This window comes from Papilio machaon, chromosome 12, assembly GCF_912999745.1.
Source record: "Papilio machaon chromosome 12, ilPapMach1.1, whole genome shotgun sequence".
Taxonomy (NCBI): domain Eukaryota; kingdom Metazoa; phylum Arthropoda; class Insecta; order Lepidoptera; family Papilionidae; genus Papilio; species Papilio machaon.
Window position 1 is genome coordinate 212,461 of NC_059997.1, and position 72,089 is coordinate 284,549.

At 38.5% G+C, this 72,089-nt stretch overlaps 3 protein-coding genes and 6 non-coding genes across 9 annotated transcripts; 6 read left to right on the plus strand and 3 right to left on the minus strand.

The window, feature by feature from the left end:
- Positions 1–1,463: 1,463 nt before the first annotated feature.
- LOC106718914 (BTB/POZ domain-containing protein 19) lies at positions 1,464–17,469 on the minus strand. The gene is made up of 10 exons (XM_014513116.2): positions 16,893–17,469; positions 7,415–7,571; positions 6,960–7,122; positions 3,414–3,547; positions 2,956–3,115; positions 2,729–2,870; positions 2,575–2,652; positions 2,329–2,446; positions 2,087–2,250; positions 1,464–2,003 (listed from the first exon to the last, which is right to left on the minus strand). Exons 1-10 carry the CDS (start codon positions 17,075–17,077, stop codon positions 1,820–1,822), a joined length of 1,485 nt encoding a protein of 494 aa, XP_014368602.1. The 5' UTR covers positions 17,078–17,469; the 3' UTR covers positions 1,464–1,819.
- LOC106718916 (probable small nuclear ribonucleoprotein E) lies at positions 4,601–5,133 on the minus strand. Its single transcript, XM_014513118.2, has one exon. The coding sequence runs from the start codon at positions 5,026–5,028 to the stop codon at positions 4,741–4,743; it is 288 nt and encodes a 95-aa protein (XP_014368604.1). The 5' UTR covers positions 5,029–5,133; the 3' UTR covers positions 4,601–4,740.
- Positions 5,568–6,210, plus strand: LOC106718915 (biogenesis of lysosome-related organelles complex 1 subunit 2). Its single transcript, XM_014513117.2, has one exon. The coding sequence runs from the start codon at positions 5,596–5,598 to the stop codon at positions 6,043–6,045; it is 450 nt and encodes a 149-aa protein (XP_014368603.1). The 5' UTR covers positions 5,568–5,595; the 3' UTR covers positions 6,046–6,210.
- On the minus strand, positions 6,845–6,916 carry Trnag-ucc. The gene has a single exon. It is a non-coding gene; the product is annotated as a tRNA-Gly (tRNA).
- Positions 16,719–16,790, plus strand: Trnae-uuc. The gene has a single exon. It is a non-coding gene; the product is annotated as a tRNA-Glu (tRNA).
- Positions 17,470–17,629: 160 nt separating the features above from the next.
- On the plus strand, positions 17,630–17,703 carry Trnan-guu. The gene has a single exon. It is a non-coding gene; the product is annotated as a tRNA-Asn (tRNA).
- A 6,327-nt stretch (positions 17,704–24,030) lies between these two features.
- Positions 24,031–24,102, plus strand: Trnag-ucc. The gene has a single exon. It is a non-coding gene; the product is annotated as a tRNA-Gly (tRNA).
- Positions 24,103–26,849: 2,747 nt separating this feature from the next.
- Positions 26,850–26,921, plus strand: Trnam-cau. Its single transcript has one exon. It is a non-coding gene; the product is annotated as a tRNA-Met (tRNA).
- A 25,367-nt stretch (positions 26,922–52,288) lies between these two features.
- Trnag-gcc lies at positions 52,289–52,359 on the plus strand. The gene has a single exon. It is a non-coding gene; the product is annotated as a tRNA-Gly (tRNA).
- Positions 52,360–72,089: the final 19,730 nt, after the last annotated feature.

Genomic DNA, 72,089 nt, shown 5'->3' on the forward strand with positions numbered 1-72,089 from the left:
GCGGGCGCTGACATCTGGAGTATTCAGTAAAACTTATGATATATATCTTTTGATATAAAAAAAGTTAACGTGCATCGGTCTCAAGTTAATTAAGTCTCTGCAGTCTAAAATGTCTCGGCAGTTTTTGTAAGAAAAAAAAATGCTATAACGCTACTAAAGATGAGATCAGTACCTATTCGAAATACCTATTCTTTTACGTAATATTATTTCTGAATTTCCAATGACAACATTTACTTAATAAAACAAAAATGAATTATTTTATTAACCTAAGAACAATACATACAATAACATGTAAATAATATTAGGTGGACATAGAAGACATGTCTACCTAATTTGGGTTTATTCGGTCGTGACATTTATTCTTTCTGTGGTTACGTGGTACTTGATTACGAAGTATGGTACGTGGTATGTGTTCATGGTTTTAATAGTTACATAGATTAGGATTACGTGGCAGAAACTAATCAGCATGCAATGTGATGTGGCAACCCTGAGTGCTGACGTGGCTGCGGCGACGTCTAGCGGTCTGACGAGACACCAGATTGCTGACGTGTCGCCTTGATACCCATGATGCGTACATTCCACTCTTATTGTTCTTATTCTTATAGAATATAAGCCTTTTTGTGATTGCACAAGTTTTTAATAAGAAAAAAAAAGTGATATGCAAATCTATAAATCTAGTCAAATCGAAGTGGAAATGTATTTTAATTTATGCAACTTGAATTCTGGCAACTTTTTTGTGGCCTCCCTTTTGGATATTGCGCTGGAGTTCATAGCCAATATTTAATTTAATGTAATTAATTCTCACTTTAATCAGATAACTTTTTGCACAATCAAATCAATATTTAAATAAAAGTGATCAATGATCGATGTATTTTGTTTTAATGTTAGCAACAAATAGTTCTTTATAATTCGTTTTAAAAACATTTTGGTACCTACAGTAACAATCTAAGTTAGAATTTCATAACATAATTTTAGTAGAACAAAAAAAATCATAATTGTATGGAAATTCCATGGCGGTGGGGGCGGGAGCGGGGAAGGGGAGGGACGAGGCACGCGCGGCTTGCGCGGGAAATCCGCGGGTTTCGCGCCAACACACCGCCGCCATCCGCTGACAATCTGACACACTCGCAGGTGACACAGATTGAGAAAAATCATTGAAACTTACGCGTGGTCAGTACTGGAGTGACGTACATACCTCGCTGTTGTGCAATAAATATGACATAAGAGATAAGTGATACAAACGGAATAACTACAGACGCAAGCAGAAAACAACAAATTCCACCTCTATACTTCACTATGATGCGGGAGACACTGAATTACATCTCGATGGTGATACATTACGACATCATAGCAAAACTTGGTATATGATAGAAATACATAAATCTATAGAAACTACCTTTCATTTGCCATTCCAATGTCCACTAAGCTTTTAATTAAATAAAAAAACGTTAGATTTGTCTCATTACGAAGTATAATTATATCACTTACATAGTATGATATATTAAAAAAAATTACAGATACAGTAATGTTAATCTTATGTCTTTATTTCTTAACATTTAAAGCTTCAATATATTTGTGCGCTTATGTACTTACTTAGTATAATTTAAAACTTTTCATAAGTTTGTTGACCGTTTGCTCCTCACAAAATTAACCACGAAGCAAACATTTGTGGACAGTTGGCAGAGTTAATTTTTTCGTATTATAATAGTGCAAGTTGTATGGGATAGAAATAATTCTGTTTCAGATAAAGGTAACAATAAGTGTAACTGTAGTCAGAGATGACACAGTAGTGTGGGGGGCGAGTGGTGGGGGCGAGAGGTCACGGGGCGCAGGTGAAGAGCTCGTACTCGCGCACGGTGAAGTTGTAGTCTGGTGCGAGGGAGGCGGCGGGCGCGGCGGGAGCGGCGTCTCCGTACGAGTGCAGGTTGCTGTAGCTGTCGCTGTTGGAGTTGCACTGGTGCGACACCAGCAGGTCCGCGCCCGCACCGAAGATCGGACCGCAGCTGCCGACAGACACACATACACATTACACGACAATGAAAGCAAAAGGTGTTATTTAGCCGATTGCGAGGTAGTGTGCACTGACTCGGGGTGGTGGCAGAGCGCGAAGGGCTTCTTGAGGAGCGGGTAGCGCGCGGGGGGCTCGGCGAGGGAGAAGAGCAGCGCGCGCTCGGCGGACACGTAGCCCCCCGCGCCCCCCGCCGCCCAGCCCGCCTCGCAGTAGCCGCCGATCACCTCGCCGCGCTGCAGCTGCAAGAGAGCACAGGACAGCGTTACACGGTGCGGTGTGTCTCAGTACCGCACTGGAGGTCATGTGCCAGGTGATACCTGCACGAGCAGCAGTACGGGGGCGACGCCGTCGCAGTGCGCGTGGAAGGCGTGCGCGGAGAATGCGTGCGCGGAGGCGCGGAACACCAGCCGCCACGACTGCTTCGGGCTGCCGCACCTGCACACACAAACACCAACAGTGACATTGTCTACTGCGATTGGTGTAAAATTACAAGACTAACTCGAGCTCGGCTGTTTAAAAAGCGCACATCGGTAAATATATACAATAGCGGCGATAAAACTGACCAGGTGTTGATGAGGGACTGGAAGGCGCTCTTGTCCTGCTGCAGGATCGCCGAGCCCGCGAACAGGTTTACCGCCAACCTGCAACACGGAACAAGAATCGCGTTATACAGTTGTACAAGCAGCAGCAGATGCCCGCAGAGGATAGCGAGGTGACCTGGGCTGCGTGCGCTTGTCGGGGTCGGGGCGGGGAGCGGGGCGGGGCGCGGAGTGCAGGGCGGCGCGCCGGTACCGCTCCAGCGACAGCTCCATCGGCACCGCGCCCGTCGGCTCGACCTCCTCCGCAAACACCGCGCTGTCTGCAAACACACCCAACAGTCAGCAGAGAGTGGTCAACAAACGCAATGAAGCAACCGTGAAGCATCAAGTGGCGAGGCTGCGTACCGATGAGCAGCAGACGCACGTGCTGCATGAGAGGCGCCAGGTGGTGGCAGACGCGCGCGCGCTCCTCCTCCGCCCAGTGCGCGGTGGGCTGAGTGACGCCGGCGCGCTGCTTGGCCCATGCCAGCACGCACCGCCACACTTCCTCCTCCTCGAGGCACAACTGCACACAATATATAACTATTTCTTCTACTAGATTGATATGAAAAGATTGGTCTGGATTCGACATAACACATCGATCTAAACCTAGTGTAAATTATTTTTTTTGCATTAAAGGTTTAATAATTATGCACCAGTTTGGAAAACATTTTTTCATGTATTAAAATTGTTTACTATAAGCTCCTTCATAATTATTCGAGCAATCGCGCAAATTTGAACTAAAAAGAACCATTAAGGTAAAGGTTGCTTCTCTGTCTCCTTGTCCAGTGCCGTGGAATTGCAGTAAAGTATTGACAACGTACAAAATCAGAGGAGATGAGTTTGATGAGCGCCTCCTTGGGCAGATTTAGGAAGGCGTTGGTCTTGACGCACTCCGACGCGTTATCGCCGATAAACGCGATGCACCGCTCCATGAACGAGGAGGCGCTCTTACCACCTGGAACAAACGACACCACTAGAGCACAGAATTTAGATTTTTTGTTTTTTTGGCTTTTTATAAAAAAGGGGCAAACTAAAACGGCGACTAACAAGGGTGTCGTCAGCTGATGATTCAGGAGAGAAAGTGGAGAGGGGTTCAAGTAAGAAATAAAACCTTTTTTTTAGTCTAAATTCTTTTTTTCTAAATTAATGGTCATTCTGTGGCTAGCATGATCTTATTGGCACTCCTTGGCTACCAAGGACATTCCAAACATCAAACTGCTTTCAGCTACTACTGTAAAGTTGTGCATAGCACATTCATTCATCTAGCAAATACTTACTAATCCAATAAAATATGAATATTTTCATGATACTTAGGCTTAGACCATTCAACTTTTAATAAATTTAAAATTGTGACAACAAAACATTACATCCAGTGACTTTATTGTGACACCATCCGCTCCGATGTGAAACCTTAGGCCCCAATATGTACCATACAGACTCAACAAATTCTGGAAGACTTGAAGAGGTGTGAAAAATTTTAGACTTACATCTCTGACAAGATTTCTAAAGAGTATCTATAACTTAAATTGAATTTGGAATTGTTCCATTTTCAATTTTTTTGAGGGAACAATCAAATTAAAAAATTAACTTTTACACTCGTAGCATGTTTTTCTATCCCATAATAATTGCCATTGCAGCCAGCGGTCATTGCAACCTTTATGATAATACAATCAACATCAGCTCCAATACATTTCCATAGAGGAACTCGGAAGTTACCCAAATTAGGTGTTACCGCTAATAAATTCATGCAAACCTCTAGATTTGTAATTTTTTTTTTATTGTTTGAAGGAATACACAGATTTATCCTAATTAATTACCTAATATGTGTGTTAAGTTCCTCGTGTTAGAAGACTACATATTGTGTAGAAACAACATTCAGATTCAGAAAGCAACAGGTAACAGTACAAATACAAACAATAATTTATATTTTGAGTTTAGATTAGCTATCTAACAGTTGAGATTAGCTGTTATTTAGAATTTCAATGTGGGTATAACAAATGAAAGTCGATTTGCAAATCTTATTTTTAATGAGGAAACCTGCAGTGGTTAGAGCTCACATATAAATACCACATAGGTACACAATTTCCTTACAATTCACTTATTGTCTAGGAATGTTCACTTAGTTGGTAAAATAACCTATATTTGTGCTCACACAGACGCATTAGGATTCACATTCTGAATTAACGTAATATTGTCTCCTTTCATCATAATTCTTCCGATTTGTTTCCTATTTTTCGTCTTCATGTGAACTTCTTCGGCGTCGTCCAAAACAATGTTCATGTATTCATCAAATCCCACGATGTGCCCTTCAATTCTCAAATTTACGTTTTCGTATAACCAGATTTGAACCCGGCTTCTGTTTTGTAAGTATCTAAATATAAGGTTGATGGGTTGTACCATAACCTTTTGTACTTTCGGTGGACCCTTGTATGCCATTTTAATTTCTTTATTTAGACAAAACGTTTAAATTACACAACTTAACTAAACCGCTAAAAACCGGGAGATTTTAGCGTCTGTCAAAAATGGAAGCCGTTCGCATAGACAAAAACTGCATTGTCTTTGAATCATAGACTACTCTTTGGCAACAGATTAACAATGTCGACTATTACTGATTTCCAAAATATTTTTTAACTTCGGATTCTACAATATTCAACAATACAACAAACTTTTCTGGATCGGTTATTTTATCCTAGTATATAGATACGTTTTTATGACAGAACTCCCCTCGACAATGCCGCCACTTTTACCGGATTACTTTGTACGAGGACTAGGTCTATAAATGTAATACCAACACAAGTGTGCAACTAATTATTTTTAGTAACATGGTAGAAGATTTTTCATGGCGACGACAATAATCTATAATTTTTTTCGTTGTGCATTATCCTTTAAAAATAGGTACTAAATGTAATCTGATACAGGTCTGTGGATGTTACACGTGTTTATTAATCTGTCAATATCAAATATCAATGTCAAATTAACAAACTGTCAAACCAAACAACAACAATGTCTGAAGAGGATGATACTTGGACTGCTGATAGGAAAAACAAAGATATGCGAATGTTTCAAAGTTGTTCAAGTTTCGAATTATCGGATCCTCATGACCCTGTTCTGAGCCGCTTAGCAACGCAGATGTTTAAGCGCACAAATGACTATCTACAGGGAGAAATGACTGCTGGACAGGACCATTATGTTCTCTTAGAAGAGATTAACAGATTGGTGATAACTAAATATGCAGATCTTCGGTCTTTGGCTGTTAATCTGACAAAGTCAATCAATGAGAGCAACGAAAAATATGAAACTGAAATAAAGCCATTACTGCAGCACATTGAAGACATAGACAATGAAATGTCTGTACTTGAGGCCACAGCTTTTCGTTTGGACAGCTACACTAAACAACTTTTGGCGCGTTTTGTGGAACTTCTGGACATTGATAATAACAGCAACGAGAAGTAATTTTTGCATTTTGTGTACTTATTTAATCTTTTAAATACAACTTTTTATATTTGTACATACTATGGGGATATTGTTGCCAACATTATACTTAAGTTTAAACATAGTATGAAGTGAAGTAGCAATTTTAATTCATCATTTTGTGATTACATTTTTAATCTATTGTTAAATATACATGTTATTTTATTTTAAAATTTTTAACTAACACTCATGTGGAAACTTTAAAGTTTTGAAGTTTTGATCCCATCAGGATCCTTCCTCAGGGGGAGTGCTTATATGGCAGTGTTGTTACCTAATGCTTTGTATTCAATTGTTGGTATACTTATATAGTATTTGCAATTGACAATCAAAACTCATCATGACTGTCACTGGAGTTTTAGATGCGAGTGTTAGCCGTTGTCATTTAATTTTTGATATTGTTTAATATTTTAGTACCGAAAGTTCAATTTTCTAACATTTTAAACTACAATTACAAAGTAAAAACTTTATATTATATCTTAGAATTATCTTCTTTTAATTAAATACTAGCTTGTGTTTGTGTAATTAATTGTTTTAAGCAAAATATAAAAAAATATAATAAAAGATGCCTTATATGTTATTTGTACTTAAAGTGTTGAAAAAAATTGTTTTATTTTCCTATTTTTTCATAACATTCTTATTTACAACACATGTCTGCATTATTTATTGACTTGCATATCAACGTAAAATAATTCTACTAGATTGCCGAGCTGGCTCAAAATATAAATAAGTAGACTTAATAGGGGTGAAAAATAATAATTGTGAGTTTCAGCAACAAAAAGTGTGCGATGGCCGGGAATCGAACCCGGATCAACTGCTTGGAAGGCAACTATGCTGACCATTACACCACCATCGCCCTTGACAATAAATGTTAAAAAGTGTATTGGTTGAAAACTCACCAGGTCTATCTTGAATTTCCATAGCAGCAGCAAGAAGTGTGCATGCACTCTCAACACTGAGTGTGGACGTGACGTGGTCCTCGCAAGCTGCTCGCAGATCTTCCACGCCCAAGTCAGCGGCCAGCGTCATCATCTCGAACACACCGGAGTCTTGCAGCAGAAGCTAAGTAGTATGTTGTTAATACTTTAACACCTATGTATTTTTCAGTGGGATTTTTTGTTTAATTTAATTTCATATTAGACGGCAAGTTTACTTGAATGTAGATAACCGCCATCTATTGGCAAATACACTACATACTTGAAAATGTTTACTGTTGAACAACGATGCTAATAGATGGCAGTTTATTAAAAGGCCGCAGTATGTACAAAGCGTGAAGTGAAAATAATTTTATTCTAACAAAATAGAGATAGAAAAAAGGTCGTAAATTAAATTTAAAAACTTTGATACGACTTACCTTGCCCGTATAAACATATTGAATGAAAAGCCGGAATGTTTCAGGTTGCACGTGCGGCATGCGGATGGGCGTTGGTTGAGTGCCGACAGATGGCGACACAGTACATCCAGGAATTCGGCAAATTTCTCCGCGCTTCGTGTTTTGAAAACTTTTACACCTGTATTAAAAGAATAATTATTATGTAAATGTTCTCATTATGACAGTCCCGCTGTACGACGCTGTCTACGCACTAAACATCAACTCAACAGATAAGTAGAGGTGCTTGGTGCTCTTGTTCTAGAGTATTCCAGTATGTACAGCGCTGACTACACGCAGAATTTAGGATGTCAAAGGATGAGCGGCGCGCGGCAGTAATTAAAAAGCAATAATGTACCCAATGAATTTATAAGTGCACTCTTTGAGAGCTTTGTCAGGGAACTTTGTCGGTAATACTTTCCTTGAACTCAGGGTTTCTACTTGCGAAATGTATTTTTTGAAAAAATACAATTTTGTTTTTCTTTAACTCCGTCAAATTCCGCTTTTAAAGATATAGACAGCGGGTTGACTTCACACTGTTCTTATGTAGTCAGCTATGATCAACATTATATACATGCTTGTAACGTTGTTTTAGTCACAAAGATTTTTTTTGTAAAATTCATTAGCAATTTTTAACTCTTCTTTCACTTCTTAAACTCTGGCACAGATGACACCTCGAATAAATATGGGGTGGGAGTAATTGTAAACACGAAATCCTTAAATACTACGTATAGCTTTTTACCTTATTCGAACCGGACCATGATGCTTCAAATACAGGCCATACCTAGAAATATCAATATTATCCAAGTTTATGCCCCCACCACTGATGGTACAGATCAAGAGGTACAGGATTTCTATAGCGAAGTTGAACAATTGCTTAGATTAACAAAAAAACATGAAATAAACCTTGTTATGGGCGATATGAATGCTAAGGTAGGAAATGTGGAAGTGTCAGGTGTCACGGGAAAGTTCGGTTTAGGTACAAGAAACGAAAGAGGAGAAAATTTTGTGCAGTTTTGCCAAGAAAACGACTTAGTCGTAATGAATACCTTTTACCAACTACCACCGCGAAGATTATATACTTGGACATCACCACGACACAGTCCACAACACATAATTAGGAATCAAATTGATTACATTACCATAAATAGACGCTTCAGAAACTGTATCAAAAACACAAAAACGTATCCGGGAGCCGATGTTGGTTCAGACCATAACCCAGTGATTGCGACGATATCATGTATGCTTAAGAAAATTAAGAAAAAGACATTAAATAATAGACCCGACATAACAAAACTCAATGACATTGGTATTAAAGCTAAAGTGTCGATAGAAATAAACAGATGGGCAGCAGCCATAAAACCAGAGATAAATAAGTCTACTGAAGCAATATGGAACTCACTAAAAGCTAAAGTTCTAGACATTAATGAAGGTTTTCTAAAGAAAGACTGGTCACCTAAGCAATCGTGGATGACAGAGAATATTTTCAAACTCATGGAAGAAAGAAGAATTTACAAACAAACCAATATCAAAAAATATAAGGAGATACATCGAAAAGTACGAAGGGAAGTCCGTTATGCTCGTGAGACTTGGCTCCGGAATAAATGTGATTGTCTTGAAAATCTGTATAAGAAACATGACGCATTCAATCTACATAAGGAACTAAAAACTCTTATGGGTCGCAAAATGCACACAAACCAGCTTGTAGATGAACATCAGATCCCCATCTTAGATATATCTATGAAAAAACACCAATGGGAACAATACATAGAGTCTATGTTTTCTGACAACACTCGTGGTGAAGTCCTACCTTACACAATCACCGAGGGATATTCTATTATGCCCGAGGAGATTTTAAAAGCCCTGAGTAAAGCTAAGCGCGCAAAATCAACGGGACCAGACAATATTAACATCGAAGTATTGAGGTTAATTGAGGAAGGCAATATAAAAGTTCTCGTTGATTTCATGAACTCAATATACGACTCCGGTCAGATGCCTAAGGATTGGTTGAAGTCAACGTTTGTCACTCTTCCAAAGAAAGCGAATGCGAAGAGATGCGAGGACTTTCGAACGATAAGCCTTATGAGTCAAGTATTGAAGCTATTTCTCAGCATCATTCACGGACGCATAAGGACGAAGTGTGACGAACAACTCGCTGACAGCCAGTTTGGCTTTAGAGCGGGAGTGGGTACCAGAGAGGCTCTCTTTGCAATACAGGTTCTGGTTCAAAAATGCAGAGATATGCAGCAAGATGTGTTCCTCTGCTTCATAGATTATGAAAAAGCTTTTGACAGAGTCTTACACGACCGCCTTATAGCAATATTATATGACATCGGGTTAGACGGCAAGGACATTCGAATAATACAGAACCTTTATTGGAACCAACAAGCTAATGTTCGGGTGGAGAATGACATAACGGAAGATGTTGAGATTAAGAGAGGAGTGCGTCAGGGCTGTGTCTTGTCACCAATGTTATTTAATTTATACTCGGAAGCAATAATGTCAGAAGCGTTACATGACCTAGACTGCGGAGTCAAAATAAATGGACGGAATATTAACAACCTTCGATACGCTGATGACACAGTGCTGATAGCATCATCATTACAAGATCTCCAAAAGATTGTTGACCGGGTTAACCTGTGCAGCGAGAAAGCGGGTCTAAAAATGAACGTTAGAAAAACGAAGCTCATGGTTATATCAAGGAAAGAAGTTAATGACGTTTGCATAACAGTGGCGGGCCAAAAGTTAGAGAGGGTGCGTCAATATAAATACTTGGGTACGTGGCTAAATGAAAACTGGGAAAGCGACCAGGAAATCAAGACACGTATCGAAGTAGCACGCAATGCATTCCAAAAAATGCGCAAAATTTTTTGCTCCCGTAACCTTGGAATACATTTGCGTGTCCGCCTTCTAAAATGTTACATCTGGCCCATCCTTCTATACGGATGCGAGGCTTGGACAATAAAAGAAGATCTCAGGAAACGTATAGAAGCGTTCGAGATGTGGGCATATAGACGCATATTGACCATAAGCTGGACTCAAAGAGTGACAAACGAGGAGGTTCTGCGACGAGTCCACCAAAAAAGGGAACTTTTGCAGACCGTCAAGATGAGAAAAGTATCCTATCTCGGACACGTGCTCAGGCACGATAGATATGATCTCCTCCAACTCATCTTGATGGGAAAAGTTGCCGGCAAAAGGAGTGTTGGCCGTCGGAAGAAATCGTGGTTGCGCAACATCAGAGAGTGGACTGGAATTGCGAGTGCCGCCCAACTGTTTCGCCTCGCAAGGAATAAACAGAAATATGGAGAACTGACCGCCAACCTTCGCTAGTCGGAGAGGCACCTCAAGAAGAAGAAGAAGAAGAATTTTTAAATACCCATTTAACGAGACCTACTGAGGTTAGAACCAAATGGACTGAATTGTTTGTCCTGAAGTACAGGTGTACATACATTTAATTTTTTTACAAAGTTGATGGCATCCCTATAACATTGTACAAAGAACGGTAAGTTGTACGCGGAGTTGGCGCTAGAGGCGCCCTCAGGGCCACCTAGCGCTTATATTAAACTCTATCCGATACGCTAATAAATTACTTCCCATTCGCTATGCAAATATGTTATCGACCACTTAATAAATGATTTCTTGTACTTAAGCGGTAAATTTTCGAACAGCAAAAAATAGGAATTTACAACGATAGAAATGGGTTTCTCTGATATTTACTTATGTACATATTATATCAATAGCTTAGCGGTAAATATGTCTTGGCAGCGTCTCTGACATTGTTTGATATATTATAACAAGGCGGAATATTGAAAGATGTCGCCGCGGGCGCCGGTCGTCGGGCGCGGTATCCAATAACCCGGTACGTCGTGGCGCCGGTGGTCAATATCATAGTTACGTGGACAATATTTGCCCGAAGGAAAAAGGTCTCAATATCGCCGCCGCCGCCGCGGGCTGCGCTCCGCATCGCCAATGTCCTTTGTCGCCGATACCTTGCACTCGATTAATAAATACTTCATACTTTTTGTAGTTCTGCAATAATAGTAGCTGTTAGTTTGGTGAAGTAATTTTTTTTCTTAAAGTGCCATCTTGCACTTTCGTTTTTAGATTATTAAAAAGCATAGATGCCATTTTCACCGTTTGTAAAAATGTACAATGTTAATTTACTGATTGGTAACATTGTACTCGTACAAGTTGTAAGAACAGCGATATATTTGGACGCATGTGTCCTACATTCATACAATGCTATTAATCAATGTTAAGAGCTAAATGTAATTAATTCGCAGGCGACGCCTCATCTCGTCCGATTGCGCGGAAAATGTTGAGCAAGATCATTAATCTTGGGCGACTGTTTCCTTCGAGACTGATTTGGTATTGTAATAGATGTAGGCTGTACGTAACTTACATTACGAGTATACCCAAATAGGTTATACGGTTCTGATTAGTCTTTGCAATCGAAACGCCAAACTCCGATGGGTGCAGTTACAAAAAGTAAAAGTTTTATTAATCTCTGTAAACGTTTGAAAATAGCATATAGGTATATTATATTCCATGACACACTGACCGCTTTCTTTCCATTGTTATTGTAAAATTATGGAGTGTCAAAGTATTAAGACAATTTCATAACTTCTTATAGAATGCGAAGTGTTACGATTCTGTCAAGAAATATGAAATATGATCAGTGTAATTTGGTTAAAAATATGTAAACGAAGTGGGATGGAAGCGCTCAAACACAATTTGTATCGGAGCTGTGGAGCGGTGGAGTGCGGGGGCGCGGCCGTCATGATGGATGGAGTTCGCTAGCTGACAGCGCGCAAGTGTCGCCTGTGATTAATATTGATTGTGCTCCATCCTATTTTTAAATTGTCCCTTAAATATTAATTTGATCAGTAAAAGTCTTGGAAGTTTTGCTAATATCGTCTTCGGTACCTATTATTTTTAAATATAAGAGAAATTAAAGACTTAAAAAGGCAACCTATCTAATGATTAACATGCATAGAAAGTTGTATTGGTTTATTTTTTTAATCATTTTATAAACTTTGAGATTGTGATAAGTTTGTGCGCAGACGGTAGAGCGCGTTGTCAGAGTCAGCTGGAGTGGTGTGGTGTGTGCGGGGGGTGCAGGGGGTGCAGGGGGCGTGCAGTGGCGTGCGGCGCGCGACCGCACCATCAATCATGGCCGCTGTCGCGTCGCCCGTTGCCGCTGCCGCTGCACCAAATTATGTTTGAGCTTCTTTGAGCGATCACGTTTAGCGTTTACACAATTTGATTGATAAACAAACTTTTCTACTTACATTAATTTTCTTTCAAGTTAATTAAAACACGTAATTTATATTGCAAATGAACATCTGAGTGGACCTGAAGAAACAATGTTGTCAATCTATCGGATTTAACTAGATAAAGTGGTGCAAAGTTATTAAGTTATAAAGATATTCTATTAGGTTTATTAGGTTATTTAAAAACAGATAACGAACTTTGGAAAAATATTAATGTTGAAGAAATAAAACAAGAGTTTTCGCTAATGTAACGTTTCATTACCTCACGTGACACGTCACTCTGACGTCTAAAAACATTTTAACTTTATAATTGAAGCATAAATTAACACAGACTTTGTGTCAAACATTCATGTTCTCATTAGGAAATTCCCGCGCGCGCAGAGCGACACCGCCATCTGTCGGTTTCTGGTAAAAGTTACGTTTTGTAAACTTCAATAATTGAATTTTATTCGTACTCGCACATGGCTAATGTTTTTGATACGTTTCTATTATTCATACAGATTGAGTAAAATAATAATTAACGTAAGCAAGATTTACTTTTAAAATGAACACATTCAATCTTTCACCAAGTTTTATTTGATTTGTTTCGTTTTTTCCAACAGATGGTATACTGTTGTTAAAACAAACAATAAAAAAAATCATGTGTACAGTAGTGTAGAGCGTTACATAACATTGCATCGATCTCTCGAATTCAAGAATAAAATTGAAGATGTATAAAGCAAGACGCCAAATTTCATACTTATATTGACTAGATTTTTTTAGTTTACAGAGACTCGAGTATGGGCAAATGGGAAACCCGTATGGGAAAACTTTCACAGCATCTTCTTATTAAGATGTCCAATGTTTTATTGTCTTTTATTCTCAAAATGTAAAAAACTGATAAAGTACAGACATAGTAAGTTGAAATTGAATACCGGTTGTCGATAGAGGGCGACGGCGGCGGTAATTCAGCGCTATTCAGGCGCCGCTTCTGTCCTCAGTAAATTACAGACATTACGCCTATAGTCTAATGATACTGCTGTGACGGATCACTCTGATGATACCAACACCCGTCTACTCACTGTATAATGTTACCTCAAATACATAGTTGATTGAGTTTTTATTGTAAAAGACTCCGTTGTTTTTTATCGACATAAACAATTCAACAACTCTACTCATTTTTTTAGCATCCAATGTTGTAAAGATGAGGGAGTTATTCTTAGTGTAATTCGTTAGTTTGCTATAGTTAAGAATTTTGTGTCATTAAACATTTTCTATTAACACAGGACAAAGCATTCACAATGCATATTATTATAAGAATGGTGGCGGTAGCGCAAGTAAACAGTTTTCAATTAATGTTGCGAGTGACAAATACAATGGCACCAGCTCCTGTCACACTCCAAACTGGAGCGATGCGGAACTGAAAATAATTACACTTTCAGAAATTGAAATATATTGTGGAGCAAAAAGAAGTTAACCGCGGAAGTAGTACGCGGCGGCGGCGCTCCGCCGGGCGCATGGAGCCGGCAAACGAGAAAAGTTCCAGAGTGTCGAGTGTTGACATTCGCACGACTATGCCACACGTTGTTTTTCAATCATGTAGTAGTGTATGAGCTTTCCCTATTATTTCTACATAAATAATATTTATTTTATAATACATACTTAATTAAACTTTGATCATGTTCGGATTCGCTTATAGGTTTAAAAAATTATCAAGTATCCGGCTCCGAGGACCAATTCGTCTTAGATATTGCTATAAACCTTTCGGTTGCTAACCAATAGCAGTAATCAAATGAGTTGGAATTCACACATTTATTTGATCTACTGATATTTTTTGAAGAGTTTTATTTTCCAAAATAAAATCGATTAAAGTGTGCATAAAAAACTTATAAAGTTATAATTGCAGCTGCTTTGCTACAATGATAACTGTTGTGTAATTTATTTTATGTTCTTGTTTCCCTGTCAACGCAAACTTGAACAAACGTCGGAATCGCGGACATAGTGTCGGCAACAGCAGCAATGGCGCCGCGACGTCGACAACATGCAACAATTTCAATCCAATTACAACATTCATTGTGTAACAACAGCGAACCGATGTCGCAAAAAGCCCGCGAAAACACGTAGCATTGCGCGCGAGAATTTCTTAATGATTGCCATACATTATCCGCCAGAAATCTAAGAATTTACATTAAAGTGCTTACTATGTTATACGTTTTGTTTCATGTGATCAGCTTTTCCTACATTATGTTCGTATGTTTTAGATTTACTGTATATTATATTATGTGTAATATCCGAGAAGAAACTTTACAGTGGTAGAGCTTGTAACAACGACATCTGTTGTCAAATGGCTGGCTTTACCAGTGAAAAAGGCAAAAAGTCGAACTATAAAGAGATAATAGTCTATCTTAAATGAACTATCGTTTTACTACTTTCTTTCTTCTTTCCTAACATCTTACTTCTTTTTCGTATTAAATTTTTGAAGCGAGGCAAATGGGAATTTTAATTATTTATCCAGTTGAATCAGACTAAAACGAAACAAGTCGGAATTTGAAGCTCGTAACATTGCAGTTGGAAGGCTGACGTAACTATGTATAAACTTTTTCCATACTATCTTTAATTATGTTCGATATTTACATTACATATCTCTTATTCTATATTATTTTAACTTTAACTTAAATCAATGCTGTTTTATAACAATGCAGAAGTCTTATCCAAATTGAGGTGAGTTCTCACAGCCGTAACTCACGTAACAAAGGTTTCTGGATTTGAACATAACATATTTTTGTGAAGGTGTAACGACAGTTGAATTTCACGGTAGCACAACAAATACCCAAAGTATAAAAAAGAAGACCATTCCTCTGAACCATTTGCATGGAAATAGAAAGTTTGCCGCAACATGTGCTGTGGATGCGACGGCGACGGCGCGAAAAAACGAAGCCGTCCGAAGTCCACAAGTTATGCTGAAAGTTGGACGGACGTAGTCCCAATCGTTTAAAGTTTACTGAATTAATATAAAGTACCGGAAATCATTCTGGGGATAAGATAAGCGATAATCGATGAAAAACTTTTTTAATATTTTAGTAATGTATCCGTTTACGATTTATAGATAGAAAATAGAAAAGGGAATAGAGATGTTGCCTCAAGTCTGAAATGAATTTTTGGCGGGAATTCGAAGAGAGGTTTTTAATGAAGAAGGTGTACAATACAACATTTGCGGTATGCGGGGAGGGGAAGGCGACAGCTGATTGATGCGTGAAGTTGCGCCGCAACACAACTTTCCCGCCATTAATCTCTGGCGCGGCGATAAGCGCGCCTTCATAAAACGTTGCTCTACATTGTTCCATTAATTATTTCAAAGTTTTACAACTAATTTTCCAGTTGCAACGGTTTTCTTTTATTTGGTCTTTGTATTAACTATACTTTCTTTGAGATCCAATAATCAATTTTTGTTTTAATAAAGATATAACGATAACTAGCGCCATCTAGTTATCCTAATTAATAACATTATGCAAAACGCGCCAATAGACATCGCTAATAGCTCCGTTTGAGTTTGAACAAAACAATTTTAAAAGTTAAAAACTTGCCTTTAAATTAGAATTTATAATGTAACGATGAATATTAATTCGCCGTCAGGAACTCGAGCTTTGCTTCATTGGGTAATTATGGGGATTTAACGCACAAGCGTTAAAATGATAATTTGCATATGAAAAGTCCGCCAAGTTTAATTTATGTACATTCTTAGCTCTTTACTGAAGTTTTTAAGCAAGTAGCTAATTGCATTAAAATTAAGATATACATAGAATAAGAAATATTTAAGGAATAATATAGATACATAAATTATTTTTATTACATTAAGTAAGCACTTCGCGCCTTTTAACTGAATGCATAATTATATGCTTTTGTCATTTGTTTGAAACAGCAATTAAGCAAAGAATAAAAATTGGTGCAGTTTTTTAATTTAAGAAAATAAAAAAGATTGTTCACAAAAATAGATACCGAGAAAAAATATTAAATCTTTCGACGTATTTACTAACTCCCGTATGGTCTAGTGGCTAGGATACCTGGCTTTCACCCAGGAGGCTCGGGTTCGATTCCCGGTACGGGAAGAGGCAACTTTTTGCTTTTCTATCAATTTTCAAATAATCAAAGACTTGTATTATGACTGACTCAAACATTAAATTTCTAACAGTGAAATAATATTTATTTACCTTGCAAACAAGATTATTCTATGGGCATACACTTTTTCCTCTGCAGTGCCCAATATAAAGACAACATCCGCGGAGTCTTGGTCCTCGGCGAGGCGCAGCAGGTCGCGGAGCAGGCCCGGCAGTCCTGCGCGCTCCACCGACGCTGCGCAGCACGCGCCTGCCACCCGGCTGCTCAGCGCTGCCATCGCCACACAACACACCGGCGATTTACTAAATCACCTCGATTCAAAATACAGACAGTGCCTTCACTTGTAGAAAACGCCGTTATTCAAGTAACAAAAATATGTAAACATGTACTGTGTTTGAGTTATCACTTATACTAAACTAAAACTATCAAAATAAATGTGCTCTGAAGCTGCTCAGATCACTAACACTTTAATTCACTGCTCAAATAATTAAAACACCAAATAATTACAGCTTTTGTAAGCTTAGCGGTCAACTTATAAACATAACCTCAAACCGAACGAGAGCTTTGCACTGAAATAACTCGAAAACAACACAAGACGTTTTTCTACAACCGTGTTGTATACATTCTTCTGAGATTTAAAAGGCTTTATGTGTTATTTCTTAACACGGCATTTCTGTGTCTTTGGCTCCGGATCGGTCATAAAGGTTCAAAACAGGTTTGTTTTGCTTCTCAGGTAAAATGGGTTTAGCAATACACCTCTCCTTGTCTTGCAAGTTTTGTCATAATACTACTTATTTTATATTATTAATTTTCGATCCACTGTGCACACGCCTCCGTGGCGCAATTGGCTAGCGCGTTCGGCTGTTAACCGAAAGGTTGGTGGTTCGAGCCCACCCGGGGGCGACTGTTTTTGTCAAAAATGTTCAAATTCAAGCCACTACTTTAAAATAAACGTTCTCCAATTTAGTTCAATTATGTTTTTGTATTGAAAACTCAACACCGGTTGAATTGCGTCATTTCGTTTTGTTATATTTCATTGGGCTGGTTAATGTACAATAATTCATTCGTGTGTATAAATAAATGATGATTAATTTGCTTACATTGAGTTTTGATGCAGTGTTTTAACCTTAAAGTGCCCACATGTCGGTAAATCATACCGCCTACAAGTTTTATTCACATTTAGATATTAGAGATGGGATTATTTTATAACTAAAATTATTATAAATCATAAAATTTCCTCCAACTAAGTAATGTAACAAAGTTTTTCGTGTGCAATTTGTAAATTAGACGGACGGAAGTTCTGCGGTGTTGGCGCTAGTGTTGAATGCTGACTGACAGTTCGGAAATTGGCGGCCGTCAGCTGTCAGTGCACAAGTAGAAGAGACAGCGGTCGGCGCACAGCTCGCCAACAGATCGGAACTAACGTAGAGTGTACTCATTGCACTTGGTTTATAACGAATCTATAAAGAGAACAAAGTTTCAGTCGTAGGTTTTTATATGGAAGGAAAATACAAGTTTTGTCTCAATGTAAAAAAATATATTATTAGAATAATATGTGGAACAAAAATGTTGAATACAAAAAGCAGAAAAAAACCTTGATTTTCAAAAAAAAAAAAAAAAAAGAAAACTAAATAAAAATAATAGATTTTTTAAGATATATTTATTTTTAAGACATTTCATGTATACATTTTATAAAATTGGAATATCTGAATATGTAATATGGAAGAAAATTATTTGAGTGGTTTATAACGAATTTTCATTTTCAAATTTTTTTTGTCTGTCTGTCTGTCCACAAGTCCGCGTTTCTTCCGGGTATTCTCTGAATCCATTTTTTTGACGAAATCGTTCGCCGATTTTGATGGACGTTTTACGGGAACCTAGTTTATCTGTGTGGGCACAACTTAGTTATTTTTTTATTTCCGCACTACAGTATTATATTATATTTATATTTCTATCATAAGTATTATAATAAAAAGGTTACTTTATTCATTACAATGTATATTTGCTGTATCGTTTAATAAACCTCTAATATGACAGTTTCCATTACCTCTATAAAATAGAAACTGCTCTATAAGCGAGAAAAATATCTGTCTGTTAAATTCTCTTTTATCGAGGTTCCACTATATATTACACCAAGTCTGCTATTAGATCAAGACTATCCAAAATAAATAATAAAAAAAAGAATGATATTATTAACCAAAATAGCGATGATCAAGGTTCACGTGTTTTAAAATTACAAGCAAGTTAGATACGCAAAGCGATCACTATTTTTTGTTCGCTTATAATGTATGTAACAAAAAAAAATATTTAACAATATCTGTCGTAACATAGGCGATAAAAACGACTGGACCAAGAAGCGACGGCGGCGGCGGCGGGGTTAGTCGAGAATTAACTGCTTTTAGATCTGTAACACAATCGACAATCATAATTTAGTCGGTGTGTTTATTTGTTCAGATGTGTTTATTGGCGGGTAACGGCCTCGTCGACAGCAATATCGCCCGGCAGCCGCCTCCCGCGCCCCCCGAGCCCCCCGAGCCCCCTGTCTTCACTATGCTTGTCTATGCTCATGCTCTGTGTTGGCTGGAATAGAAACACGGGGAAATTAGGAGCACAATAATTCTTGACTTTGTTTTCTTGTAGGGTGACCATCAATTATGATTTCACGATATTCATCTCATTGCAGCTTATATTTTTGTACCACAAGCAATAACGCAACTCGATCTAGTTTTCTTTCAGCCTAAATTAGGAATAGATTAATTCAATTGTATTGTAGTTTAGACCCTATTACAGTAAACCAAATGCCTATTGAATACGTTGAAAATTATATATATCTCGGAAAACAAATATCTATAAAGAATACGAGGCACAAAGAAGAACTTGATAGACGAATAAAAATAGCGTGGAAAAAGTTCTGGTCATTAAAAGAAATACTGAAGTCGAAATTATCTCTCAAATTAAAGAAAAAAGTCTTAGACTCGACCATACTTCCGAGTTTGTTGTACGGCGCCCAAACATGGATCCTTGACCGTAATACTATAACGAAAATACGTTCTTGTCAACGAGCTATGGAAAGAAGCATTCTTAATATCAAAATAAGCCAAAAACTCAATAGTCGTACCATCAGACAAAGAACAAATTTAATAGATGCAGTACAGCAGGCGCGGCGCCTAAAATGGAAATGGGCGGGACACGTGATGCGCTCCGATGATGCCAGGTGGACGAAGCGAGTGACGCTATGGTCTGGTCCAGAAAGAGGCAAGAGGAAAAGAGGAAGACCCAAAGCCCGATGGACAGACGATATAGTAGAAATAGCGGGAAAAGCTTGGATGAGAACAGCTGCAGACAGAGACAAGTGGAGAAACATGGAGGAGGCCTATACCCAGCAGGGAACATGACAACCTGTTATTCATTAAAAAAAAAAATTGTAATAACTGTAGGATGGCATGTTAAATAAAAGGCTTATTATTATTTCCATATATTTATTTCTTGTCTAACTTTATATATTTTTTTTAATAAAAACTTATTATTATTATTATTATTATTGTAGTTTAGTGTTGCCAGGCAATCGATCGTCTGGGTATCTTCTGGGGATTATTAGCACCGCTTGTCACACGGTACGTTTTACGAATTGCGCAGTTGCACTGCCGTTTATTGGCAGCAATATTTTGTTGTCAGTTAGATTAAATCTTATTATAAATCATGTTTAATGACTATTCTGTATATAAGTCCATGTCCTGATTTCTGTGCGGTAAGTTGTTGTCTCCCTCGTCCCGTTCTGTTCTAGGGCAATCTAAACTGCCTGCTTGACGTATATATGGCTGGTTGATTGCTGTATTTTTATTGGAGTGTATTTATGAGTTTCAAGGTTATTTGTCTGCGGGTGTCTCGGGGGCAAGGGAAGGAAAGGGGAGGGTCTGAGGTGAGTTATAGTGTAAGCACTCTGCCGCCGCCGCCGCCGCGCCGCAGCTGCGCAACGCCTTTCCTAACACTGTTTTGATTTTGTAAAATTTATAACATAATTTAATGGTTGTAGATAAATTAACATCAATGTATGTACAGAGTATGCATTGATAAGGCAAGTTAATTAAGTGAATATGTTTATAATAACAATATATAAAGGTTTACAATAAGCAGATGTAATCAACAGTTGTATTGTAACGTTAAAATCTGTACTTAATTTCCTTATTCTTTAATTATTCATATAATTTATATTCAGTAAATAGAACACAATTCCATATTTATTTTGCTATAAATTCGTTTTTCTCGTTTTCAACATTCAAAAACGGAAATACGTTGTTATACAAAATGTATTTGTTATCACAAAGCTGGACATGGCGATTTTAAACTCGTTGTGTAAACAGTGCTGATTAGATCAATCAGTGTCAGGGCCCGGTGCGCCTCTATGTACAGTAACCATTGTTCGCGGTGTTCCGCTTTAAAAGCGACATGAGAAACAAAACTTTAAACCTTAGCTACCTTAGTAAAAAATGTAACAATAGCTGTACAATTGTCCGAGACATTGAAGGTAGTTCGCCGATGTTTTTATATGAATAAACACCAATTCCGATCAGAGAGATGATGATAACATAAAAAATTAAGTAATTAAATTAAATTTGGATGGATACAAAGATAGAGGGCGACCAAAGAAAGTGTGGGTGGATTGTGTGAAAGAGGATATGCATAAGAAGAGGGTGACTTCAGATGACGACTGATAGAGATGTATGGTGGACTAAATACTGTGCCGACCCTCCGTAGGAACAAGGGTAGGTTGATAAAACATCGATACTGATTTTCGTTCGACCAGCGTGGTTGACTAAGGCCTAATTACCCTACCATTGGGTAGGCTCGTGTCTATCTGTGAAGACGTTTATCATCTGACGACGATGAAACTTAGAAGAAGCTAAGACTAAGTTTAAATAGAACACTGCGAGCGAAGGTGACTGTACATTTTGATACGATGTACATCCGATATGTTTGCTCATGATAATTCCTGTACTCAATAGAAGGATTATTTCCTTTCTGGCGACGTATCGCCGTGTTTACTTACACATGTAGTTTTTGATAAGGACACAGATTGGAGGTATTTCTGTCTGTGCGTATCATTTATATTTGTTTAGCGCGTGTCGTTGTACCGGACATGGACTAGAATTATTTTATGTAACTTAATATTGAATGTGTAAGATTTAGACAAGTTATATACATATTATGTCGTCAATAAATTGCATTTTTAATACATCATCCATTGCAGTAAACATTGCAATCTATATCATGTTTAACGAATATTGATGTATTTTTGTATACATGCGTATCTACATTATACATAGATTTTTCATTGAAAATTTGAATGGTTCAGTAGCATTTATGTGTGAGATATGTATATATGCTACATATATATGCCTACTTTAAATTTAGAAATAAATAATAAAGCTATGTTTGATGATTTCTCGTAGATTTCTGAGACCAATATCTCTATATAAACATCGTCATCCCTGTATTATATTTGACAAAATAGTGATGACAATATTCTTTAAATAGGGATTTAGATTTCAGAAGCCCACGGTAAATCGTATATATTTAATTATGTAGTAGTGACTTGTGATTTAAATAAGTAACTCTTGTAATGCGAGTCAATAGATAAGACGCCGCGTACTTTATCGCAGGGAAATGATAAGGTATCGTCGGCCGTAAATCATACATCGTTGTTAACAAACATTTCTATCATTTAACACGTGTAAGAATAATAACTGTTTGATAGATAATAATCCGTGTTTTGAGCTATCTAATATGTGCGTAATAACAAGATATCCTACAAACATAATGTGATATATACAATATGGACACTTTTGATTTTTATTGGTTATTATTATTATTGTAAAATAGATAATTAACAGGTTTGAAATATTAAATTTGTATTAATAATTAATACCGACTTGAAGAAAACAGTATTAAAAGTTTCCTATTTTGAGGACAATTCAGATAAATATAAACAAACTAACACACGAACTACATTTGTATAGGTTTGACATCTTTTTCAAAGAGAATCATAAAAGGGGGATGTATGGTCGCGCGACTTCCGTGCCCGCTGCCGCTTGTCACAAAGGCACCAATTGCAACTTTGCAAACGCAGTGACACGGAGCGGCACAGTGCGACACGGCGGCACTCGCGATCGCGGCTCCCGACGCTTACACACTTCAGCATGTCCTGGCTTACCTTGCACACAGTACTGCACACTCTCACAGAAGTGACAAATATTTTTAAATTAAACTTGGCCCAATTAAACAATTCCAGTGCTCTATACCTTTGGAAGGGTTTATTCTGGTAAAATCATAGAATGATATTCCTCTAGTTGGGCCAATGAATCAATCTTAGGTATTCGTAAGCATAGACGTTGGCAATTCTCGCGAGCCCTTTTTTGTCTATTTTCTTATTCATAAGTATTAATAACTTAAATATGACAATGTAACTGTCCACGATTGCACGCCGCGGGGTAAACACAGTTCAGACTTAAGGTATGTTCTCAGAAAAATATTAGTTTGTAATTCTGTCAAAAGTTAGTCACTAAAAAATTAACGTCAGTTCTTTAAATTGTTGCACCGTGTGCAGTCTCACGAGTTGGGCCCTCTTCTCTTTGAGGCGCAGATCAAAGCACACGCGTTTCTATTAGCCCTGATTACAGCGCGCACACGGCCTCCGCCCCCGGCGCTCCGCCCCGCGCCCTCGCCCGCAGCCCGCATTGTCTCCGGCCTTCGCCGCGGCAAGAAGCTGTAGTGTCATCGGCAGTTTAATTAGCCATCCTGTCACATAGTGCGCCGCGCCCGAGAGCCCGAGCCGCGCCCGAGCGCCCGACAGTCACTATCGCTAACTACTGCTTCGCGGATTTTTTAAAATCCCGCCATCGGGCCTCGAGGAGGCTTGTTTTTGCATAACAAAGCTTTGACTTAATTAATCGTTCACGTTTGAGGGCATCTACTGTTGTTTTCGAGTTTTCCTTTTGTGTACAAAAGTCTGTATGTAGCAGGATATACATAACCTCGGGTCTATACAACAAAAACTTGTCTTATATATATGTGTTAGCTGTCAAGTATGCATATACGTAAAGCAAGTTGTTACATAAGTAAATATTACTGACACTATGCAATGTGTGATCTAAAGCTATTTAGTAACACAAAAATACCTACATCTGATGTTTTTGTAATTGCCAATCTACTTTAGCCACATGTCAGTCAGTGGCGTTGGTGGTGTAATGGTCAGCATAGTTGCCTTCCAAGCAGTTGATCCGGGTTCGATTCCCGGCCAACGCACGCTTTTTGTGAAATCTTTTAAAATACCGTACAGCTATCGTGTTCGATAGCATTTTTTTTACACAATAATTTGATTCATTACTTTTTTTAGATTAGAGCACTTTAATGCGACGATATCAAAGGATTTGCTGTTTGATTTCTAACTATTTTATTAAAGAAATGGACGAGATATGTTTTTTATGCTAAATTATATCAACGGACTATGATACTGTTTTTCTGGTATTTACTCTTCTAGTTAAATTAATGAATCTGTTGCAAAGTTGTGTTAATAGATGGCGCCACATGTATATTTTTATTTGTCATAGGAAAATATAAAAAAGTAGAGATAACCTCATAGCTCTTAAATGTCATGGTTTCTTCGTGAAATATTAACTCAAAATGTAAAATGTTTGTATAAGACTAGTGGGTTATTGATAATTTAGTTAAAACGGAATACAGTTCAAAGAAGGGGGGAGGGGGGGGGTAAATATTTACATTATATTCATAATATATGGACCAAACTCTGGTTTGTGTAAGGACTTCGTTTGACGCGACGTGACAGCGTGACTAATGTCCCAAACAAACATTGGAACAATTAATTACACAGCCGCTGGGAGCAAATGCTGATGTATAAATATAAATAATTTGGGAACGGACTCAAGGAGATAACAAAATATATAAGCGATTAGGTTCAAATTGTGCAGAATGTGTTTGCCAACGCGCCGGATATTGTCTCTACTGTCAATATTGGGGGAGAAGTGCGTCTTATGACACACCATCAAACTCCTGGCCACAGCTTTTGCCATAGTGTTGGCCAAAGTATGGAGGAGCTATAATACAAGATTCCTACAAACATCCATTTGTTCACCAATATTGGCCAACATGCGGGCATTAGACAAACAGTTTTTTGCACCTCAGTTAGTGCCCTGGCTTATATTTGTCTTTATTTGACAGTGACGGAGGCGTTAGTTCCTCCCCAGTTGATAACTGTATATGATTGTCTTGCTAAAGTTATTGGAAGCTACGTGTGAGACGCGTGGGGTGAAATATTGATGGGTTTTGTTGCGGATTGAAGGGTGCACACGACAATGTCACAAATTTTTGTAACCCATAATGGTTTATTTAGTTTTGCTTTTACGAATTTTTAATAACATTTTGATGTAGGTGCCTTAACAACGATTTGATGCTTTAAATTACATAAGAATCTAACTCTTCAATACCTTGGGTCTCTCTTAATTTCTGTGAACTGTTTATAAAACGACAAGGAAAGTAAAGTTTGTAATTAAAAGCACATAAGGTGAGTAAAGGAATGTTATCATTTCATTTGAGTTAAAATATCAAAGTGGTGTATGTAAAGACTGCAGTCTAGTGCGGTCGTTGACTGAGCGGTGTCTAGTGTCTGGTGTCTGGTGCCTGGTGTCCATTGCGATGGCAAATAGAGATGCTGTAAATGAACTGAAAGGATGTAGGTCGCGCTGGCGGCTACTTGTACTGAACTACTATTCTAACATCATACGATAAAATGTCGACTTATTTTTTTTATCACTTATTGCGCTATCTTTATTAAAAGTTATCTGTTCGATATCTTGCTACAAACTACATTTTAAGCGTGTTGGTTGACGGTATCAAAAATTATATTGAAAAGATTTTTTGTTTAAAAATTTGGTATGGCAAGTTTGTTTATTGCCTATCTCTATGGTTTATGTGTTCATTCACTTTCGAACACGGATGAACTTAAATTTTTTCTGACAACGAAACGTTTGAAAAGTCATACTTAGTAAAAGACAGTCTTTTTTTCTCAATTTTTTCCATATAGTTACTCTTGAACATTTTGTCATAAAACACGAGATGTTAGAATAGGGACCTGCGAGACATCCCACAGTTGATTTTAATTTCCTCAAACAAATAAGAGGTAACGTGCGGCAAAAGGAATTCTGCAAGAGAGATAGTGTAGTGTGCACAGCGCAAATAACTTTTAAAATTTATCGCATGCTTTATTGCGAAATTTTATTTTTAATTTACAGCTTGTCACTTTGTATTCGTTTTAACACTGTAATGACACAAACCAACCTTGTTCAAAAGGTATTCTTTAACAATAAAGCCGAATTGATGAATCGTTTTGCACAAACATCGATGTAAAACTGATTTAAGACTAGTTAAAGTGTAACATATTAACCGGTTGTCAGTTTCTATTCCAGCCGATGCACTCGAAAATGCGATGGTAAAGCGTGACGCAGTCACAAGTGAGTTTCATAAGGCTACAGCCTCCGAAACAAAAACGAGTGTACGCAACAATTCGCCCTTGCTACTCCAAGCCCCCTCCTCCACGCGCCCCTCGCCCCCGCAACCCGCGCTTCACTTAAAAGCCATTAAGCTTGCCTTTGATGTACGCCGCGCCGGCTCTGATTGCGCCGCTTCGACTGCCCACTTATAACTATTGCCTATGGGTCTCAAGGAACACTTACATTTTTCGCTATCGTTGAGGAAAATTGTTTTCTTTTCCGGTATTTATTTTGTCATATCAGATTAATGTCAACCACAACATTTCAGATGTTTCATATCTTGTAATTATAGGGTGATGTGATAATCACTTTAGATGGATCTTGTTTAAACAAGAATTATATTATGCAAATACATATTGTATTGTCTATATTATAGTGTAAAAATAATAAGAACACTTTTCCGTTCAAAATACATATATAAATGTTAAAAATAAAAATAAATAATGTGATAAGTTACTAATTGAATATTTCGTACCTTCTTATAAGAGCAGAGTGGCGCAGTGGAAGCGTGCTGGGCCCATAACCCAGAGGTCCGTGGATCGAAACCACGCTCTGCTATAAAACTTTTTGTTTGATTTTTTTGTCTCTGATTTTATTATCAAATATTGTATTGAAATTTGTAATTGCTGATTTCTTTTTTTTAATTAATTTTTTTATCTTTCATGTTTTTTTCTTTAACGATACTTTTCCCCACATGTGAATTTAACTCCTATGTTGTACCAATTTTTTTCATGTTTTTTTTAAAACATTGCCATAATTGTAATAAATTAAATTATACTACGAGTAAATGTGTGACAAATAACGCTAGATTCATATTAGTCGACTAATGTTGGATGAGCCGCTATGTTGCTAGGCGTGTGCAATACAACATTGTTTGTGTGCTGGTGCGGAGAGCGGTGGGGGAAGAGGCAGTGCGGTGCGGCGGCAGGCCACTCGTTTCTTAAGCTTCAAGTTTCAAAAATCTTGCCGCCTAATTACATTTGCTGGAGACGTACAAACAAATAGCGGGAATGCTGCACAAAGAGAAGCGGATCTTCAGAGCATCGTCTGTGTCGCCGCCGTCGCATCTTAACTAAATGCCGTTTGTTTGTTTGCACACCGGATCTTTTCTAGGACCACGATTTGCGGAAATCATCTTCACAAGTTATCCATTACATAACACACACTAACTACGTATAAATAGGAATGTAAATTGCCTGAAATAAAAATGGTAGCTAATTTATGAGCATTCAACTCGTTACTTCACTTCACATTTTATCTTGTAAAGCAAACTATTGTCAGTAGACATCCATTCCCTCATCGTAGTAATAAAAAGCGATAACAAACATGTATTTTAAAGTACACTTCTACTGATACATCTGACAAAGTCAAAACTTCCTCCTTCAGTAATCGGTTTTAATTTCGTCAAACGAGTCGCTGCAGTGCAAGTTACCTACGTACTCGTAGTGTAGCGTAGTTATCGGCGGGTAACTTTGAAAAAAGCACTATTTCGCGAGTTAAAAATTCCCTAAGCGCGAGGAATGCGCGAGGCGATGCACAGAGAGCCTCATCAGGGATTCCCTTTTCCCTCCTCCCCAAGCCCGCACCTCGCACCCCTTGTTTCACCCCGCCTCGCGCTACCAGAATATCTTACTTGCAATTCGGATATATGACGATACCTTGTTGTGGGGCGCTACTAGCAGCGATTAAAGTATTGTATTTTCACTGTATATTATTATGTACGGACCGTATAAAAAATAAACCATAAAAATGTTTGTGTTTTACAAATAGATGGCGCTGTACTCAATAATATATAAACTTGATCTAAGTCTGAAGTTTTAGAAAATGAATTGCCGCCGGTATTTGTTTTTGTAATAGTGTTGTTCTTTTTAATTAATTATTGAATTGGAGTAACCGGTGAGATTAGTTTCAGTGTGTTACGAAAGTAATTTACATGCAATGCGACACAATCTAGTGTCATATGTATCATATAAGAAATGGAACTAGATATTCCTTTTTTGTAGTAAATTTTGTAATAAAACAAAGCACATGAATCTTCATTATAGTAGTGACAATATTACCAATGTTTATAAATAACAGTTATTACATGCATTTGCTAGTTAACGGATGTATCAAGCGCTATAGAAAACTATGTCCTATACAAGACAAGGGTCTCATATTAAGTAGTTCGCTTAATCTAGTCGGCAACAGTATCACAAACGTCTAATGCCCTCTCAAACTACAAAGTTTTCACGAGCGTCTTCAAGATCGATTCTTTATAGCGCGCTCGAGGCTCGTGCTTAGGCAGCGGCCTGCACCCCCGTCCCCGTCATCGCCCCCGTGCCGCCCTGACCTCTCGCTCGCACCCCCGCGGCACCACCACTTTCCCTTACCTCGCAAACGTCATTGCGTGGCGCATTGTCTGACCCTCGCCGACGATTCAAATTAAACCCTGTTTAGATAATTCTAAAGTCGCAACTGATTCGCTACGGCGGGGTAGAAAGGAAATTGGCATTTACTTGTGGAGTAGAAAAGCCAGTTTTCCACAGCACAATCCGAAAATGCTATCCGAAAGGACGTTAGGGCTGGCGCAACTTTACTAGGGGATGCATTGTAAATATTTTATATTGTGTGTGCAGCAAGGTCGAAGGTCGCCGCTGATCCTGTTTCGCAATAGTTGCATTAACGTTGTCGCTTTGTGCGCGGAGTGGCAGCCGCGGCCGCATTCGCTGGCGTGTACCGGCACGCGAATGTTTTTGTTATATTTTAGTATTATTTTTACAATATCAACTTGCAAATTCTTAAAGCGTAGTTCAAGATTTGAACCGCGGACATTAACTGAGCGCGCTTTTGTTGATATTCCGAGTTTTGGTGACTATTCATATAAGTGTGTCGTTCTTATACCAGTAATTAAGTTAGTCTTAACTTATACCGTTTTAAGTGAGTTAACGGTACGTTGAGGTGTTTTATAATATAACGGCAACACGAAGTTCCAAACATTATAAAGGTAAGATCTACATATTTTACTTTACTAAGAACAGTTAAATAATAACTTTTTTTTTTCTAATATTCTTCTTAATTTTTTAAAAGTTCTTCTTCTTTGAGTAAAACTTAATTTTTGTAGATGTTTAAAAAATAAATTGAAAATAACAACAGTGAGCGATGGGAAATACTCGAGTGGCAGGTAGTGCGTGGGTCGTTGACCTCGTTGCCATGGCGACGGCGGTCACCATGTGCGCGGGAAAGCGCAAGGCTCTCAGGGGCCGGCGCTGGGACTCCACTGCAGGCACCATTTTGGGGTGCTATCAAGTTGTTATATGTATCACTTAATATGTTTTGAAAATTAATCAAGACTGAAAAACCAATAAAGATTGTAATATCATTGATGAAATTCTTTCAACTATGAAAACAACTCTGTTTCCTAGAATACAGATGTCTTAAACAGGTATCGCTTGAAGTGTAGTCATGGAGGTTACATAGTGTGTCGATTTCACTAGGGATGTCAGGTTGCTTTAGGTTTCAACTTGGTTTTAATACTGCATTCGACTTCTGTTGTGTTGTTACAATGTAAGTGTATTACTTACTTATTTTAGTAAGAGAATTAAAAGTGGTAATATTTTCTAAGCGTTTGTTTCTAAGCGGCAAGCGTCGCTGTTGTCTATTCTCGGTGCTATCCAACGTAACAACTTATTTAATATGTCTCTACGGCTCTATGTCTACAGGCTACAGTAATGTTATTAAAAATTCTATTAAGCGCCGCGACGGGGATTTCATTTGCATCGGTACGATTTGATACGTATGTAGACTGTCTTTGTTAGTTCTCTGTCGATATTCACAAGTTTTCTCATATGTATGAAAGCAGATTGAACCCTGAAATATAATGTTACACATACGTGTAATCCTTGCTTGCGACTTTTTAACAATTATCAGTATTTTTTTATAGTTTTAACAATAATATTTAGCAGGCGACTGGTATTTAAACAAGTACAAACATTTTTGCTCAAATATCTTTTTCTTTGATGTTCTTTTTCCCCTATTCGAACGCCCACCACAAAATATCCCTAATTGAAACACAAGTACACAAACATACACACGAGCACGCTATAAAACATCTCTAGTTAACAGCCTGCTATTGTTTAGCCTCGCACATTAAATACTTTTATTGTGATCGTAAAATGGCGAGCGTCAATTGTGCTCACCTTGTCGTGGAGTGCTCGGTATGGTTAACGTTTGATTTATAACAATACGAGACAATGTCCCCAACAGGATCGCTTAGTTTTTATGCCAGAAATAGAACAGATTTAGTTTTGAAAGAAAAGTAGAAGTCAGTCAGACATGACAGTAGAGAAGAAAAAAGCTGTTTTCTTCCTTTGTCAATCTTCATATTTCGATCCTCTGTTGTCTTTTGTACTGATTTCTTAATATTATAGTAATCATTGAGAGTCGTGGTGAGTGTGAAGTGCGGTGTGTTGTGGCGGGGGTGTAGGGAGGGGGTGCAATTGATCGGTAAGGCGAGCCGTCGGCAGCCACTATAGCTTCACACCTCGCCTTGTCACGGTGTCGCCTTACGCGAGGGTGTCGCAAATTAAATTGCTCTTGTATTAGGGCCGCCGACTCCCCTTCACTTAGGCTTACAGTCTTAAACACTACATTTTTTCGCGTGTTTCCTGTCTGTTATAATTTTTTATAATTAGCATTCGCTAAGAAATTGGGACTGAATTTTTAGTTTATGTATTGTTAGTTTTAAAGACAGTATTATTGTAACATAGTAACTCCTAGAAACAGATTTAAGATTTTTATAAAAAAGTGCTAATAAGAGCAATTACTTCATGGTTATTTAAACAATATACTATATGCTTTAAAAGTATGTGTTATTTAATAGTAAACACAAGTAAATGTATGTAACTAAGTAAAGTTTTCTACGACACACTGGGGTGTGCTCGCCCGCTCGCCCGCTCGCGACACTCATAAATAAATGCAAAAATGTCGTTAAATATAAACAAAGTTGTGCGCAATCTCAGCATTTAAATGGTTACACGTAGCTCATACATTTTAACGATAAAGAAACACTGTTTGTTTAACTGTACCATTATGTCACATATAATGATGCTGGTTGGTAATAATGATTATTTAAAACACTAACGCGATAACTAAGTAACTGTCATACATTTTATATGTTTTTCAAAAAAGAATTAAATTTGGGACTGTAAGGAATTAAAATACAACTTATTTGGCTTTCCCTTTATTCCCTTTTCTGATGGTGATTTGGGTAGGATTTTCAGAAACATGTGAATCAAACGATATATGTGTATGTGATATACACAGCTTATTTATACATTGCAATTGTGATGTTATATTAGGAAAATGTGTGTAGTAAATGTACTCAGTTTGAGAGTGCTCCTCAGCCCCTTAAACACACGCAAGGGCTGACTGGAGTGGTGTTGGAAGGTGCAAATACGTCGCAAGAGATTACCAAGTGTATAATCATTCCACAAAAACTCTATCTATATATTTACTATGATTTTCTCAATCTTTTATAGTGTGTTATCAACTAAGTAGCCATTATATTACACTGAGTAACATAAATTTTTACATGAATCTTGAAACTAATTGTTTGATTTTAATTTATAAATGTATTAATTATTCTTTACCCATTATCTCGCAATTATCTTTGGACGAAGAAAAGCGCGGGAAATTAGATTAGTTAGTTAATATTCACCACGGTAGCTGAATATAATTAAAATCTATGTGACACAGATGAGTGACGTTTACACAACTCAAAGTATGACATCTATCGGTCTCAAAATGTATTTACTTTAATGTTATGATGGTCGGGTACCACATGTTAAGTCGGTCATTAACTCTAGCTCTTCTAATATTAGAGTAAATGTTTACTTTAGCTAATACATTTTAAGTTAATCAATAACTAATATTATCTATCAAAACAGTAATAATAACAATTTAAGATTCAAGTATGTAAATCACTCTACAAACTTCTGGCAAAGTAACAAACGATCCGCGAAGTAAACGTTCACTGGCAAAGTGGCAGTCAGTTGGCCATCCAGACAGCGCACTCCGCGGCCTTTTTTTTTTTTTTTTTTTTTTTTTTTTTTTAAAGTCAGGAAATGCGTTTACGCACGCCTACGCCGGGCTGTGCAATGGCGTAGGGAGTGTGGGACTCGCCGGCCACAGAAGGTGACCGGAATACCCACTAAAACCTGACTGCCCTCTAACGCATTATGGCGGGCGCCACGGGAACGCTTTAGCTTTCTTCCGTGGCCCCGCCTGCGTTATCGCCCTGAAGGGGCCTCCCTCTCACGCATGGTTTGTGGGGAGAAGTACGGCGGCGAAACCCCGCCTCCTTCTCCCCATTCTCCTGCGTCTGAGCGGGGGCGCGAGGGGATTATCCTCGCGCTCTCGCTCCCTTTCCTCCTTCTGCGAAATTACAATTTCGCAGAAGGAGGAAACCGCCTCCCATGACCCCTCACTGCCCAGCATGGCGCGAATTACGCCTGGGAGTGAGAGGTCATCACCAATCGCCGCTACCAGAGTGCGGCGCTCTTCGGACCACGCTGTACATACCTGAAGGGTGTGTTGCGCGGTGTCCTCATCAGCGCCGCACTCGTGGCACGACGTCGTCTCTTCTCTTTGTATTCGGCAAAGGTACCGCCCGAAGCAGCCATGACCTGTAAGGATCTGTGAAAGTCTGTAATTTATCGCGCCGTGGCGCCTCCCGCACCAGTCCGAGAGCTGTGGGCGTATGGCTTCTATGGTGCGGGCGCCGTATTTGGCGTCCGCTAGGCCAGCAGCCCACAGCTCTATGGTCATTCGCTTTCTCTCCGCCCGGGACCGGGCGAGCTCCTCTGGAGCCGGGGCTTCGCCCCGAGCTCTCTGCTCGGCCCGCTCCCGGTACGCTTCGGCCAGCACACCCGCTTCTATCTCCCACGGGGGAGTGCCGGCCAAAGCGCAGGCCGCTGCATGGCCAACCGTGCGGTAGGCCATGCATGCGCGCACCGCAACGATGCGCTGCGGCCTGCGGAGGAGGGCCCTGTTTGGCGCGTCAAGGGCTTCTGCCCATATCGGTGCGCCGTACAGGGCCATACTGCGAACGACCATGGCGTACAGTCGTCTGACCTGCACGCCCGGACCTCTCAGGTTCGGGAGGAGCCTGGCGAGGGCGGAAGCCGCGCCGACGAGTCGGGGGGTTAGCGTCCGGAAGTGATCTCCGAAACGCCAACCCCCATCGAGGATAAGGCCAAGATATTTGATCCGGGCGTTAACCTCGACCTCGTCCCCGTTGATCCGGAGGGTCGCTCCTGCGGGCACTCTCCACCTCGGCCCTTTGAAGCAAAGGGCCTCGGTTTTGTGGAGTGCCACGCGGAGTCCGAGCGCCTCGATCCTCCGGACCAATAGGGTGGCCCCGGCTTCCGCCCTCCTCTTGACCTTCCTCCAGGTGGTGTCCCGGACGGCTATCATCGTGTCATCCGCGTAGCAAATGACAGCCATCCGGGGCAGCACCTCCCCGCGGATGGCCCAGTCAAAGCCGATGTTCCACAGCAGGGGTCCTAGGACGGACCCCTGAGGAACACCGGAGGCCATCCGCCGCTCCTCTCTTCCCTCCCTCCCCATGTAGGACACTACCCGCTCTCGCAGGTAGTGTCCCACAATCCTCCGGAGATAGAGGGGCAGTTCATGGTACCGAAGTGCCTCCTCTATTACTCCGAAGGGGAGGGAGCCGAAGGCGTTGGCGATGTCAAGTGACACCGCCATCGCTCCCTGTCCCCTCTCGGCCGCATCCTTCGAGAACCTTTTCAGGGCGGTCAGGGCGTCCAGAGTGGATCGCCCGGACCGGAACCCGAACTGGTTCTCGGAGAGCTGCGGCCCTTCCGTCTCCAGATGCTGGATGATCCGGGAAGCCAATACCCTTTCGAGCAGCTTCCCGGCCTCATCCAGCATCACGAGCGGCCGGTGGCCGGAAGAAGAGTCGACGGGGCGACCCTCCTTCCTCAGCAACACCAGTCGCCCCTCCTTCCACACCCCGGGGAAACGCCCCTCCGCCAGACAGTCGTTAAACAGACGCACTCCGCGGCCTCTGCCAACTCACTCCAACTGACTGCCAAATAAAAGGTGCTGGCAGACAATCATTTTCATATCATAAATATTGTCGTACTAGACAAGAAAACGTTTACGAGTGATCTGTTTAATGTTGTAAAGCAACAATTTTTAAATATGAGAATTAATTAGAAGTTATATAAATATGTAAAGTTCCAGTTACTTCGCTAAATAAACAATGTACGTTCATCAAAGCGCACATGATCGTGGGCGAGGGGCGAGGGGCGGCGGGTAAGGGGGTAACTGAAACGAATTAATTTCTGCAGGTTTCAGGCGTGAGTTAGGCGTTGCGTGTCATAGAGCGTACACTTTTTTTCAGCTTCCGAGAGTATTTTCATACATGAGGATTCGCTATAATTTTCTTGTGAGTCTAATTATTCGCCGGCTTATTTGCACGGCGCGGGGCGCGGGGCGCGACGTAGGCGGTGAGGTGCGAAGCTTCCACTCCAGGCCTCACTCTTTGAGGCGCGGAGTGCGTGCTGCGGAGACGGTCGACGGTTAAATTTAATTTAATCTAATTACGTAGAATCCGAGCTCGCTTTTGGACTTCAACGTTTATTTTATAATGCGTTAAAAGTCGGGCCGCTTTTCCTCAGTCTGTCAACTTGATTCGGTTAATTTTTCTATAATTACGTTTTTTTTTTACTTTTAATTTACGTTTTGAATCTTTGGAATATCTTTATTTGAATAACATTTTTAGCTATATCAAACTAATACTTAACTTACCTAATCTATAATCCTCCTTTTACTTAAACTAAAAAAACATTAGTTTCTCCGCACTCTGAGGGGAACTAATCTATTTCTTTTAAAAGGTAGAGATGACCACTCCGCAAATTACGCGCCAGTCGTGGAGTTACGGCAACTCAAATTTAGACAAATGCATTGATGAATCGATGAGAACTAATAGTTCTCATCGATTAAGCAATATCGATAAGTAATACTTATTAATTTGAAATAAATTTAAAGAATTTAGGTTGAAATCCGTTTCATCTACAAAGGCCGCAATGGCTCCCGCCACCCCTTGCTTGTCGCTCGTCTTGTCACAGTCGCAGCGGACGCTTAGCTGCGGATCGCAATTAAACAACTCGCTACGACATTTAATTAAAACCTTCTTTACCGGACCCCCCACTCAGACCACCCCGCGGCCCCTCCACGCCCCTCGAGCGTCAATGTAAACTAGCCCTTAGTGTTTGCTGAGGAAATGTTGTTTAATTAAGAAATTTGTCATTTTATTTTGTCGCCGAAACGCCTTTAATTTTTAATGGCTGTCTTTCCAATGGCGGCCGGTGTTGGAGTTAGTTTTGTTAAGTTGTCCTTTGAGGACGTCTCACAATGTTGCCGCCGACACTCTCCGCGGCCGCGCAATGCAAGCATGTCTTTAATTAAAAGTAATGTTAAAGTAACAAGCCGCCTTAATCTGCTAATGCTTAGTAATTAATTAATTAACTACTGCGGCTTGCTCAGAAAACACGTTTATACTTTTTGTAATTTAACACGCAGCAAAAAATACACACACTCTTACTACTTCTAATTAATTCTGAATAAGGACTGCTGTAAGTAATGAAAATAAATATGTACTTTATTATAAGTAACTCCGCATTTCGTTGATTCGATAAATTCGCTAAGTATTGTAGAAAGTTTGTACCTAGACGATATGAAAGTGGGAAAAAGAAAAAGGATCGCCAGTCTTTTGTGCGGGTCCGTGGGGGTCGCTTAATTAAACAAACGACGGTTAGAACGGACCCCCCGGCGGACAATAAGCCATTATTGTTTTAAACTGACCTCCGGCGATGAGATTTGTCTTTTTTCCGTCGGTTTTCTTACGCCTCCACTTATTTGGGCACGGGAACAATGATTTTATTAAGGCCTCTTGGCTCCGGCGGCTGGCGGCTGGCGGCGAAGTCGGCCTCATCGTGCCTTCTATTGTTGTTATAATAAGGAGGGATCTAAGTGCTTTCACTTATTAGACGAAATATTTCTTACTTTGTTTTGTATATTTTCTAAAGATTTTTGTTTACTCTATTCACGGCAAAACATGAGTAGGTATACCGTAACAGCTTTTATTAATACTGATGACGTAGTTGACCAAAGGCTATTAAAATTTCGATCATTTGCTATATGTCTCGCTGTGCCACGCGATGGAGATGTCCAGTCGGAATGCAATTTGGCGCAAATCAAAAATGTCTGACAGCGGCGCTGTGTCCGAAGGGTCACGTAGCAGCGACAGTGACGCCATCTGCGAATTGCACTTTTGTCGCTGATCCATAAGGACAAGGTACACCAAAAGATGCAAGCTATAAATTATTATATTAAATTATTTTATAAGTTACCTCGTACATCAGTAACTAAACCATGTTACATAAGCAGGTAACAATCGTAGGTAATGAATTTAACGAAACCATAATTATCACCATAATCACGACAATATTGAAATAACGTTTCATTTATCAGTATTGTATAGCTTTAATGTAGCTTAGCTATCTCTTAGCTAGTAGTGTGGAAGTGGCGAATCAGGGGCGCGCAACCCCACTTCATTAGGGGCTCGCCCCCGGAGGAGCAGCGCACGTGTGGCGCGCGGTTGGTCACCCCTGACACCAGCGCACTTGGTCCCTGGCTCCGGCACCTTTCAGTTCAATGCCTAAGTAGGGGTTTGTTTTTATATCATGTTAAGGTGACTAAGAACATCACAAAAAATCATATGAAAGGTAACGTAGACAAAGACGTTGACAACCTTGACATTTTACTAATGTTATAAATAGATAAGATTTGCACTAGATTAACGGGTGGATAGATGTTTAAATGGATCTGGTTGAATTTTGGCACAGAGATAAGAGAACTATCTGGAATATCACACAGGCTATACACTCGGTTTTTTTTTTGTTTCTGTGCAGAAAAAAAATTACATCCATAAGCTAGTTAACAATAGGTATCTGTTTATGATACGAACTGACGAAGGCTGATTTACTTTTAACGTTATTTAGCGTGGACCAAACCGATGATATCTTTCATAAATCTCATGACTCTAAACACAGCTTCTGTAGATATATAATTTATTGAATAGTTAGTTTATTGTACCCTTTTTCATATTTAAATTTTATCTTTAGTGGATATTAAAATTTAACATGTAACTAATATATTTCATAAATCAAAGCCATATTGTTAAAATGAAACTTTGATGTCATAGTAAATTGTAGTAAACGTGTAAGAGAAAATAATATGTCTTCATTCGTCGGGTGTAATAGTGGGTGCATAATAATGGTGAGGTCAGGTTTCACTGGTCCCTAGCTGCCGGGAATCATTACAATTACGCCGGAGCTTGACTTGCAAAATTTTTGATTTAAAATACATTTAGGGCGCCAGTTCAGACGAACACCTGGCATGGAAACTTTAGGAGAAATAACAAAAGAGGTTTTTTTTTTAACAGTCACTGTTTAGCTGTGAGGAGATAAGTGTCGTGTCATGAACAATTCGCTTAAAAAAGTGTTTTTATACCGAACAGAAAATTGTTAGATGTTATGCTCTTTGTTGATTGTGTTTACAAGCAAATTGCCGATAATGCGCGACTTCATAAATAATTTAAAATTAAATATAAGCTTTATTTTGTCGCGGAATATTTGTTTTGGTTTTATCTTAAGTTATTCTTAATTTAAAAACAAGCGAGATCATTTGCCTCTTAAATGTGTCTCGCGGACGGAGGACAGAAAGTTGACGAAATATAAAGACAGATTTTCTTGCAGGAAATTGTCCGAATGGAATCCACAAATATGCAAATAACATAGAAATCGCTTTTCCCTGCTCCCCGCCTTCCGCCCCCTTCAGCCCCCACCGAGTCCCCGCGGCGTAGAACTTTTTTTTATCGTGCGACCGCTGCGATACGATACTGCTCATTGCCAACTTTTATATTTTTATTTACCGCTTTATTTAAGTCTGTTCGCTTTTCACTCGCTTTCTTTTATATTTTACACATTAACAAGCTTCATTGCCGACCACCTTTTATAAATACTTATTGTATTTTTTGCTCGGTTTCCACTTCGGCAAACTAACTAATGTCGAGAGTGGTTGGCAATATTTTATAACTATATCAAAATGCTTAAACGTTAATTCGTTGACTATATTAAAATAATTTGCGTTGAATAAGCGAGGTAATTTATGTAATTTTGAAAAAAAAAACTGAAAATTAGGTCATAATAATATCCCTTCAGATGACGATAAACTAATTACTGAAAATTTGCCAAAAATGTCTTAGCTTCTATAATTAGAGAGCGAGGTTTCCTTTGACATCGTCTTTGCCTTTGAAGTTTTGATACCGAGCCGCCGTCGCCGTCGCCCCGGTCAATGACTGTTCAAAATGTAAGTTATTATTTCATATTTAAAGAAATTATAGAAAGAAACTCGTTTGTACACTGAACCCAAAATACAAACATAATTAAGCAATTACATCGATATATTAGTATCTGTCAATCATTTCGCTAGCCACTATGAATTCCGCTCTCAAATCCTCTTTCCGCTGCTCGCTGTCAGCTCCGCTGCCCGCTGCCCGCTCCGCTCGGTTCCTCTGGGCTCCGTTGTGCTCCGCGGCCGGTGCATTGTGCTGGCTCTCCGCTCTCTATGTGCACATCACACGCTCCGACACCTCAACTAAAAGTAAGAGCTATTGTACTTTCGGGATACAGTGCGCGACAAAAGTCATAATTTTCTCATTTATTGACCGCTGTACTTAACTGTACTTGTACTTATAAAATTGTATGTTAAGCTATTGTTATATATTTTTATTTATTGAAACATTTGTGATTAAACTTTTTGTAGACTGCTATGATTTGATAAATCATCATCAGTCACACCCGAGTTGTCTAAAATAACACAACGGCTAAATTACACTTGAACAATATAATCATCTCGACTCTTAATAGTTGGGTATTGCTTACATATTTTAAGATCTATGTTACTTAATACTATAAAGAGGTAAGATTTATATTTTTAATGTGACGAAAAAACTCCAAAACTACAAAATAGATTTCAAAAATTGTTTTGCCATTATTAACCTACGTCATAACTTAGTAAAATAGGCAAAATTTATTTATTTTTGCTCGATTTATTTCAATTTCCGCGCCGACGAAGTCGCAGGCTAAAGATAGTAGTAAATGAAGACGTGTACTTGTGTGTTGGAGTGTACGAGTAACAAGTACTCCATCACAGATATTGGCGCCGCCGCCCATCAGCTGAGTCCATGTAAACAAAGAGCCACGCATCTGTGGAGGGTAATTGAAGTTTTACATCTGTATCTAAAGTGTAACCCTTTGCGTCTCAAATTGCTTATTTTTCCATCGATAATGTCGTTTAAATTAAAGTTACATTGTTTCTTACTAAATATATTTAATAATCTTTACTAACAGTATCAAAATAATTAAGTATTTGAATAAAAAGTTGTGTTATTGTAAGTAGTTGTAACAAGTCAATTTCAATTTTTTTTTCTCTATAATATCTATATACTTGCATTTAACGATAATCTACTTTTACTTTATTTTGTTTATTTTTATAATTATCTTACCTTAATTTTAAGTTACGCTAGTGTTCTAATTTTTTATGTTGCCTTCTCCGAGCTTTTGTTTCATCCATAACCGAAGCGATACTACGTGAAAGCCTACGAGCGAAGCGTAGCGGCTACGATGCCCACGGGAGTCTACACCCCACTTCACGTCGCAGATTGTTGATTGCTACGTAAACCGAAGACATATTTACATAGGTTCATATAGTAGTACATGCACCTTATATTGATTTAAGCTCAACGAAACTCTATTAACTAATTTGATTATATTCATAAACACATCACAAGAAAAACTAAATTTAGTTTGTTATATATCTGAAATAAACAATTGTAATCGAGCGTAAGTCAAACATTATTTCCTCTACGGCTACTACTATAAGCAGTCTCCTCACTGAATTGTATTAAATCAGCGCGGCTTATCTGTCGTATCCGGACGCGCGCTGCTTGCATATTTTAACCTCAACTCTGCAGTACTTTTAGCCTCTTTTGCAAAGGGATAAAGGTCATTTTATAAATAACTTTCTCTGGTTTAACCTTTGTACGCGAAATAGATGCGTTCGTTTCGGCAAGCACACAAAGTTAGTAGTGCCTCTAGTTTGAAACTTATATTGATAAACATAGCGGCTGTTTTCACGACGACAGTTGAATATAAAAGTTTGTAGGAAATATAAACCAGGAGGCTTTGTGGCGCGGTCAGCAATAAGAGGAAACGGCGCCATCTGTCAGCCGCTTCGGCTTCCGTCCGCCGACTTCCGTGAGCAGGCTGTGAAATTTTGAATAGGATTATGATGTGGCTTATTATAACAATGTTTATCTTTTTTTTACGGGTTTTCAGTTCCGTTGAGTTTTCAGCTCATGTGTTGTATTTCCATGAAAAAGTGTCGTGGATATAAAATAAAATTGAAATATGAAATATGACTTATTTTAAGAGTGAAGTATTTAGTAGTTATTGATTAGATAATTTCACAAATTAATTGACAGTATTTGCCAGTGAACTAGAAGCTTTCATAACGGTACTATAATATAGACTAATTTAAAATCAGTATAATTAAAATAAGGGTATTTGCATTAGTGCACTTCGTTGGGCGGGCACCGGGCGGCGGGCGGCGGGCGGCGGCGGCGGGCGCTGCAGAGTGATCTGCTAATTGAGTTGCTTGCAGCTCGCAGCTCGCAAGTCGCAGGTGCCTGACACTCTCGTAATGTCATAACTAAATTGAAATTTCTCTGTTCTCTCGCAATCCCAATTGTCAAGTTTCTCACTCAAGTTTTATTCGCAAAGATACCCATCATCTAAAACACTTAAGAGAAAAAAGCAAACAATACTATTTGTAGATATCTGTAGATTTATAAAAAGATGCAAAATTTAATACAGCACAAACGTTTACACTTATCTAAACCGTATTTCACATTATCGTTACGATGCCCGTAGTCTGATAATAAAACAGTTTCCACTCGCCCTGGCATCATTATTTTTTTATGAAATTTCTTTCTATGTTATTGAAAAATATAACAATCGGTATTTTCATCTTAAAATACAAATACGGAAGCATTCGTCCTCAACAATCATATTGGAATATGCGACAAGAGAAGCATGAAATTCCGTTCGCGTTTGCAGGTCACGGTTGGCTGGCCGCTACCTCGCTATACCCTGAGCACTACCGCTACCTCGCTACCTCCCTACCTCGCTACCTCGCTACACCTGTAGCGCCTCCGCTGCGGCGATCGGAAAATAAACTCATATGATGTACTCGCTTCAATAACTTCGACTTACGCTCTAACAATAACAACACTTGCATTATACGAACTCACTTTATTTATTCACTATCTCAGGTCTGCTTTCTCAAGCATATATATTCAGGGTAAATGACCTTTTCCATTGCTCTGAACATTTTTTGATCAAGGATTTCGCGTAACAATCGGTTTATTCAAATGAAAGAGAAACAAAGTTTTATTTGAATTTATGGCTATACTCAAGACTTGCCTAGCTGCTAACTCCACGACTACCGATATATGTCCCGAGCTCACAAGAGTAAATACAAACAAGTGAATACATCAGAGCTGTCCCTGCGCTGCGCAAACAGTCGGCAAACAATCTCATTCTCTATCAAATGACTTCATATTTTGCGGATTAGTTTCTTCCAGTGAACAGAGCTCATAACGCGGATCGCCTGGGGCAGCTGTGTCGCTTGACTCAACGCACCAACCCCCCCTTTCCCCATAATCCACGCTGACCACACGTCGCATGCCCAATATCACTTAATACTTTACTGTCTCTCAGGCTATCTAAGGCTATTGAAATAGTTCAGTATGCATTCAGTTTAACGCAAAGGAATCAAAGAAACTTTAAAATCGAGACACTTTATCACCTTTGCGAGCAAACTTCAGAAGTGCCAAGCGAGTACCGACTTCACTTTGTATTGTACGTCTTATTTGACATTCGAAACTGTTGCAACTCACCTATACTAAGGAATTGAGAGCGAGTTAAATGTTATTAATTTTTCAAAAAGTTCGTCAACTTAGAGCGCGCGCTTGCACGAATTCGTTTACATTTTCATTATGCTTCGGGACTCAGTTATTTGAGGGTATTTTTTACGTAAATAAAGTAAAAGTTATCATTTTGTTTTCTCACAGAATAATTAATCAAAAAAACTGTTTTTAACAATACTTACTACTTACTGTTAAAAACAGTTTTCTATTTTCACCTTATTTGCGATTGACGTGTTGACATCTCGATTGCCAATACCACAGTTGGACGCCTCTTATATTTGAGAGGCTGCGTTATGAAGGCGACGGAGTAGAGGTGGCAATCCTGAGGGCAAATATTGACCGCTCGGAGGACGAACTGTAGCCGTGTAGCCTGCGGGCTATGAGCTGTGGGGATGACTAGCGTATTGAATCTAGTGATCGATTTCCTAACCCTTTTCGAAATGAAAAAAGTAAATTCGACTGAGCCGTTGTGGAAGCTCAATTGTCAGTTGCTGTTTATGCCAATTTTACATCAGTCTTTTCATCTCACGATGACGTTGTTCAATATTTCTTAATGTTTTTTTATTTATTTGTAGTAATTTATTGTCAAAATATCTCAATAATGTGGTTTTAAAGCATAAATAAGGATTCAATACTTGTAGTACTAAATCCGGGCGTCGCAGCGATGCGACTCGGCGTGGGCGTCGTCTGCAAACATTTCATTGTGCGGCGGGTGTTTGTGGCGGCGCAGACGAATCTCCGCTGTCAATATTTGCACGGGTGAGGAATCGTATTAAAAATTCGTTAAATTTAAAAATAAAGGTAATGCAATGCATGGTTTCAATACGTGTAAGCCAGATAAGGTGAAAGGAGTTTTTTTTACTATTTTAACTTAAGTTACTAAATTTTGCTATATCATCAAGGGTCTCAAGTTGCAGGAACTTATTTAAAAAACCTTCAATCCAATATGGGTGAGTGAGTAGTGATTCTGTTAACATTAAATATTTTTATTGAGACGCGTAGTGATCGTTTTAATTTGTTCTGATAATGAAGCCATCTTACTCTACGACGATTTTGATCAAAATATGATTTTATGCTTATAGTTACGTAGTTTTTTCCCTTGCCCTTTGTCCATCTCTCACCAAGCTTATCACCGTCATAATTGCTATTTCCGCTTTCAACATTTACAGTAGCGATGCTTGATTCCTCCCAGTCAGCTTGCCCGCGACCAACAATATCGAAGTTTATTTCCAAAAATTCTTTTTGGGGGTATTTACCCTCTGTGTCTTTCGTCTTCTAACTTATAAGAGGTTATATCTTGCTATCTCTGTTGAACTAGGGCGATTAAGTGAGTTAATTACAGGCTCGACCAGCGCATGACCGTAGCCCGCCTCTTGTATAATTAAGTTCACGCTTAACCCTTTTACTGCTGCCCCTTTTTATGTATTGATGTGTAATATGTACAGGCGATAAGTGTTGTGTATTCAGTCAAAAGTTTTATTTTATCTTTATTTTTAAACAGAATGTTAATAATTAGCATGAACAAATTATTTAACAAACTACAAAGCATTTTTTGGTGGGTGATAAGAAATCTATGAGCTTAATTCGCACAAAATATCTTTGTCTAAAACATCTAAAGATTTTAACGGCGATGAGATTCGAGCAAACAAATTATTCCTATCACTTAAATACCCTTTTAGTAAGAAGCTCAAATCAAACAATTTCTTAATATGTGTTAAAACCTATCAGCTAAATTTGAATAACAAACACGGGCTATGAAGTATGTGATGTAATTAATCCCCGCCGAAGGGGAGCCCCCGGGGGAGGGTAAATTCTGGGTAGGAGGGGATGAGGATAAATTAGCGTCACGTCGATTAGCGGCGCGATCCCACCGCTAATAACTACTCATGGCTAGATATAGCTACTAGCTATGGTTAGATAGAGCCACCGCAACATACCACAGCTACGCCTGTTTATTAAAATTTAAGTAGCTGAAATTACATGAAACACAACGTAACTTAGATTCACTATATGTTGTGTAGGAGTAAATCTATAAATGTTAAAATTAATTAAGTATTAACTTAGAGTGAATCATGTTCACGATACTATTCAGGTATATATTAAAATAGAATACTTGAATTGGGATAAAAGTGTTTTTGACTCCAACAATCTTCAAAATGACACTCGTATAACTAAATGTAGGAATTAATATTTAATGTTCGTCTATTCGAACTTTTTTAAACCTCTCAGTATATTGGTTCAGGGGAGCAATGGAAAATAGTTTCACAGAGCAATTAAAGGGTAGTCGATGCATTAGGAGCATTCCGCCGCGCTTGTGCCGCTCGGGGTGGGCAGTAACTCACTTATGCAGCCGGCACGGTGACTGCGCTCAACAGATTCAATTTGCCCGCTTTTATTGAGTGAAAATTGCTACAGACGGCGCGCCGCCCGCCTTTGCCTTTGCTCTGCCCCAACCGGCATTTTGCCCGCCTATCGCCTATCGATTCCGGCTTTGATTGTGCAGATGTCGTCTCCCTTTGTGACTTCGTTATCGGGTACTGTTTTACAATAAATCGAAATACTCATCTTTTGTTTTATAATAACATTCATTATGTTAATGAAATAACTGTCGTCTTTTTGCCAAGTTTTATTTTAATAAACAAACGAATTTCTTTCATTGACTAACAGCTAACTGCTTAAAGAGACGTTAACAATAAATATTACTTGTACAAGTTCGGATGTGACAGCTCAATTATTATAAAGATAACGAGAACTTACAGTACAGTATACAGTACAGTAATAAATACATCTGCATTAACATTAATATGTATAATATATTTCAAAAGAACGCACAAACTGTTGTAAATATCTTTGAATAGTTGATTGTAATATAATAAAGAAAATATCATTATATAAAGTACATAATTCAGAGAAGAGATGCTAATCTTCATAAATACGGGCAATACTTAATTCGGTTCAATAAAAGGCTAGATAAATTATGATAGAAACTTTTCCAATAAATCGCTAGTTAATTCTGCGTGGGTTTTATTCCTATAAAGCATATCGGCCATTATAAGTAGACCTTCACATTGTGCCCTCTTTTTTACGTACCTACTAAAGTCTTACTCGTGTTTTTATATGTTAAGAAAATAAAAATATATTGAGATAAGTTTTAATGCTTTAGTTTATTTCAACTTTTCTTGATCAGAAAACCTAATCCCATATTTTAAAACCCTAGTCACGATTTCAGTAATAAATAAGATAGAAAATAAAAGGCTCGTCTTCGTGTTTATGTGTAGATGAAGCTAATCAAAACGGCGTTAACTAGTATAGCCCCGCGGCGAGTCCCGCTCATCTTACGATGTAACGACGTCACAAACGTGGACAGGCGAGGGGACGGACACTAGGGGAGAACCATCGAAGATAAATTTTTGACTGTTTTTATGATTGTTTAATAGTTGTATAAAATATATACCAATGATTCGTAACTTTCACAATAATGCTTGACATATTTCTAATTGATATACAAATCGTCTCTTAAAGTCCTCGATACATTAATAAAAGTCTTTAAATAATACTCTCTTTTCAATGTTATGATTAATTACAAAAATTTATACGCTTAAATGATCATTAAAAACATTTTGATTGTTTAGTTATAATAATAGGCAGCGAAACAAAAGATGTACGGTCTCGAACAAAAGCGTTCAATTGCGAAATGCTTCATTTAATAGCTATAGTGTCACCCTAGCTAGCGGTACACTGCGACCGAACAATCACATGGCAACATTTGGCAATGGCATGCCAGTTCATACAATTGCCGTAAAACTTGTACCCTCTGCACTACTCTCTTGGCACGCGCCGGCGACTATTTGATGATCTTACGACCCGCGGCCCACCCACTGCGTTTAATGACCGAAACTAAACGGATTCCTTAGCACGTTTACGACAACTATTCTATGTTTCGAGATATCTGTCTATAAAGTATTAGTATTTTTTAATGGTATGTACTCCGAAACCCTCCATCTAAGTATATCTCAAGGATACTAAAAGTCTGAATGTAAAAAGTAAAAATAAGTGATTTTATATAATCTACTTCTGAAACCAACCACTTAAAGCTTTTTTTAGGGTTTTTACCCTTCCATAGGCACGAAATGTCACTTCTTATAATCAGTTCATTTATAGAAGTTTAAGCTTTATTTTATAAATATATTGTAAAATCTTTCTCAACTTTTGTAGTAATAACTTAATCTAAAATTTTTAAGCTATTAAGATAAAAATTTTGTTAAAGTGAAAGACGGCAAAAAATATACAATCGTGCTGTAAAATCATCGAGGTAAAACATCGATGTGTAATAGAATCATAGCTTATATAATTTGTGTAACGGAACGCAGCGGCGGCGGCGGCGTGTGACTGCCAACGAACTAATATAATTACCCAACACCGCTCGGAACTTAATCAAATGGAATTCTCGCCGCAAATGAAATGTAAAAATATAGTCGAAACTAACGGCTGGCTATTATGGAAGCTCAACGAGACGCGAACCGTCTCGCTCGGGTGCGAAACGAAATCGAATAAAAAAATATAGCGGCGAATTCTCTACGAGCCGCGAACGAATGTTCGTCTCGCCGCGTCGCTGTATCGCTCGCTCGGCTGCCTGCGCCGCGTTCCGATAGCGTGTTAAACTTTTATCGGAAGACGGACTAGAGGTTTTTACACAGGAACGGATGACTGTATGAAATAAGTTTTACTAAAAAGTTTTTGCTTCTATTTATGTAGATTTTTAAAGATCACATGAAAAAACAAATACCATTCTAATGTTATAACCTCCCAAGTGTAATAACCTCCCAAGTGGGGATGGCAATAAGCTCGTGGCCAAAAAATTAAGCCAAATTAAGTTTAAAAAACCTTGTGCGCCGACTTCACCTAAGTTGGATAATGCCAGGGAGATGATAATGACTAGGTAAGTATAATTTTACGTTATTTAAGGATTTGACTTAAGACTTGACTAGTCTTATATTTAAAAGAATAATTTTAAAATAATTTGCACTGTAAAACTTTTCTATTCATCAATATTTAATACTCAAACACATTTCGCAAGAACTTAAATAAAATTATATGAAAATTAAACACGCGGAAACACGGCTAACAAACCCGCTTTTAAGAAGCGAGTCAAGTTAAGTTAAGTTGTTGGATTTCGCGATGAACTACGCAAAAGTTCCGCAAAATTTTCTATAGAGTCTCTCTACACTCTACGGAGTCGAAGCTACGTCTCGTAGCCAGTCTTTTCACTTGGCTGCATAGTTAGCCGGCGCCCTGTCCGGCGCAGGCATCTTGTGTCGCTACAACTATTTTTAACCGTGTCACAATTATTTCCCCACTTCAATAATATTCCATTTTTGGAAATATTTTAAAGAGTGGCAGACTTTATCCGTCCCTCGGGCATAAGTTTCGTGCTAGATGTAGACAATGCGGCAATTTTTTTTAAATATTAAAACTACCACAAAATACAGAGATCCTATCAAACGGAGCAACAAATCCTACCAATATGGAGCATAATTCGGATAAAATTAATCTGAATGAGGTTGTATTATATATCCAGACATCCTCCCTTCTCTCCCGGGTTGTTCCACCCACAGGTAGAAAATATCGTTCGATGAATTAACACGAAGAATTGCACCTTTTAAAAGATTAACTTTTTAGACTTCCCGCAGAATGTTTCACCCTCGTTTCCCGCCACCGGCACAGAGACTGGAATTAAATTCCAATCGAATTACCTGCTGGTTTCCGACGTACCAGAGCTAAATCAAACTTACAAACTTTGAAATAAAGTTTAAATTGCATCAACTGATATTGATACTTGCGAAATACGTAGATTGTAGATTTACCATGAACCTGGTATTTAGTCGGATATGACTAAACCCGTCGCGATATAACAGGAACAAGAGAAAACATTACGGACTTAAAGTGAAAAAAATTGCTACTTCATCATCATCAGCCCCAATGATAGGCTCGGTACCTATCCCAAGTTTGAGGTGACTAGGCCATAGTCAACCACGCTAGCCCAGTGTGGGTTGGTTTACTTCACACATATCTTTGAATTTCTTCTCAGATATGTGCAGGTTGCATCACGATGTTTTCCTTCACCGTAATAACGTCGGATAAATGTACATATGTAAATCGAGAATCGAAAAACACATTGGTATATGGCGGGATTTGAAACCAGGACTTGCAGATTGCAAGTCAAGTGCTTAACCACTGAGCCACCGACGCTCTTTTCTCAATTGCTACTTATGATGCTTCAAATAAAAATAAAAACAGTAAGCGATAGTGTATTTTAAAATCGCTAAAGTACTTATCCTGTATTTTCACTATGATTTTGTCACTGTGTCAGGCGGTGCAATTGAAATTGCATTACAGAACAGTTTGATAGATTTTCTGGAATGAGTTAAAGTATATGTTCCTTATGACATGTCCGATGTTTTAACATTATCTTAATAATAACAGTAAAAATATGAACTGTAATACGATCTTTCTACTTCATTGCTACCTATAGTAAATAGTAGTACCTACAGTAGTATTGTAAATATGTAAGATTTGCCAGGGAAATAAAATAAAATAAATTAAAAATAAAAATTAATTTACTGTTGTGTGTGTGTGTGTGTTTATATAATACACAAAATTAGTCACTCGCTTGTTTGCTTGTAATATGTGGTGTTTTTACAAATTAATAAATCAATAGAGTTAGCTGTATTACGTGCAAGCCGTGTAGCGTAGCATACGTGCTACGCTACACGCGCTACGGCGCATAGAGACTGAGAGCTGTCGAAATGGAATTAGAGGATGTGTATAGCCGCGGGCGGAGGCGGGGGCGGGGGCGAGGGCGGAGGCGAGGGCCGGGGCTCTCAGGGGACGCGCCGCCCTATTGGTTTACTGTTTACACGGGACCGATTGCAGCTACTATTGCAGTGTAGCGGATGGCTTTCCAAAAACTCGTTTTATTCCTGTGTTCCCTCGCTCAAAGTGGTTAAAGTACAAAGTGTGGCAGATATTAGAAACGTTCGCATCCAGCCAGTCCAGTCTGCGCTAAAACCCACGCCTTTGACAAATAGCGTTAAAACATATGTCCGTTAGACCATGACTTTCCGTGCTCGAGCTGTATTCAGGGTTTTACTTTATTTTACCTTTTTTTCCAAACAGTTCGATTACTTTATTAACTGTAGAGCGTATGTCGAATGCCGTAATAAGTAAGATAAAAAAATATAGTTTATTTCTGCAACAATTCCTGTTATGAAAACTATGCGATGTTAGATCAATAGTATTGCAACCAAGTTTGTATTGGTTTTGTATGTCTTGTCTCTCATGATCTTGAAAACTGAAATAATGAGAATGAAACCTTGGTGAGGCAGTTCAGTGCAAGGATTTTTCTACATCTATCGCTGAATCTGTAATCGATGTTATACAAAGACATAATAAGTCTTGGGATGATCGTCACGCTATGCGGGCTGTGGAACACGACTGAGTGAGGCGGAACGAAGCTGAACGAGTGTGATCCGCCCGCAGGCTGTAATCAATCAGCTTGTATCCCGGCCGATCCTACTTTGTGCTAGGATTATCTCCCTCTGTTACTACATGCCCCTTTTACGCCCCCTAATCGAATCATATGTTCAAGGCTCAATGGTTACGATTCTGGCTTTTGAGTTTGAGCGTCTATTTAAAAAATATTGAGCAATAGTCTAAGTCAAGCCTATAGTTTTCTTCTGCCATAAAATAATCTTTTTTCTTTGACTTATGGACGGATTAAAAAAAAACAACAAACTGCGACAAATTTCAGAACGGTTACAGTCAAAGCGAAATCACCGAAACGTCCGGATTTCGGGCGGTTACAATAATATAAAACAAAGTTGTTGGCTTGGGCACTACACGCGGCACTCCCGAACACCTCCGTTAAAATTGTAAAGTGGGAGGAAACAAAAAGGCAGCCTCAGCCGCGCACAATGCCGGGAAAACTCATTTTGTAATGTTTTTTTTCACGTATAACCCGCAGAAAAGGCATGTGGGTGGTGATGATTCGACCTATGTATTTCTTTTTTTGAATTTCTCCCAGTGTTCCTTTGAATAGATTATGCGTGGCGTAGACTCGGCTCCCTATGAATAAATGCTGCGGGGAAATGACAAAATTTCTTTCCCTTTTATTCAAGTTTGTAATGCAAGTGCCTCTTCGGAATACAACGTTCAAGTTCACTCCGCTAGGCGGCGCGGCGGTGGATCGCGACTTGCTCGTACACATTTTATTGTCTACACGTATCTCGGCTTTGTATACGATTGATAAAATGATTTAGTTAATTAATATTAATCATCGTAAATGAAAGCACAATATGGTAAATAGATTCGTAACATTGAAGAGCTTCACAGTCCTAAAAACGCATCACGATAATAAAAACGATTATAATAAATATTCATTAGTATAGCTCAAGTATTACCATCATGTAAGTTAACACGTTAATCATATCTTTGACTTCAATTAGTCACTTTAATTTATGGCTATAAAATTAGTTAATACCAGCTTATCAGTGCGCGCCGCGCTAACAACGCCATAAAGCACCCCTCCAACCCCCTTGACCAGGGCAGCAGTAATTGCAGGCGTGTTTATGAGGTGCCGGTGTTACTAGAGGGGGGGGGCTTGCAGCGCGTGCGACCGACAATAAATTAACGCCATTTATCATAGCGCGAGGTTCCGGCTTCGAAAAAGTTGCATTACGACAAGTAATTAAAACAAAAAATACATCCCTAATGTGGTTGAGTTATTAATTTTTACGTAGTTCAGAAAGAAGGCGTTTTGAAGAAACTGTTGTTAGCTTAACTTTATACGCGCCGTGGCTCGCAAATATTATTACAATTAAATTGCCTCTAATTCTCTAACGATCTGTAGATACGGTCGATCGATTCATAATAATTTCTATTTCCTTAAATTCAAAAAAGTCCCTATACTTAATAACTTAAACCACTTACGAAAGATAAACCCCAAAAGAAAAAAAAGTGAGTTCGAGAGTTGACAGCCAACGGCTGAGATAGTTCCCAGAACGCATCATGCAGTGCAAACAAAATCCTGGCTACCCCGGCTGCTCCCGCCGTCCCGTAGCTCGTTCCAGCTGCGCGCGCTCGCACGGGATTACGCGCTGACGCCTGTGCCATAATCCCCATTCCGGACTGCGCCTGAGTGGGGATTCCAGAATTATTAATAGTTCATATCGCAGACAATTATTAATAGAGCTAAATTTTACGTATTTATAAAATAGTTCTTCTGCATAACAGTAACCCTGAGTATAATAGTTAGTGTTATTAACTTGGTTGTATATGTATAAGGTTGTAAATGTGCGACATGTCGAACCTTCAAAACTGCTTTGTACAACACTACAATATACCTACTAAACTAAAGTGCATCTCCATAGAAACTAATTCAAACGTCAGCGAAATGGACAGATAGTACAGCGAGCAGATTGTAGCCAACATGGCGGCGCCGTCTCACTTCCGGAACACGCTATCGCCGCCACTTCCGCACATCCTGTGATGGCTGACATAGCCTGTGTTGGCTGTTACACTAGACGCATTGTGTATTTTGGCTCATAAAACATTAAGTATCCATTGGTCATTGTTGTAGAGATTAGCGTCATAATATAAGGCGTACTATCCTTACTGAACTAGTAGAACATAAAATTGACTCATGGGTTACGGAAACATGTATTTTATTTTAATATAAAATCATATCTCACGTGTGCTAAACTTTGTTAACAAACTCCAGTGTACTTTTCCAGTTACCTTACGAGCATCGGTGGTTCAGTGGTAGAATGCTCGCCTGCCACGCGGGCGGCCCGGGTTCGATTCCCGGCCGATGCATGTTTACATTTTATTGTTTTTCACTTTCTAAACGAAATATAAGAAACAAAAATTCATTACAAATATAACAATTTTATAATCTTATTATTTGTACTATTTTGTTAAAAGAGCGTAATACTTTAAGTGCGTAAACTATCTTGCATGTGCAAATTTGTGTGGCAATTAGAAGGTTAACAAAGAAACGTTTAGAAGTCACCTACTCTAGTCTCGCAGCGTGATAATTAAATCGACATCGGGCGGAGCTCAGTCCCGCGCATTCTACATACATACATATACACATTGCTAGCTGTTACTAACTCACGGTATGCTCTCGGTATGTTCCAACGAACATTACCTAACATCGCCTTCATATTACCTCGTATCTAGTGCAGAAGATAGCGAGAAGGGAAGCGTATTATCAATTTAATTAAAAAATATATATTAATTGATCTAATCATTTTGATTTAGTTGTGATATAGATTTTTAAAATGTTATGATTTAAGACATTGTGTTAGTTTATGTTTCGATACAATATATTGATACGATTTCGATACGATACCTGATAATAAATATAGCAATAGAAATAACAATTATTCTAAGTTATATTTTGATTATAAATGTGGTATAAATTATTATTTAAAAATCGCCTACGCATTTCCTGAGCATTAAGTCCGCTCGCGCTAAACGTTGCCGCGCGAGTCGGCCAGGCGCCGGATAAGTGGCGTTTAATTAAAAATATGTCAGGATCGAGCGGCGCGGATTACGTACCGCTATTGCTGCGCGTCCAAATTGGATTTGTGTTGTTCTTCAGGATTTTACCCCCGAGTCTTTATGGGTTTTGGTACTTAAGTAGACCCAGTTAATTTGTTTATGCTAATTCCAGCGAAGCGGTCGGACCTACGCCTGTTACTCGTACGGATTTGTAAACACGTCTTTGCACACGACAATTAAACAAGGCAATTGCCAAATATTTTGAAACTTTATAGATCTTTTGAGACCTTAAACAGGCTGCGAGCTAACTTGGTCTGTTTGTATTATGACCTTCTAAGAAGTCATAACTTATTAAAAAATATTTATTTTTTTAATTTAAGAAGAGACGATTTAAAAACGTTAATTGCTATTCGTAAATAAAGTCGCCTCGTGATTTTTAATGTTTAATAAAAGTTTTTATTACTATTTTAAAAGCTTTCTATATTGATTTGAACAATTTATGATAAACAGAATTAAGAACTACTTACATAGTTTAACATTTAAACGAGCTACTTACGGCCATTAACCGCAACCCCGAAAATAGTTGTAAGTTGTTACCATTCAATTTGATAGGATCGTAACACCGACATGCATATAAAACTTTAACAATGCCCAATAAAGTTAAACATGCCGGCAGAGAGGTGGGCAGAGGGCGCCCCAAGCCCCAGGCACTCGCTGCCAATAAAATGTCAGTTAAACGAAGGAAATTAAAAGGTAATAACGATTTATGGATTCTAATTTTGTTACAATCGATGTGATGGACAACGATAACGTGGCAAGGGCTTGAGTTGCAACGCTACTGAAAACCCTCGATAATATTTTTTGTAGTTTTTTTAAACAAAACCCTCTCGGCATTTATTCTAGGTCGGCATTAAATGAGTGCACATCATAAAGAGAAGCTCAAAAACAAGTTAACTAATATTTCTGTAAAGTACAACTTAACACAGATAATATGCCGCTGGGAATTTGACGAAGAAATATTGGGTGTTCGAATGGATTGTAGGACTGCGGCGGGAACTGTATAGGAGATGTATTACTAAGGTTGGGCGTTAGGCTGCTGGGCGCTTGAACAACTGGGCGGTTTAAAGCATCGCATTCGGCTGCCACCGCCACTCGCTCGCCGCCCAGCGAGCGCGCCGCCCGCCTAACGCGATACTCGCGACAGCTGCGAACTCGGAGCGATCGTAGCAAGAAACTTTATTCTACACGCTCGCACCGGATCATAGCGGAGTATATCGTAATAATAATAAAAACGATAACCGGTCGAACGTTAAAAATAACGAGCTAGTTAAACAATCGTTAACCAGTTCTTAACTTACTGTTTGGACAACACAAACACGGCGTGCCGATAGACTTACGACTGTACGTGCGAGGAACTCTAGGCCTTGGAGCGGTGACTGTAGGAGCGAGAGTGCAGTGCAGCCGCGGTCCGCAGCTATCGGTAAGGTGTCGGGCCCGGTAAATGTTTACGATAGGCAGCGCGAGGGACTACCGTGCGCCGAGCGCCGAGCGGCGTGCACCAAGGCTCAGGTAAAACTGGCACTGGTCTCCACTATTAGTTTTCTTTTAAATTTAAGATGTTAGTAGAATAATAGAAAACTTATTAATAGTACTTTTATCATGTTTACTCATTACTTTCAAATATGTGGATGAAGAGACTTTTTTTTTACTTGTCTGAGATTTTGATATTGTTCGCATCGCAAATCTTCTGTTATTAATTTTTGCTAAAGATCAGATGACCTTAATGAAATGAAATGTAATTGATGAAATAGAAACCAATGCGGTATTTGCAGATGCAAGAACCGCATTGGTTTCTATTTTCTAAACAGAGAGAAAGTAACAATATAAAAAATAATTTTATTTGAAACTCTGTTGGTATGAAGCTTTGCCTCCAAGGTCGCCGACCTTGCCGTCTGGTTGAGGTCTCAGGCGACCGATCTCTCGGGACCTCACTGCGCTCCCACCACCTGCAACTAAATCAAAGACTATAAAAAAAGATTGTAATGTAGAGCCAAATAACCTAAACAATAACGTTGTATAGTGAATAAATAAATAACGAATGTTTTCTAATCTATATTACGAAATAAAATTTAAAACGGGTAATTAAGGCCGGGATTCACCAAAGCGGAGACGAGACGAGCGGAGAGGAGATGTTTTTTAAACAACCAATAGAATTGTGTTATTGACACATCTCCTCTCCACTCAGCTTCAGTGGAGATCGCTGTGCGGCGATGTGTAATATTTGTAAGGCGCGATAGAAGCGGAGATGTGAGCTGTGCGCGGACGACGCGCAATGGAGACGAGAGATGTGAGCAGCAAATCAAAAAAGCAAGAAAAACATCTCTTCTCGCACAGCACACAGCGCACCACACACATCTCCGCTTTGGTGGAGTCCCGGCCAACCCCTATTTAACACTCTACACATTTTTTCTTTTTCTTCAAACAAGTAAATGTTTGTAAAGACGAAGTTAAGTAAATTAAGACGTCATTATAGTAGTTGCTCAGACGTGACACAATCACGCCATCCCGCAGCGGTGAGGGTAAACAATAAAATAAAATGAAAATCGCGATGTTAAATTAGGCTTTTGTACTCTCGCAGGCAGCAGCGCGCTAAAGCAGACCGCGTGAACATATCAGTTCACTTGCGCCCCAAACTGACGTTCATTAAAGACGGCGGTTGCAGTTATATATGTTCTTATCGAAGTCTACTCCATGTTTCAGTTAAAATTGCTCGTATGGTCACATCACAGTGACAAGTCAAAGCTCGACCGCGTATAATCAAATCACTCATCTCCTAAACGAATGATTCCCCAAACTTTGTACGGGATTAGAATTCCTCGCGCTGTCCAATCACTCGCCATTGTGCGCCCGCGGTCCGCGCAATTAAATTACGCGCCCGGCTTTCGCACGCTCTCTGAATGTGTAAAGTATTCCGACTGGGGCTCCGATGGAACTGTTATTGCTCTACTCCACATTTGTGGATCGCTTTTTGATAGACTCCCTGATATTGATTAGCTGCGAACTTTGTCTTCTTGCAATACGCTGGTGTACATCTAAACAGGAGTTAAAAATAACAAGTTTAAATCGTAAATGACTTTTAAAATAGGATAAATATCGTACAACTCAACATTGTATTTGTGTAAATAAAAAGTGTAAAGTTATTTCTATTCACTGTGTTCATCGCAGAGTGAAAAATAAAACGCGTAAAAATAATACCGCTTCAAATCAGCATGGAGTTGAGATTAAAGAGGTTGAGGTGGTCGTAATATTAGTCTGAATAAATAAAATATACATTTGCACTCCAGATATTGTTCTTGTTTCTCGTAATGTGTTCACACGTACTGTCACTTTGGGAGTCACCTCGAGCGCAATTTCTTTCAGATTCACTACTCGCGCAAAGCGATAGCTATCATCGTTCAAATAGAGCAATTTATGCATGACGTAACAATATTTTCACAATCTGCTGTCTACAAATGCTTACGCGTGAGAAGATTCATTTTGAATGATGTTTGTTTTGGTATTGGCGCGTCTATCGCCGCGAGCTCGATAATCTGTACAATAGATGCGGCAATTCATCTGCGAATGTTCCCGCGCTCTCACATCTATGGTGACGCGAGGACAATGTAATTTGTTATCTAAAGCCGAGGCGTTAAGTGTCACTGGCAGTCGACGCGGACGTGCAAACATACGCCGGTATAATTGGACAGTTATGACGGACGAGGTGTACGGTTAACGCAGATGCCGCGGTATGGCGTGCCATATGATCGCTCCGACTGGTTCGCAGACGCTTTATTTCATTTCATCAATAAATTTTGGCAAATTTCCGCCGGACATTTGTTTTAAATGTTTGGACGTTGTTTGTTTTATGATTTCTATCGACTTTATGACGGATTTTTAACTCTAATTGGCGAAAATTTTTGTTTGTGCTGATTGTGCAAATCCAGAATATTTTTATAACATTTTTTTTATCCAGGCGGGATTTGTAAAATTCGACTATCAGCTTCAATTTGTGTCCTTTATCCTTATAATTTACTTCAATACAATCCAAGTTTATCCATTCTTCATTCGATTTACATTTTGGATATCAAATCCATAATCCATACATCGTGTAAATATAACATAGCGATTTTCTTGTGCGAAGTCAACACCGGGTCCATAAGTTATATAAGCCCCCGACTTGCGGCGGGTTGCGAGGTTGCGAGGGACAAAGCCATTTTCACACCGAGCTGTCAAGAAACCGCGCGAAATCGAATCGAACTTATTATAATATAAATCGAAAATACCCCGTGACTGACGGGAGTATATTCACGCCGGCAATTAAAAGGGGTGGACGGCGAGGGTGGAGCTGTCATCCGTCACGCGGGATTAATGGGGACACTATTATTATTAGCAGCCGCCGATAACCGGTTTAATCCGGTTTTTGTTCGTCAATTTTCGGACTGTGATTCGCATCGCAGTGCCTTTTGTGTGCAGTGAAGCAGTGAAACACATTTCATACTTACCATAACTTGTGACGTCATTTTCTTCGGTACTCATTTAAAAACAAGAACATGTCAGGAGGGATTCATACGTTTCATCTCTATTTTTAACAATAAGAGGACACTCAAATATTTTATTGACACCCTGCAATCGAGCCTTTAATTGGACCGAAAATAATTGTTAAATAAAACATGATATCGAATAGTGTCTGATAGATATTAATTTAAAATGTTATTGTGTTGGAGTGCCCTCTGGTGGCGGGCGCGGCACACGCGAGGTGCAAATTGAGCCGCGCCGGTACATCGTTAGCATCTCTCTGCAATTACGTAACTTATATTGTTTACAATAACCGTCTGTGACAAAATTTTAACGGGCGTAATTAAAACTGAGTGCGCTAGGTGTTACGCCGTGATAGGGGTGTCATTGTCATGATTACGTGGAAATAATTGAGCTTCACTTGAATGTGGAGTGGGACGGAACTGATGCTCGTTGTTTGACATTCCGAGTGGCGCGGAACTGGAATTTCCGCGTTGTCTGCGGCCACCGCTATGTGCCGATGGCGTGCTGTGGTGTGGTGGCTCGTTATTGCGAATTGAAATCAATGATTCATTTGTCGCGAGGATTTATCAATGCCAAGTACCTTAGACTCATCGTACACAAGGTATCATAAATATTTGAAACTAAAATTATATGCTTAAGACGCGAGTATCACGTGGCGCTTGCTTCGTACACACAATGATGGAAGATCGACGAGAGTTGTCTATTCAGTCAGTCAGGCATAGCTATTACACGGCTGACGCTTTTTTAAGAAATGTCAACTGTATATATTTGCCCCGCCATCTTCGAAACCCGGCGATTTTAGTCGCTAAGCGATTGTTGCAATACATTGTCATAGATGTCGTCAACATTTTTTTTTTTTATAAGAGAAGGGGGCAAACGAGCAGCGGGAACACCAAGGTGTTCATCGACGCCCATTGACATCTGCAATACCAGAGGAATCGCAGATGCGTTGCCGGCCTTTGAGAAGATGATACGCTCGCTTCTTGAAGGACCCTAAGTCGTAGCGGTTTGGAAATTCCTGCCGCCGAGGACAGACCATTCCACAACGCGGCGGTACGCGGTAGAAAGCTACGCGAAAACCGCACGGTTGTGGATTGCCAGCCATCGAGGTGGTGTGGATGGAACTTGGCGGTCTGTCGGGTCGTCCGATGACGGAACTCGGCGGCAGGAATTGTTCCAAACAACTCTTCTGAGCACTCCCCGTGGTAAATACGGTAGAAAATGCAGAGGGAACTAACGTCCCTCCGCAACGCCAGAGTGTCGAGCCGATCAGTAAGAACTCGGTCTTTGACGATTCGAACCGCTCTCCGTTGTATGCGGTCAAATGGAAGAAGCTGGTACTGGGTACATGTAGTCGAAATGTAGTCGCTATGTTTGTACTAACCGAATAATGATTCGCGTCGTCGGTTCTACGTTGTGTACAGAGCGCGCTCAAGACGATACTCGCGACGAGAGGATACAAAATACGTTTCGAAGATCTAGTTACGTTGTCTTGTGTACGAAGGACCTAACTAACATAAGTCTATTGTAAATTGACGATGTTTTCTTTATTTTAAGGTAAAATATCTTTTGCTGAACGATATGTTTTTAAATTATACAATTTAATTCCTTAGTTAATCGAGTATAATTCAATTTGCTTACTTTTTCTACAGTGTAAAATATATTTCGATCTAATCTGAATTAGTGGAAAAACATACATGTTTCATAAAATGTTAAATCAAAGAGCGCTCGCGTCTCCCTTATCTGATTTATTAGACAGCTAACATTATTTAGGCAATAAATCCAATAAGTTCGGATGTAAATCGAACAAGCAATAAAACTTGAATCAGAGAAGTAAATTGAAATAAAGGGAAATAAAAAAACATTTATCGTAGCGGCGGCGAAACGTTGCAATTTCCTCGGCGCTGATAAACTAATAAAATTGGAGAGATTCGAAGACGAGACGACGAATTCGGCGACGAAACATCACAGACGAATAATGGAAACGTAATTTCCATAATTTTAGAATTTGAACAGAAGCTAGATGACTTAGATATTATATTAAGGTTAAGATGTATTCTTAGTAAGATCTCCTTTTTATAAAACAACAATTTAACCTATTTATAAACCGGGTGAATAGTAAAGAAATTGTTAAAGCGATCCACAATGGTCAATGACAAAGGGTCGTTAAGTTGTCCCGAGCTCAGCCCTCCGAGGGCTCAGTCCGAGGCGCAATGGACCGTACAGCTGGGATTGCTTCATTTGCGAGCCCTTTACAACACGCCTTACACGTCCCAACACTTCTTTATACTTTGCTACAATCCTTTAAGAATGTAGATGGAACCTGACCAATGTTTTTGTATTAAAAGAACACGGAAAGTTGTGAACATACTAACAATTGAGCATTTGATGATTTAAACGTAAAGCGTAAAGTGCTCGATCACGTGTTCAAATTTAATAATTTTTGAGTCCATTAACTAATGTACTGATATGTATAAAATATTTTTTATCAAAATCAGAGCACCAGGGGCGGAGCATCGCGGTAACACACATAAAAAAAACAGTCGAATGATAACCTCCTTCTTTTTGAAGTCGGCTAAAAATTAATAAAAAAGACATATTCGTTTAGACTTTTCTGGAATCCTTTTGTCGCACTTCATCGCCACAAAGTTTTCCGTCGTTATTACCGGAAAAAGGAAAAAAAAGTTAAACACATCGCGTGTCCATTCGTTCTTCATTCACGTCCCCACAGAACATCTGCTATATTCCTTGCGATCGTTTGTCATGCGGCGAGGGGCGTGGGGCGCAGGGCTGCGGGGGGAGTAGGAGGATATGCTGAGTTTTCACTTTTTTCCGTTTCTCCCTTGAATAGGCCCGCGTGTGAATAATTTAACTCCGCCTTCGTCCTTTTTGCGGCGGTTAAAAAATGAACCGACGACCGCGTTCATGTGAGTGCGCCGATGAAACTTTGAGCGTTGCCGGCGCTTTTATGTGTCAGTACCAGTTGTAACTTCGCGTCGAAAAAATTTGGATATATTATTAAAAATTTCATGTTTACATGCGAGGTGGCGCACCGTTTGTTTGCTTGAGCATTTCTTTTATGTAAACAATTATTTAATGTATTCTTATCATTAACTTTCAAGTATTTCTATTCTGTTCAAGAAAATTAAACTAACTTATTTAACATTCTCAATACATGAACATGACATTAAAAAAAATACTAATCTTAAAATATGACACCGCTTTACTTTCTACTACGCAGCTTAGGACAACTTACAAGGCATTTAAAGGTATTGCAATGCATAAGTACATTAAGTTAGACAGAGACTATGGATAGCCTAGACTAGACTCAGTTGCCATCTCCCTCGTCTCAGTAATGTGGGCAGTGATATCCATCCATTAGGCTGCAGGCTTACGGCGGGGCGCGTTATTAATGGCGCTTTCGAGCGAGATCCTGCGGGAGCTGCGAAGCGCTGGGTGCGGGGTGCGGGGCACGGGGAGAACAAAAAAGTGCGCCTTTGTATATTCCTCGTAAGACGCAATGCAAAAGCCTTGATGAAGAGACGTAAATTAATTTTGATAGCATTCAGCTATGGATGTAATGTTTAGTAATGTTGTTAAAGCATTGTTTATTGCTCTTTCATTATATCAAGGAGTTGTTATTTTCTTAATCGAAAGATTGCGTCGTTTAATTAAATCGTAGTATTTGAAGAAACAAAAGCTTTATAAGAATTTTATTTAATTATTTTGTAAATTTTAAACTATGATCGTAAACAATAACAAAATTAAAAGGTAAATTATTTGGAATGTATTCTATGTGATTTTAATTAGAACATTGATGTATATTCACCCCATATCCCGCGGGGGGCGAGCAGCCTTCCAGGATTTACCGCCTTGCTGCGGCGGAAAATTATTCCCTCCTGCTGATTTACTACCCACGTGTTTTTACCTGCATTATTTAGTATGACTGCAACCAATTGTAGTTTTTATTGCATCGTAGCGAAGGGCTGTTTTTGCTCATTGTTGTAAACATTTAGTAGTTTGTCTGATGCAGTAATTACATACGGTCGGGAACTTTAATTTGTAGTGGAGATTCAACGTATATCTGTTTCTGTCGCTTTGTTAAAATTAAAAAAGGGCTTACAGTACAGGTATTCAGATTTAAATGCAACGTTGTCTGGCTTGTATTTTTATTGCAACTTACTATTACCATAGCGACAGTTCCTGGAAAGAGAAGATTTTTCCCACTTTTCGAAGAACTCTCACAATCTCTTAAATAATTCAGAATATCTATACAGCATCACTGAACTAAACATATGTACTAGACCTTAGTTGATTGCGCTATATTTTTCCATGCTTAGATTGTCATCTTTAAGAAAAGTTTTTCTATTATATCGTACGAAAATGTCTTATAAACAATTTAATACGACAATATTTGCACAAGTCGTATGTCGGTGGCGGGTGGCGGTAGCGGGTAGCGGGTGGCGGTAGCGGGTAGCGGGTGGTGGGTAGCGGGTGGCGGTAGCGGGTAGCGGGTGGTGGGTATCAATTTGTCGTAAGAAATCCATTGATCCGACTTTAACTAGTTGTTAAGTAAATACAGCGGCAGCTCAAAACTTTTTACTCGCTGGCTCGAAACAAACTCCGTAACGGCGTAGCTTCGTAGCACCGTAGCGTCGGTTCATCCTTCACGCTCAAAAATTTATTACTTTGTTACAAGTGTTACAAACTTTTCATACGCAGACTTTGTTATTAAAACAAAGATGTTTTATTCAGGATTCAATGTAATTTATTGGATAAAGATACTACGAGTATAGGATATAGTATAAGAACATATGAACTCTTCTAATTTGATAAAATAATGTAAAGAGTTTAAGAACATTCATTATTTTGTATTCAACTAATCGTATACTACTGTACTGTACTGTACTTTGTTTTACCTATTTAATAAATACGTCATGAAGGTTTGATAAAAATTGTTATAAATAAAATACTGAGTCAGTACATCTATATATCTGTATGTAGGTAAGTAATGTTAAGCGAGTTAAGAACATATCAGGAAGGTCTCCAATGAACATTTACAAACAGACATCAAATTCCGACTTATTGTCGACAGGTGCTACCGCTTACTTCGGTGTAAGTATTTGAAAAAAAGTCATGTCAAAATGAGCCGAGCTAACAGAAAGACAAAAATTAACAAAAGATTTTCGTTATAAGCAACACATATACATCATGTCAACGAAATATGTTTTTTTTACAATATCACCTACGTAGAGACATTCCAATTTTATTAATTGTATAGATGATATTAGGAGAAAAATGGCTTTAAGAAATGTGAGATATCCACGTAACTCGTGCTCATGATTGTAGCAGGGCTTAAAAAGAAAAACGTATTTTCCAGTCGTGTGAGCAGCGCCAAGGAGGTCGGTTTTCGGTAATTTCAGTCGCAGCCGCCACGTTACCGCGCTGCGGGGCCGCCCGGCTGCGAGCTGGGTTTTAGGGAAATAGGCTTTTTGACGCATCGCCGGTCTATAGGATTAAGAGTCCTTCCACAGAGAGGTGCTCAGGGCTCGTTAGTTTTATCCTTTAACGCCGCGAGACGATTAAGTTTTGCACAGACGTTGTTTAATGTAAATTACATCCAATTTTAAGATGTGATGATAAAACTAAGATGTAACAATGTTGGAAATATATTTAACAGCACCTTTCACTAATTACGGATTTATGTGTTATTACAAACACATACAAGCAAATTTTTTGGATTAAATTAAATGCGATTTGCACAAGAACATGGCAGAAAAATTAACTGTGTAAGTATTGTCTAACATTTCTTTTACATGTTTCAAAAAGAGGCAAGTAAGAAATACTGTGACATTTTTAGTATTACACAGTCCAAATACTAGTGATGCCTTTCTCCTGGCAATATTCAGCGCTGCAACGTAGCACAATGGTTCCGTAGCGCGTAGCCACAATACGTGAAAGGCAGCAAGGCTTCGCGGGCATTGGACGTCCGCCAGCACGCAAGCCAGTCCGCGATCGATGTCTGATATAAAGCCTCACTCACCCCGCACCGACACGACACACTCTTATTTTACCTTTGTCCAATATTTTCGTCTTGAGAAGTTAGGACACTAAATTTTCATATAACAAACAGCCAGTCTCTACTTAATCATTTTAAGAGAAACAATAGAACAGAAAGATCTCGAATAATTTTTGTCTATGTTCACATCACATATGTATACATATTCACATATAAAACCAGTGGAATATTTATTATTCAGACCAACATGTCCGTCTTATTTATCTCGTATATACTGTGGACGTGATCATACAGAGGAAACATTCTCGTATAAGGAAATCGTTCGAAATAACCATAAATTCCGTTGCAATAGCAAACTTATGTCTAGTGAGGTAAATTTTAGATATTCACTTTCAAATTGTTTAGCGACTGAAATGCTCGTAAACATTAACTTTGAATTTGTTGTATAGTCAATTTAGTTGGTTTTATATTTCACTGATAAGTTACATTTTAAGTGCCAATTATATTTGTTTACATCGTTTGAGAGAACGTAGTCAAAACTCCTGATGATATTTTGTTTATAAAAGTGAATTCATTCTAACATTTATAAACTAGTTGTAGCCCGCGACTCCGCTTTTTCTTTTTCAGACTATGCTCTACCTCTATTTCAAATTTCATCAAGATCCATGCAGCCATTCTGGAGATACCTTCAAAAATCTATCCATCTATCCATCAAAATATTCGCATTTATAATATTAGTAAGATATCCAGTAGCACTAGGCAGGCAGCAGACGTTGCTATGTATTAGCATAGACACACAAACATACACGACATCGATCGTCGTTTATTATTCACGTCAGAATTTATTTGCCCGCCTCACGTCGCGTCGTGTCGCTGGACTGCCCCACCTTATATGAGTAGTGTACCCATCTCTACGTATGCTATTGTTACTGTAGAACTTGTACTACAAGTAACAATGATATTGATAATGACTGAAAAAAACATATTGTTTCATAATTAATTTTATATTATATTTATTGCAAAACAATTTACAAACAAAACAACAAACACATTAAAAAAAGAAACAGCGATCTATATTAGTAGTTATTAATTGTTACGAGTACCGAACTAGCAGCTACAGGATATAATCTGTGTTGTGACACAGATAGCGCAGCGCTCCTTTCTCAAGAAGACATCGAAGGCTTCATTAGGCGACAGAGAAAATGATTCAAAGCCGCTAGCGATTGGAGTGCCTGGAATTGCACACCGGCGCTCGTAGCGACCTCTTTACATATGTATGTATGCACGCGCCGCCGCCCGTCGCCGTCTATTTAATAAGTCGCTGACAAAGTTTTTTGCAATATCAAGACGGGCATTACGGCCTCGGCGAGGCATTGTTATTGGAAATTGAAAGCGCCAGTTCGCAGTTCGATATTTCCGCGCTTAAGTAGTTTGTTTGCGCGGCGCCGCGCTTTGTTTCCTTTGCAAACGAGCCCGCGCCGAGTTCTGTAATGTTTCAAGACTTGCTTTCGATTGCTCTTCTCTTTCGAGTAGTGTTGCTTTTCTTTTCTTTGGGGATCGTGTTTGTTTTAAGTTGGAGTGGGTTTTTTGTAGGAAAATCTTGAACTCGGGCGGTCGCATCAGATGCCGTGCTTCCCGGCGGTCGCACGATGCATTCCGACACTTTCGCCGCACGCGATACGGTTCACAATACCGACTCGGTAAAGACATGAGGAAAATATTTTAATTTATTGAATTGAAGGATTGCTTTCAGGCACAACGAAGTTTTAACTTTGTTTTTTCAACCTATCGTTCGATAACTTATTTCCAGAGAGCCTTATTAGTTTGTCTATAGCCTAACTTTACAAGGATATTGAAATTTGTAATATAAACAATTTGTATAAGAGAGACAGATTAATAGATTAATATAGAGGACGAGGTTTTCGTACGTGAGTCAAGTAAAAATGTAAATCCTTGCAAAAGCAATCAATCGGGGTGCACTCTCGCCGCGCCGCTTTGCGGGGACACCGCACGAATATCTAATTTTGTTTGTTACTCGCACGCCGCGCCCCGCGGCCGCACTCACCCCGCGCGGGGTGCCGGCGCGCAGGCGTCGAACACCCCTAAATCCTGGCGGACGTTTTGATGGATCACCCTTAATGACAAGCACTGAAGGGGCGACGTAGGGATGTGACACGAATACATCGATACTTTTGAGGAGCTAGCTGTCAATATTTTTATATAGAAATAAAACTGCTAATAACCATTTATTCCGTAATGATACCTATTTATACAAGAAGAAAGGAAAAACGACTAATCGTTAACTATAATATATAAATAAGTTAACTATTATAGCAGTAAAAGAATAAACTGATACTGAACTTAAGCAGAAGTATGCCTTTACTTGATAGGTGATAACTAAAAGTATACATTTATGTAATTTTTCTTTAAAGACGAATAAATCTTTAAAAAAGTTATATCAAAATCAGATGGTATCGATATCGATAGATGTTTTCATCTTGATAAACCGTCCCTACTACTGCCGGTCGGGCGTACAGCAAGCGCCCTCCGCGACATGAGCAGACCGCTCCAATTGTATTAGACATTAGCGGAGCGCCACCGAACCACCGACTGCTTCTTTCTGCTATAACTACACCTATTACTTGTACAGAGAAACAATTTCATGATCAAATAACTATTTCAAATCTAAACAAGTTGTAACTAAAAGCTCGACTATTAGCTGTATTGCGAAGATGAATACCAATCTTATAACACGTCATAGTAACACTTCATACCTAAAAAATATATATTTAGTATTTTTCATAATAATCAGCAATCATGAAGTTTTCAATATCGCCATTAAAATTGTATTTAGGTAACAAACATAAAATTAATAAATCTTGTTCAAAACTATAATACAGGACCGACTGAGATTACACATATTTATTTACAATATATATATATATATATATATATATATATAGATATAGATACAGTTCCGTTATTTCGGTAAAAAATCGTCTTAGTCGTATCTTAAGTAAGAAACAAATAGAAAAGTTTGTTATGCTTTTTTTATATTTCCACGACGCCGCGACGTCGACATCGCGTCGCTGTACAGCGATGTTAGAATTACATCTCGAGAAATGATAGCTCAAACTTGTTACGTCCTCCTATTTATATTTATTTTTATCGTAAAAGTTATCGCTACTGAAATTAACTTCTCAAAGTAAATACAATTTTTGGCAGCATTTCAAAAGTAAAATGTTAGAATGATTTTTCCCCAAGTTTTTACATTATATTTAACAAAAAAATTATTTTGAATAAATGTATAATACAACAGAACTTCTCAACTAGGATACTTGGCGTGGAATGGATATGTTTCAACATAAGTCTTCAATTAAGTTATAACTTTAAGGATGACATAAACTTTTAATGATTTTAATCCATGAATGAGAAGTCTTTATTCTCTTGTTTGTATTAAAAAAGGAAGAGAAAACCCTTGCTCCAAGATACGCATGTCTTCAGACGGATATATTTTTAAAGAGCTTTTCAGGTCCATTATCTCAAGTAGACTTTTTCTTTTTTATTTTAAAACTACATATAGAATTGTGAGTCCTGGTATATATGTATGTAGAATATTACTTGTTCATTTGTATGTTGGTCGTATTTTACTATTTTCAATCTATTTCTAGCTTTCCAACGTCGGTATAGTTTTTTAAATACTTTTAATTTGGATGTCAAGGGCTTTTTAAATATAATGTAGACATCTAAAAAGATCATCTGGAAGCAAATCAATCATCTTTAATGTTATCACTGACATTTTTTTTCATCTTAAATTTTATACGATATGTTCTCCAAAATAGACATAAATGTGGATTCTTTGATGTTATTAAAGAGCTTTTATTGTCACATAGTATTACTCTTTGATGAACATTTCTTTAGATCTGAGCCAGCGTTATGTCACACATGTTCTTGTGAACTTGATTTAATATTTTGATAAAAAATTTAGAATGTAGAAGTTGTATCTTATTTAAAATAATTAAAATATAAAATTTATTAAAAAACAACTCTTGAATGTTTGTTATCAGTATAACTGAACTGATGTCAACGTTTTATTTTTCACTAAATAAATTATATTTGTCAATATTTACATTTATATTGTATTTTACTAAAACAACTGTCGCACAAAATAATTTCAACAAATAGTTTTTAAATTATTCAAACTTTTGTGAGACATTACCATTAACTAATAATAATAAAAACTAAACTATTGAAAACGACTAAAATACTCACGTACAATTGTCTACTAGTCGGTGCCGACACCGAACAAATTTAAGTTAACTATTATTTTTATCGAAAAATGAAACAACATTTTAAGTTATGAACAGTACAATTCTGGGCGATGCTACCCGACGTGGCCCATACAAGAATCCATATCTTTTAAAAGCCGTTATTTAAGGGAGTGACGTATTAATTAATCAGGAAAAGAGGAGGTCGGGGTCTGCGTGCGTTGTTGAAAAATGCATGAGCGACTGCTGGAAATAATGAACGTAGTCACGGACTTGTCCCATCACTTGAATGCACCGCAACTATTACTGAAGCAATTTTCTTTTATCGATTGTATCGCTCGTCATTACGTCATTCTGTCCTCCATTTGTGAGTTAATAATTCATTTTTTATTCATCTACACGTGTTTTGTTTCATTTTCGCTTTTGTTTGAAAGTGAAAAGTAGAAACTGAAAATTGAGACATTTGTATAAAAGGTATTGTTGTTTATAATGTTCCAGTTTTCATTATAGGTTGAGGTCAATATCGATAAATGTCAATAGTTTGTAGTAGGGGTACATTTACGTTTTTATATTAAGAAGGGAGCAAACGAGCGGTGACTAGTTTATAATTTATAAGTAGTTTATAATTGTTTCTCTAAAGATGAAGCTACAACATTACCAAGTATATATATACGAGTATGTAGTGAGATTTTTTTACAGAATTGCTTTTACATAGAAACGAAGAAAGAAATGTTTCTTAGTCGTATATAAAATTACTATTACGAATATAACATTGAGAAAACTTCAAACACATATTTGCTTTGATGTTTTCAGTAAACATTAACCTTATATTAGGTCCTTACATATGAAATTGGCGTTTTTCGTACTGGCCACTTTAATCACGAATTTCTCCTCTTTGGTAAGGAATTCCAAATTCAAATTTGTACAGCTATAGACTCATGTATTTGTGGTTCGATGACCGTCATTCATTTGTTTTTTTTCTTCTGTTTTTTTCTGTTTGCGTCACTCATTTTACAAAATGGAAAACTTAAAATATCGCATTATTTACGAGTACGAGTTCCGCCGTGGCACTAGTGCTGCGGAAACGACTCGAAGGGTGAATGATGTGTATGGTGGTCGTGTTGCAAAAGAAAACACAGTTCGTTTTTGGTTCCAACGTTTTCGTTCTGGAAATTTCGATCTGCAAAACAAGCCCCGTGGACGGCTTGAGACTCAAGTTGATAATGAAGAGTTGAAGGCTATTGTGGAAGCGGATCCATCGCAAACCACGTCCGAGTTAGCTGCAGGCTGCGATGTTAGTGATAAAACTGTTTTAATTCACTTGAAGCAAATTGGGAAGATTAAAAAGCTTGAAAGGTGGGTACCTCACGAATTGACTGAAGCAAACCGGCAAACGCGCGTCGACTGTTGCGTTACATTACTAAACCGGCACAATAATGAAGGTATTTTAAACCGAATCATTACCTGTGATGAAAAATGGGTTCTTTACGATAATCGGAAGCGCTCAGCGCAATGGTTGGATCCTGGCCAGCCAGTCAAATCCTGCCCCAAGCGAAAATTAACCCCAAAAAAGTTACTTGTAAGCGTTTGGTGGACTAGTGCCGGTATTGTTCATTACAGTTTTCTCAAATCTGGCCAGACTATTACGGCTGATGTCTATTGTCAGCAATTGCAAACCATGATGGAAAAGCTAGCGGCTAAACAACCTAGGCTGGTCAATCGCTCCACGCCACTACTGCTTCACGACAACGCTAGACCACACACTGCGCAACAGACGGCTACTAAATTAGAAGAGCTTCAATTGGAAAGTCTAAGACATCCTCCGTACTCCCCGGACCTTGCTCCAACAGATTACCATTTTTTTCGAAATTTGGATAACTTCTTGCAAGGGAAAAAATTCAACTCCGATGGGGCAGTCCAAATCGCCTTCAAAGATTTTATTGATTCCCGTCCGACTGGTTTTTTTAGTAAAGGGATCAATGAACTACCTATGAGATGGCAAAAGTGCATAGAAAATAATGGTTCATACTTTGATTTATTAAATATATTATATTAAAAAATATTCGACTTTTTGTTCCTCCCATACAAACACCAATTTCATATGTAAGGACCTAATATTTATTGCTTTCATACAAATTTTGATAAGATTTATAATGTTGAATCGAGTATTATTTTTAACGTAAGTCACCTTGTTTTTTACCGACAATAATTATGTATCTTATATATAAAATTCTCGTGTCACGGGGTTCGCACTTGAACTCCTCCGAAACGGCTTGGAGACTCGGTCTCATGAAATTTTGTGAGCATATTCAGTAGGTCTGAGAATCGGCCAACATCTATTTTTCATAACCCCCCCCCCATTTAGTTTTTTTTAACTGCGCGTGGACGGAGTCGCGGGCGACAGCTAGTACCTATATGTAATATTATAGTTTCTCTATGTATATATATATTTTTCTATTTGATTTAAACAAATTATTAGAATTTATTTTGCTTCTACAAGTAAATCTTTTAAATCAATGTTTTTATTTACTTTTTTATCTTTATCACTAAACGTCTTTTGTTCTAATTACAGTTACGACTCTACCTAGTTCCGGTAAGTCAAATATTGTCTTGCATTTTACAAAAAAAAAAATCAGATTATTCTTATGTCTGCGTTGCTGATAGCTGAGCCACACGAGCGCGACAGGAAACGGATGCGTGCCGCAGCCGCGCCGCAGCCGCCCTGTAAGTCGCTCGTCGCGCACATTTTGCTGTCATCGCATGCGCCGGCGCACCACTACTTTTGCAGGATGACCATATTAGTACTGATTGATGGATACATTATCCAATATTTTCCGACAAGTGATTCTTGAATATTTGAATTCCTATTCGACGTCCTTTTAAAAGCATATTTATATTTTCAGTCTCGTGTCATGAATTTTAATCTAATTAGTTTACAATTTTCGAAAAAAAAAATATACGTAATAAATAAAAATACTAGCTGCAAAGCTTTTGTTCAAATATGTTGTTTGATCTTTGATTACTCAACATTCTTTTCTTTTTTTATTATCAATTGAAATTATTGTCGTTTTTTTACCACTTAACAAACATAGATAACGTTATTTGACAGATATTTTAAAAGTCAAAATAATGGTCCCATAATACGGTATCGTCTCGATGTGTGCACATTCGTCAGGAGTCAGTAGCTTGGAGAACTACGTGCACTAACTAATTTACTGCCACCGTTCGCCTCTACATATTCGCAGTGGGTGGCGATTTCGTTTTACGATACGAAAACAAATCAAAGACTGCTCAATATGCGACTCGGTTAAATTTAAACAAGACTGAGTAGTCCTTGTTGCAAGATGGTTATCTGCATTGAAGAAATTTTCTCGAGCTTGAGCATTCAATTTATTTTCTTTAATAAAACATGTCTCATAGGCAATTAGAACAAATTTTGTAAAATTATTAACTTGGTGTCATATGTCTAAATGTACATAACATAATGGACAAAAACTACATACAAGTAATAACACTTAGATCTGTTCCACACGAGTCTTTCTTTTAACCATTTGGCAAACATTAGCCGGTGAGGTTTCACACTTCTGTTGATTTTACAACAATGTCGTTAATACATTTTCACTGCAAATTTCAACCTCAAGTTCAGGGAATTAAGAGCATTTTTACTTGGATAGACATCTTGTGGTTGAGACTAGAAATTATATACATATCGTATATTAAGTGGTCATTCATTTAAAGTGCATATAGTCTTTAGACATTAAAAGCAGAAGCAAAAAAGGATCCTTAGTGCAATAATAGTTTAAACTTTACAAGTATTAGTCTTACGAAGTTATCAGTTGATCTTTAATTGTTCTAACATGATATTCAAAGGAAAGATGTTCCTTTGTAGGTCAGCTTGAGCACACACAGCAGGGTTCGCGCGTGCGGTCGCGCCGCAAATCCTTTTAGGGACCATATTAATTCTACTCCGGCCCTTTGCAACCAGCCAGTGTTATCACTCCGCGCCTTTCGTCAATGCAGATGCACGTTCCATTAGCAAATGCAAAAAGCATTTAATTACAAATATTAAAAACGGTTACTGCTATATCAGTTACTGGTTAATTTATTAGCGAGCGCATCGCCGGTTGAATCTGATGATCGAAAATCGACAACGAAAAATACTGTTTTTCATTTTG

Excerpts from the sequence above, each read along its gene's own strand:
- LOC106718916 (XM_014513118.2), bottom strand. The coding sequence starts at position 5,028 with ATGGCATACAAGGGTCCACCGAAAGTACAAAAGGTTATGGTACAACCC.
- LOC106718915 (XM_014513117.2), top strand. The coding sequence starts at position 5,596 with ATGTCTGAAGAGGATGATACTTGGACTGCTGATAGGAAAAACAAAGAT.
- LOC106718914 (XM_014513116.2), bottom strand. The coding sequence starts at position 17,077 with ATGGCAGCGCTGAGCAGCCGGGTGGCAGGCGCGTGCTGCGCAGCGTCG. Across the intron at positions 7,572-16,892 it reads AGAATAATCTTGTTTGCAAG|GTGTAAAAGTTTTCAAAACA; the intron begins GTAAATAAATAT and ends CTTTTAATACAG. Across the intron at positions 7,123-7,414 it reads AATATGTTTATACGGGCAAG|CTTCTGCTGCAAGACTCCGG; the intron begins GTAAGTCGTATC and ends CATACTACTTAG.